The 67,132-nt window shown below is 39.2% G+C and overlaps 2 protein-coding genes across 3 annotated transcripts in view; one reads left to right on the plus strand and one right to left on the minus strand.

Annotated features, from left to right (window-relative positions):
- LOC113543089 (myelin basic protein) overlaps positions 1 to 7,243 on the plus strand; it is a 55,639-nt gene extending 48,396 nt beyond the window's left edge. Inside the window, 2 exon segments of the mRNA XM_026941103.3 lie at positions 1,711 to 1,791; positions 6,157 to 7,243. Of these exon segments, the coding sequence (XP_026796904.1) occupies positions 1,711 to 1,791; positions 6,157 to 6,192 (117 nt within the window). The 3' untranslated portion in view covers positions 6,193 to 7,243.
- A 4,961-nt stretch (positions 7,244 to 12,204) lies between these two features.
- LOC113543250 (zinc finger protein 236) lies at positions 12,205 to 44,968 on the minus strand. Of its 2 annotated transcripts, XM_034314894.2 has the most exons (32): positions 44,837 to 44,968; positions 41,587 to 41,714; positions 41,182 to 41,346; positions 40,835 to 41,013; positions 39,438 to 39,568; positions 38,378 to 38,550; positions 35,659 to 35,787; positions 35,382 to 35,555; positions 34,045 to 34,240; positions 32,664 to 32,936; positions 31,966 to 32,169; positions 31,025 to 31,157; positions 29,053 to 29,313; positions 28,130 to 28,416; positions 27,831 to 27,917; positions 27,529 to 27,665; positions 26,898 to 26,980; positions 26,661 to 26,812; positions 26,347 to 26,529; positions 24,530 to 24,818; positions 24,206 to 24,309; positions 23,300 to 23,713; positions 20,965 to 21,110; positions 20,654 to 20,828; positions 20,351 to 20,548; positions 19,139 to 19,288; positions 18,875 to 19,014; positions 18,692 to 18,787; positions 18,407 to 18,550; positions 15,024 to 15,153; positions 14,445 to 14,618; positions 12,205 to 13,072 (listed from the first exon to the last, which is right to left on the minus strand). In XM_034314894.2, exons 1-32 carry the CDS (start codon positions 44,886 to 44,888, stop codon positions 12,903 to 12,905), a joined length of 5,457 nt encoding a protein of 1,818 aa, XP_034170785.2. In that variant the 5' UTR covers positions 44,889 to 44,968; the 3' UTR covers positions 12,205 to 12,902. The 2 variants fall into 2 exon arrangements, with proteins under 2 accessions (XP_034170785.2, XP_053083653.1); XM_053227678.1 differs by lacking the exons at positions 41,182 to 41,346; positions 41,587 to 41,714; positions 44,837 to 44,968 and having other exon boundaries at positions 39,438 to 39,651; positions 40,835 to 40,952.
- Between the last annotated feature and the right edge of the window lie 22,164 nt (positions 44,969 to 67,132).

The following is a 67,132-nucleotide window of genomic DNA, read 5'->3' on the forward strand; positions in this document are numbered from 1 at the left end:
GATCTAATCAGTAACTGACCAGTGCAGCATGTGATTGATGAGATATTGTTTGATGCAAAAAAAATGACAGACTAACAGAAACCCCCACCCCCCACCCCCACATTAGCTATTAGACTGAAAAAAGATGAGAGCTGATTGGCTGAGTGCTGAATAAGCACCAAGGAGTGAAAATGAATGCGAAGACAAATTGGTACTGAAAGGTGGAAGCACATCTCTAGTTGGCACTTCAGTTTCAATGAGATCCATCTTAGTCTCAGGTGGAGGCAATTATGTTATACTCTATGTAGAGTCCAGTGATTTAGGGGCCTTAAATAAAAAAGAATAATACTAAAATAATTTGAAAATTAGCAGTAATTATAATTATAATTTGTGAATAAAACGTGGTTAGTAGTGCTTGGGCCCCGGTGATCACTGATCATTGACATATTTCTGTTTTTCTTCAGTGGCTCCCCACTGATTAATTCCAAACTCTCTCCTCTACTCCTTACTCTTTTTTAATTTATTTTCATAAAGCTATATAGCTGTGGTCAGGAGGCGTGGATGGATGGCAAAATGGCACTTTAGTGATATCATTTTCATTTTATTTTCCCACTCAGCGTGTTGGCAGTCTCCGCAGGGAAAACACTGTTGAATTTTTAAATCCTTGAAATGTGTGTGTGTGTGTGTGTGTGTGTGCATCTGTGTGTGTGTGTGTGTGTGTGTGTGTGTGTGGCGAAAATGTATGCGTATTAGATTGGTTTTATGTACTTTTGCTGCTGTGTGGGAATTAAACTTCTTTTTCGTTGAGTCAGTGATGCTGAAATATGATGAGGTGGCGATTCATGTTGAAATCGATACTAAAGTAATCAATCCAAACTGAAGTCATCCACTGACTGAGTTATATATTCCGACACATGTACTCTTATTTATTTATTTATTTATTTATTTATTTATTTAAAGGTTTTTTTTTTAAAAAATACATTTATTTATGGGTGTTTTCCATTTGACAAAAGATTGAAAAACAACATATCAATAAAGTATACATGTCACTTTTAATACTCTACCATGCCATAAACCTACTATGCCATGATCAACAGTTATGATTACACAATTTGAAAATTTCATATTGGCACAATGCTTAGACGGGACATTTCATTCACACAGTAACACATTAAGCTTCTAACACATGGTGTACCTGTCATGGTCTCTTAATGACTAACACTTTATAGACTAACGTCGATCAAAATACACTGTACTGGAGCGATGGGGTGTGGATTTAGAAATTATATTCAGTTTGTGTTCTATAGTTGATGGCTTTCCCATGTGGTCACAGATGAATAGTTCCTGGAGAGTATGGTTGGGCAATATGATGTTCGCAATATCTTCAAGTATTGCTATATGATATTGTTGCCATATTGCCAACCCTAACTTCAGAACTCATTTGTCTGTGCTCAGCACCTGCTGTATACCAGCCAATCAGGGCTTTGACAAAGATAAAAGAAAAAGACTTTATATGTGGGAGGTTGCAGGGCTGTCTACGGCAATCCCAAATAAATCCGTGATAAGCTGTAGCTGTCAAAAGCTCTCACCATCAATCATTGACAACAAATATGCTGACTACAGAAAAAAAATAAAATGTGGAGGAAAAAGGACTGCTGTATGCATTTGAAGATAAAATGTAATGCAATGTTATTAATACAAATGACTCATTTTTTCCTTTTCCTTGTTCAGGGGGATCAGAAGGGCTCAGTGAAGGCGCAAAAAGGGCGTGCAGGAGAGGGACAGGGCACGCTGACTCGCATCTTCAAAATGGTAAGCACACTGTCCTTTAATCTAACATAGTTCTGACTGCTAGAAAGATAGATAGAGATTCTACTTTTCACTCAAGTTGTTGTCAATAATATAATTTGTAATGAAAACTGTATTAAATTAGAAAAGAATGCAAAATAGAAGCATTTTCACTAGTGCTGTCAGATATTTGGACCCCAGTGTATATACATAGACAGACAGACATACAGACAGACAGGCAAATATACCTAGACAGACACGCAGACAAACCGACAGACTGACAGAAGGATGACAGGTAGACCAACAGAAATCAGAAAGATAGAAAGATAGATAAACATAGATCGACAAACAGATATGCACAAGCATACAGAGATAGAGACAGAGAGACTGCACAGACATAGACAGACAGGCAGACAAATGTAGACACACAGCAAACTTAGACAAACAAGAAACACTGACATACACAGACAGATAGACATACACAGACAGACAAACAGACTAAGAAACAGATAAATATGCAAAGACAGACAGACCGGCAAACACAGACAGACAGACAGGCAGACAGGCAAACAGACTGAGAAACAGATAAATATACAAAGACAGACAGACAGGCAAACATAGACAGATGAACATATACTGATGATCAGACAGACAAATGTACATAGGCAGACGAATGTTAACAGACAGATAAACAGAATGAGAGAAGCAGACAAACACACAGAGACAGATACACCCAGACAAAAAGACAGACAGGCAAATATAGACAGAAAGCATACAGACAGAAAAACAAACATACAGAGACAGACACATATACACAGACAAACATAGACAGAGTGACAGACACACACACATACACAGACAAACATAGACAGAGTGACAGACAGACAAACAGAGTGACAAACATACATAGACAGAAAGACAAGCACACATGGGCAGACAGACAGACCACAAACATACACAGACAGACACATACACAGACAAACGTTCACAGACAAACATAGAGTGACAGACAGACACATATACACAGACACACGTTCACAGACAAACAGAGAGCCAAACAGAACAAACATATATAAAGTAGTTAATTAGCTACTGTGACACAGGCTAATGGAATTAAATATTTACATTTGCACTGGCTAACTTGGTTATCATAGCTGTTTTTTTATTTTTATAGAAAGTCCACAAAGCTTTTGTAGCTAGCATTTGCTTTGGCATTTCTGAATTAGCCAAATTTATCAACCAAAGCATTCGCAACACTATATAATAAATGAAAACAGTAGAACATTTGAGCAGGCGGGACTGGAGGAGAAACAGCTCAGTCCGCCCCTCCTTCCCAAAACCTACGCCTGTGGAAGAAGGAAGCTTCGTACTTGGTTCCCCCTCTGTGTGATTTAATGGCGTTACTCGCACTTATCTGTCTTCTGAAACAAGTGCACACTCAACAGCACACCGATCTGCTGTTGAGTGTGAGACTCCTCAAGTCCCTCCGTCGCTAATCTCTCCCCACATTCCTCAGTGTTTCTAAACTGTTAACGATGCACACCTCTTTTAAGTGTGGATTAACATCAAAGTTTTGTATCATTTCCCAAAAGACCTCGCTCATTTGAATAACGCACTGTTGTTGTTTTTTTGTCGCAATCATCCTCCAGACGGTTTTACCTCCTACACAAGCACTGCAGGTAGTTTCGCATGCTTCGCCATGAACAAACGCAGAAATCATCAGTTCTTTCTACAGAGAAATTATGACAATTGTGATTTCCATTTCCTTTGGGATGATTGTGGTACATTTTAGCACTAATATGCTCATGTTATCTGCATTTCCTGAAGGAAATAATGTGCTGGCTGAGCTATCATTTAAAAAAAAAAGCTAAAGTTTGACAATCGGAAGTTTTATTTTTCATAAAAAAACACAAAATGAGGGAAGGAAGAAAGTGAGAGAAGAAACATTGTCAGAAATAAAGGTAGCGAACTGTAATTTTCCGGACCTTAAACACCACTATCTGTAGTTTTCAGTATCTTAGAGTTTTCACCAAAATGGCCGCTGAGTGCATAGACTAGCTTTTAAGGAGGTTATAATCTGTAGTGAGCTACTGTGTGGGTGTAAGTGTATGCGAGAACCGAGGTATGATTTCCATTAGCGAGCTCTCACACATCTACTGCTGCAGCTTGGAGAGCCAACTATATGAGTGTGCATGTGTATAGGACCTGCATGTGATGGGTTTATTAGTAGTCAAGTGCAGTTCACTCAGTGCAGTGTGCTCTGATGCAGCTCACGTTTTAGTACCTCAGATAAAATTTAGATAGACAGCAGAGGGACAGATACATACAGTAACATTTCAGCAAGATGTCCAGCCAAACAATCTCAAAACTCACACAAAAGACCTGAAACTAGCCCAAAAAATAACCATTATCCAATCCCCCTGTCCTTCTCCCAATCCTTGCAATATACTGTACCTTGCAGTAGAAATGGTTCTGTACATCATAGACACACTGTCTTCATTTCCACTTTGCCTTCCAATGTATTTGCTATAAAACAAGATGTTGGCAGCCACTGAGTGTTTTAAACTAGCTCAGTTTGGTGTAAAATCTATTAATTGCCCTGTCCATTGCTCTTCCTTCACTGAAAATGTTCATAGAACGAGCCTGGGGCAGCGTGATTCCTGCCCCAATGGGTTTCCTGCAGCAAATGGCGTTTGTTGCAGTTCCTATTTTTAACCACTAGGTGGGACTAAGTGGGGGACTAACTCTAGGGAAGCTAAGTGGGGCGGCGAGTGCGAAATATCTAGAAAGGAGAAATTGCGAAATATCTAGAGAGGCGAGCAAATCAATAGAACAAATACGATTAAAAATCGTTGGTCACTCAAAAGCAGATTGATGTAAAACATAAACAGAAAGAAAGACAGCAAGGGGACAAATTTATAGAAGAATAGACAGGTTAAATTATATATGGAAGAAGAGACATTTGTTATATGTAATAGAAAAATAGGCAGATGTATACACATGTATACACAGATAGCTAGGTAAAAAAAAAATAGACAGACAGACAGCTGTCATCCTGGAAGAGACCACTCTCATCCGGATAGCAATGTTTCATCACAGGATCAAGGAGATCAGTCAGAAGAACTTTGTGTTGATTTGTAATGACACTTCACTCTAAGGAGACAAATGGAACCAAGCCATGACAGCAAAACAAAGCCACAATTTTTTCCTTTAATTTGTCACCCATCTGTAGGTATCATATAGACAGATGTCATCTAGACAGGTAGAAAAAAACATACATTATTCTAAAGTGAAATGTCACTCTAAAGGTCAAAAGCAGCAGTCTGTGTTGTAAATGGCAAAGCATTAAATCAGTCTGTGATGCTAATTCTATTAGCACTAAAGCTAACCCACAGTGGGAAAGAAAGCTAAAAAGCGGTCTCCTTATTGTCTTCATAGTTTCTCCCAGACAGCAAAGGGATCAAATGCAAATAAAAGGGAGACATTTGCTGAAGTCTCCTGTCTCTCAGCTTTTCCTTCTGAGACGAAAGACAATCTCTGTCAGCAATCTCACATACGTCTCCTCTTGACTTTAATATATTGTCATGTCTATTTGAAGTGAAGTAAACAAGTGTATGTTTCATAGGTTAGTCTAAGTACTTGAGAAATGTACACTAGTGTACTTATAGTGTACACTTGAAGAGAAGTACACTAGATGGCAAATTATTCTATATTCCATCTATTATTTTAGATTTCGCTGAGTTCCTAACCCTACAATGCTACAGCTGTCTCGGGATGGCAGTCCGAGAGAGAAAAACTGGCTGTGTTCTCTGGGTGGGAGGGGCATACTCTCTCCCCTGTCAATCAGAGCAAAACTAGCCAATCATGGGTGTCTGTGAGCTCATGTATGCAGAAGAGGGAAAATAGTGTTGTATATTTCCCCTGAGGACGCACCTTAACAGCTCTGTGATTGTTTACCTCAAAAACAAAGAAAGCTGGGGGCAACGGTGGCTTAGTGGTTAACACAGTTACCTCACAACCTTTGCACCTCTGGAGTTGGGCGTTTGATTCCTGCTTCTGTTTTGTGTGTGTGTGGTGCTTGCATGTTCTCCCTGTGCTGTGGGGGTTTCCTCCCTCAATCCAAAGATGTGTGTTGTAGGCTGATTTTTTTATTACCAAATTGTCTGTAGTGTGTGAACAAGTGTGTAATTGTGCCCTGCGATGGGTTGGCACTCTGTCCAGGATGTGCCCTGAGCCCCCTGGGATAGGTTTGAGGTTACCCTGTGACCCTGTGTAGGATAAGCAGTACAGAGAATGGATGAATGGACAAAGAAAGCTCATCCCTTCTCTTCTGACCTTTACACTCTTTCTTAATTGTGTTCTCTCTCTCCTTCTATCTCTTACATACAGGGAGGAACCAGAGCAGCATCTCCGGCCAAACGCTGAGTTCCAGCTCTTTTATTCTTCTCCATTAAACATGATGACCCTGAACGGAGAGAAAGGAAAGAAGAAGGAAGCTTTTTTTCTCCACTTACACTTTTTTCCTGCTGGTGTCTCCTGCACTAACCTGAACAAGATCGTGCTCATCCTCTCTGTCTGTTCATATATTTATTTATGTCAATTTCTCTGTCAATTGAGTTCAGCGTGGTCAGATCCTCCTCTGCCTTCCCCCAACGTGTCTGTCCTTGTCTTTTGAGAACATGAGGCACTGAGAACCTTTTGAGGAAAGCTTTCTGATTATTATTAGAAACTAACAGTAATCACTTTGTATCACTGAGAATAAAATTATGACTGGTTTAATAAGTTTATTATTGTTATATTAGATTGTGACGTTACTAGCTAATTGCAAAAGTTTGATAAAGACTCAACAAGCTAGCTAGCTAGTTTAGCTCATTCACAGTAGCTAGGACTTTCTAGTTGCAGATTAGCTAACTTAGTATGCTAGCTGAGTATAAAAAGTCTTGCTAAGTCACATGACGACAAAAAAACTGCCTCAAAAGGTTGTAGTGTATCATTTATATTACTGAATATTGTCTTGTGCCACTGTCTTTGTCTCAGGAGTCAATGTGACTAGCGTTTAGCATTTAACAGCTTGTTTATCTGTGCACTGGATAAACTCACACGTGTTGCTTCTTCATGGCTTCATGCAGTCTCGTCTCAAACTCACTCTTCCTCACTGTCTCAGAGGATCTGACTGCAAACTGTAGAGCTAAAAAAGTGCAAAGTAACTGAAATGTCGTCTCTTGTTGATTTTCAGTCCCAGGGTTTCTAAACTGTTGTTCATGTTTAGTCACTGCATCTGCTGTCGACTTCTGACTCTCTCTCGCGCCTCTTTGGCCTTCGACTACTTCTTTTTAGAATAAAATCAACCCCCAATAAGACATGGACACAGCTAGCATAAAAAGCCATAGATATTATGCATGTGTTTGTCAGTTAGACTGCTAATGGAGTGACGGGAATCATTAAAAATTCAAATAAAGGAGACATGTATGTGTCACTGGCTGTCTTTTTTCCTCCTTTGTCCATGTAAGTGTGTTAAAAATAGGGGAAAGAAAATGTGTGTGTGTCAGTTCATGACCCTGAATGCACTCCATTCTGTGTATTGTTCTAAACCCTGTTCACACACCTCTCATAAAAAAGAAATTTAAAAAAGTACACAATATTATATTTTATATTTAAACAATACACAGACGTCTGTGTTAATAAGAAATTAGACGTGTTAATTTTAAATGAAAAATGTCAGACATTTCAGCCAGAAGCCTACATATTAGCTTATCTTAACACTAGTATATATACATATAGTATATGGTTTAATAATAATATAGTTTACATATTAGAGTGTAATTTGAAGTTAATTTGGGTTTATTCATTTTATTGAATGAGATTTAGTTATGTTTTATTACTTGTATTTTGTTAATTAGAAATCAGTGTTTTCTTTATCATAAATCACTGGATTAAATTAAAAGAAAGGAAAATGAAAAAACTTAAAAGAAGATTAAGAACATTGTATATAAATAGAACAGGATGTCATAGCAGACAAAAAGTACACAAATATAGAATAAAATAAATAACAAAAATATATAAAAATAAAAGCATTAAAATAAATTGAATAAAAAATTTATTTTAAAAATAAAATGAAACTATAAATATTGAAAAGAAAGGAATTACTTTAAATTAAAATCCAAATTAAAAAAAAATAATAAGATACCTTTTTGGGAAATGACTTTAATTTGAATTTAAAAGCATCTGATATTATATGTATTAAGGTATTAAAACTACTTGTGTATCATAAATAGAGAAAACAACAGCTGTGAAAAAGCTCTCTCAAACTGTGAACAAAGTTCTACTACTTTTTGTGCCAAACAATACACTCCATTTTATCTGTATATCATGTGAAAGTTAGACCTTATTGAAACATTGAAAAAAAAAAACTTTACTTTTGCCAGATATATATTAACCACTGACACCACTATACCAGATGCTTGAAATGACATGAGACACACACAATCCTCAATCCTCACAGCACAAGCAGCTCATAAACATGATAACATTAGCTAATTTATTTTCATAGCTAGCATTTGATTAGGTTACACTATAAAATATGTACATATTAAATTTGAGCACAATATAAATCATCATCAATTCAGCACTGATGATGTGTAGCGTCCAATTCCACATGCCTTCAGGTAGCAGTTAGTTTCGTGTTTGCTTGTTAGCGCTATAGTATAGTGGTGTTTAGTCAGTTATGTTGGCTAAAGGTTAAAATGCAGTGCACCATATTCTATGCACTCGACATTGTTCCTGATACTAAAACAGGATAATAATAAATTGGGTTTAAATCACACATTATACTCAAGGATGGCAGGAAAAAAAAAGCATTATCAAAAAATCCCACTGCAGTCTGTACTGGATATCTGTGCTTCTGCACTTATCTGTTTCTGATGGGAAAATAAACATTTGAACATTACTGTAATGTCATCTCGAATAGTTGACAACCCTGGATCCCAATCCCAGTCAGGAGAATGCAAAAAGAAACCAGTGAGAAAACCTGTAACACTGAAGGAAGGCAAAACAGCTAACTCATTAATGAGTCAATGCTAACATTGGTATTGATTAGCTGCTTAATTATCTCCAATTTTTACTTAATTGATAGCAAATTTCTGATTAAATCTGTCTTATCGCTGGATAGATTTAATTTCTTTAATTACATCTTCAACTGTAATATGGTGACTGGCTGTATGTAAGTATGTACGAGTGTAATTTAAGGTAATCCAGTGCTCACTGAGGGACATTTTTCCACAAAAAAATCATCCAGTCCATTGCACTGATTGTCTATTATGGAGTCTATTCACTCTGTAGAGATGTCGGTGGTTAATCAGATGTTTCAGACCTTCTCTCCAGTTCCTGAAGTTCTAACCAATGGATGATCTCACTTGGCTGTATCTACCAGGAAACCACAAAGGGGAAAAAATCCTGAAAATGAATTATAAATAGAACATGCATGACGATTCTATGAAATATTAGTTCCCAGAAATCTGTTCTGAATGCCTGGAAGGAGTTCTGCTCTTTCTGTAAGGGCTTTATAGTAAAACATTATTCATTCACTTAGAACCTTTAGTGATAAAACACATGTAAACGGTACCTTGAACATTTCTTTGGTCTGTGAGAGCTCGATGGCTTTTGAGAGTTTATGGACCTCTCCTGTGTGAAGTTAGAGGACTTAATCATTGTGTATCACTTCAACTGAAGGAAAATTGCCGGTGTGTGTAATAATAGCTCTGTATGGATAGATGTCTATGTGATTTTACACCCAGGTGTTTTTTTTTTTTTTTTTTTTTTTGCATTGTAAAATACATTTGCCCTCAGCTACAGTACATACCATATTTATCTGGCTTCATGCTCATATCTGGAGAACTAAATGCCCTGCTTCTGGCAATCACAAAAAGATAGATACTTTCAGAAATGTAGTTGCTCTGGGTCATATCACTTTATCTCGATGCTGTCTTCATTATGAGTCTGTTAGAGGGAAATAGAGAATAAGGTCAATCAAATGAAAGAGCGCAGGCTGATTAAATTGGCTATTACAGGTTAATGACAGCTCTAGGTGGCTTATAAATCCTCAATTTATACCCACATATGCCACAATATCATGATGTGTTCTATAATAAATTCATGACCTAATAATATGATCATATCACCAATGTGTGTCCCGGGTTAATTTATAGCGGAAACAACTTTATCACTAGGAGACATGCAAATATTTTATCAGAGAAGACCTGAAAACAATTACCATCCAAACAGAGCTACAGGAAGAAGACGCCCCAGTCACTTTTTTCTCTTCCTCTGAAAGTGATTGGAGCGTCTTCTTCCTGTAGCCCTGTTTCGATGGCAATTGTTTTCTCCAAGTATATTGTCTTGAAGAAAGTAGTCCATAGTTTTTTGCTACAACAATGAAGAAAATATTCTGGAAACCACCGAAAACAGGCAACGCTCACCAGCATGTTCTATCTTGCAACATTCTGTACGCAGCTCTGTGCCAAAAAAGCAGTAAAGCAATGCAGAGGTAAGTCACCTAAACTCAGAGTATGTTCATGCATGAAATGGAATTTTATAAGAACTTTTCATTATGGATTTTTTCAAATACGTTTTGAAATGTTCCAGGAAACAGAGAGTTACGAGAGTTATAAAAGGTTATATACTAGACAATTTATTGTGAACATCTGTACATCTGCTCATTCATGTTGTTATTATGCAATCAGCAAATCATATGGCAGCAGCATAATGTATAAAATCATGCAGATACAGGTCAAGAAGTTCAGCTAATGTTCACTTCTAATATCAGAATGGGAAAAAATGTGATCTCACTGACTTGGCGTGGCATGGTTGTTGGTGACTCTGGTCTCTAAAACCATCCAGTGAGCAGCAGTTCTGATGGCTGAAAGGTCAGAGGAGATTATCCAGACTGCTTCGAGCTAACAGGAAGTCACAGAAACTCAAATAACCACGCTTTATAACCGTGGTGCATAGATAAGTATCTCGAAGTGCACAACATGCTAAACCTTTAGGTGGATAGGCTACAACAGCTGAAGACCACATCACGTTCCACTCCTGTCAGACGAGAAAAAAAACAGGAATCTGAAGAATCCTCTTCTTTATGAATAGTAAGCTTGCCTTGGCTGGCTCTATAGAGGAGCAAATGTAACAAAACATAATCTTCAATCCACTCTGCAATGGGGAGATGCCCCTGATATTAACACTAATGCGTAGTCTCATGGTGAGGTAATTTGGCTTTCTTGAACACTTCAGTGAGAGTCTTGTTGATATCAAGACTTTCATTGTGAGTACAGTGACTGGCACTGGAGACTCCAAGCTATTAATTCTCCCTCACTGCAGGAAATGGTGGAATTATCCAAGGCCAACCTTGTATTGTAAGGCAACCAGGGGACTGGGTGACAAAATCACTTCAAATGTATGCAGTAAAGTACATTAAAAGCGCAATAGAACCATTTAGTTAATCCCTTTTGCCTTCAGACCTTTAATTTACTTGGTAAAATAAAATGAAACAAACCAAAATAAACCTTGCGACCGTTCACTTTAAGTCAATTCTCCTTGTTGTATAGGTTCGTTTATTTATTGCCCACCGTGACATGACCCTGGGAACCCATCTAGGCCTAAGGTCATATTGACTGAAAGTGTCCGGGACAATGTCAGAGTCAGTTATTGATTCTTCCTGTTCTGCCATCTGTGAATAGTGGTTTGTGTGTTTTTTTGTCAGGTTGTTGGCAGCAGAAGAAGTTAAATTAACAGTGCTAAAGTCACAGTCACGGACGGAGTGGGGAAATACGTCAAAGTGACAGTCAGGATTCTCTTGTGCTAATGGATTCAGGCCTTGACTGTCCTCCACAGAGGTGTAAATGTGGACTCTGAGTAGGCCTGGCTGGAACAGCCGTGTCCCATGGGTCGAGTGGTTGCAGGTTGACAACATGAAAACATTGCATGGTATGGTGGCATTATATGCCTGTTGGTAATGTCTGATGCATTCTGGGTTATGTGGAACAGTCCACTATACAGTGCAGTTAGTGTATCCTCTGCATCTGATCTTGGCTGGGCTTTGACTCTGGCAAGGTCATCCTAGTGATATGCTATTGGTCACTCTTCAGGTCGTAGAAACGTTTTTGCTTTTTTGACACTCACACAGCCTTGACACTGCACTTCATGTACCTTGTTAAGGGAAGCTCTCAGGCTCTCCACAGGAACCACATATAGGCTTTGAATTAAATTAGATAGTATTAATTATTTTATTAATTAAGGTTTACTGTTTATAAGGATTTGTGTATTTTCTCTTAGTCTGGATTCGCTCGTTCTACCATCTCACCCTCAAAAACCAAACTTACGCAGTGCTTTTAAAAAAAAGAAACATTTATTTTTAAATACTTCTGAAACTTACAAAATGCAAATCTGACAAAGTATACAGCTTAATGTTTATACACTGGCAAAGCCATCAATGAAATGAGGTTTTATCACTGATATGAGCATGTCTTGCCTATAAATTATTTACACATGACAATACATTGATTAAAAAAAAAATGCTTTATACAAATATAACCATATTATATAACATAATGGCCTTTTTAAGAAATCCAATCCTGATTTTATCAATAAAACACTGCCACTTATACAGTCTGTTGGAGAAGATTTAAAAAAAAAAAAAAAAAAAAAAAAAACTTTTTTCACTGAACTTCTTGCAGCATTTTATTAAACTGTTGAATTTTCTAGGCTTTAAGGGGTTTATAATGAGACATTGATCACTTTGAACTCTGACTGATAAAAAGCTTGCAAATCTGACCTTGAGAATGTTAGACGGTGTTTCGAAGTGTGTGTAACTTGAAATATGTGCATGAATGGCATAATGACCGGAGAGAATGAGTGTGCGTATGTGTGTGTTGGGGACATATATGGAAAGAGAGTGCAGATGAGATGTATGATGAATAGATGATACGGATATAGAAGAGATGATGCATAGGAAGTAGAGGATGAGTGTTTAGGGTTTAGTGAATGACTCTGTGGTGTAGGGGGCGGGGCTGTAGATTTCAGACTGAGTAGACTTCAGCAGATGAGTGTGTAGGGTGTAGTGGAGAATTGTGTGTGGTTAGGGCTTAGGGGAAGACGTTGGCGATGGGACACTGCCAGTCTGACGGTGTCTCCTGTTCTGTTGTGTGCAGTTGCAGTCCTGCTGGAGTTTCGTTTCTGGGAGGCGGAGCCTGTGCTGCCTCCGAAATGCACTCCTGCTCTCGGTCTGCCTCCATTCCCTCCTCCGTCTGCTTACCTAAGACACACACACACACACACACGCAGAGAAGTTCAACACAAGCGTATCCTGTCCAAATAATCACACTGGTGGTGCGTGTAATAAATGATTATAAAAGTGCACATTTAGTACAAGAAAATAAGGGCTGGTAAAGAGGTCTGTAGGGCATAGGGGACAAGTGTGTAGGGTCTAAGTAATAAAAGTATAGGGTATTTGAGGATAAGTGTACGATGTAAGGCATAGGCACATAGGATGTAGTGGATGTGTTTGTATCTAGTAGGGTGGAAGGTGTTTTGGGAGCAAAGGATGTAGGGGATGGATGTGCAGGGTATAGGGGATGAGTGTGCATGCCTATTGTGTGAGCGCTTTTAAGGATTTAACTGAATTATAGCAGGAGGAAGAGGAAACTGAGCAATTAAAACACACGCACGCACACACACACATACATGTTCATCATGCTGCCATCGTCAAGTTCTTTTTTTTTTATCAGAACCTCATGAACACCAACTGTGTGTGTGTGTGTGTGTGTGTGTGTGTGTGTGTGTGTGTGAAGGCAGCAGAACAGGACTTTGACCAACATCCGTTCTTTCGCTAATATACACTGATGGAATGTCCCAACATTTCAATTCCAGTTGTCAGTTGATGATGTAATAACTGTTACTGCAGTTGTCCAATCAGCAGCTCGCGTTTAACTCACACTCGGTATAACAACACACTGACCAGAAGTCTAAACACAAACTTATTACAGGTTTAATATTATCTAAAATCACAGGTTTATATTAATGTGCTCATTTTAATACAGGGTGTCCCAAAAGTCTCCATACATAGCATTAATTAACAGTTTTTAGAAAAATGTCTTCCAAAATTTTTCATACTTAACTTGTTTTGCAGCCATTCCACAACATTATATGTACCTCTAATGGACAAAAACTGTAGTATTCTTTACATTTTCTATAATAAAAATGTTAATCTTGACAAATTTGCTGTGATGTACTCTAAGAGGAATAAAACATTCCTGGACATGCTGTTAATGGAAAAGAATCAGCTTTGGGGATGTAATGGATCACATCACACCGTTGCTGATTATTTTCCTATAAAAGCACACCTCGTTGTGTTTTATTTCTTACAAATCAAATCTTTCTGCACTAATCATTTTAACGTTTGCTAAACATTATTGCTCCTTATTTGCCAGTCAGTGAAATATAAACCATAACACACACTGGTGTCTCCGCCCCTCTGTAGAGTTTACAGAGTTGAAACAAAATTAAAAGGTGAATAAAGTTTGTCTTATTTTATTTTCTAGTTTTTAATCACGTACGCTGGTCTGCGCAAAAGGACAGTGAACAACTTATCCTGCACAGGTGTGTGTGTGTGTGTGTGTGATACTCACCAAAGCCATGTGACCTTTTCATATGAAGCTTCATGTTGCTCTTCTGCGTGAAGCTGATGCTACACACCTCACACTTGTAAGGCTTCTCTCCGGTGTGTTTGACGGTGTGTATGTGCAGCGCACTCTTCTGATTAAACGCTTTATCACACTGCTCACACTTATAGGGCCGCTCACCTGTTCCACACACACACAAGTTAAACACAAATTAATAGCCTAACTTGAATTAAAGTCCCCAGAGCCAGAACAATTATAGAATAATTAGAGAATAATTAAAGGTGAAACCTGATTGAAAACACCTCACCGCTGTTGTACCCTATCCTCCGCTCTATACGTTTATGGTAGCAACCCTAATTTTAATGTACCTTTAACGTAACCTTTCCCTGCTCACCACCTACTGTAAAAGCACTAAAATAACTACAATTATACCTAATAATATATCTATTTTATATATTTAATGTAAAACTTTAACCACAGCAGTGCTTTTAATATTTTTCAAGCTATTAGAAACACTAGTGTGGCACTAGCAACTGTGTGTGTGTGTGTGTGTGTGTGTGTGTGTGTGTGTGTGTGTGTATATACCTGTGTGTGTGCGGATGTGTCTCTCCAGCTGGCTTGGTTTGGCGAATGCTTTTTCACAGCTGAAACACCTGAACACGCGCGGCTTTTGAGAGCTCAGAGACGGACCATTCGTGTGGACAAACTCATGCTCCTGCAACACACACACACACACACACACACACACACACACACGCACAGGGTCATATTCCATAATCTACATTACTGTGAGCCTACTTCACTCTATACGTAATACATAATACATATCATATATAATGCATGTAAGTTAATTATAATACATAATATAACAGTATATATAATGCAGTGATATTATTATAATAATATAGCGTATGTAACTCAGGATGTAATGCATGCTAATACTAATATATATATATATATATATATATATATATATATATATATATATATATATATATATATATATATATATATATATATATATATATAAGGTCAATTACTGCACATGGAGTAATTACAGGCCCATAACTGAAGAACGTGTGTTGAATTTATGAGCAGAATGTATCAGAGAGAAACCGGAGCGCTCAAATACACATCACATTCGACACACACACAAATCCGTGTTAATTCCCAGGGTGTGTGTGGAGACTCTTTCAGCTGTAAACTAGGCTCTAATTTGCTTGCAGTGGCAGATCTCCTCCATCTCCAGATCTGCTCCATCTTAATCAGCCATCAGAATTGATAAGTTGATCAAAAAACAAATCCACCACTAATACTGTGCACCTTATCACACCATAGATTTGATTTTGTACTTTGGAACTGATGTTTAAACGTGACTTAAAACATTAAACAAGTCATACTGCTTTTAGTCACTGATGTCTGTTCCACACCTTATTAGAGGAAAAGTGAGATACTAATGTTTACTTCTGAAGAAAGGTTCATGAACATTCCGCCAGATTTATTCTCACGACATATACAGTCATCAGGTTAAGTAAAATTGGATGAATTGAGGAGCAGCTAAGCACTACTCTCAATATCCAGCACTCTGGATATTACTGCACCCTCAGCAGGAAATAGAATCGAAAATAGAAAAACTTGCACCATCTAAAAAAAATTATTCTAGTTGGTGTGTAGCACAGAAAATTTCTGGCAGAAAATGGTTTTAAAAAAAAAAAAAAAAAAAAAAGACTTTTTTTTTTTTTTTTTTTTTTTAGCTTACAGCTAAAAAAGAATCTAAACTTTTTTACAGAAAAAATAGGCCTACAATGAAGCATCAAATCTAACACTTTTATCAAATAAAGAATTTTAAAGGTAAAGATAATTAGAAAGATAATTAGAAAGCTTCCTTTACTCTCCTTTGCTGCTCAGTATAGACATATTTGATCTGTTTAAGCGGCAGCATGTCAACAACGAAAACGTCAGCCATGTGGAACCATTTCATGGTTCCTACAAGAGCCATTAGACATCACTCTTCATGCCAACTATCAAATGAGGGTACAACGCTCAAGGACTTCTCCACTCTGGGTATGATACACCACTTGAAAACACAGTAACCTGCTTGATATGCAGAAGACAGCAAACCAACAGCAGCAAAAAGGAAAGTCGTTGCCAGCACGCTGACGCTGTGTGTAGCCGCAAAAAACGAGAAAAATGAAAGAAGACAACAACACCAAAGCACAAAGTAAAATTTTTTTAAATAATGGAATTCATTATCATAGAGAACATTTAGCCTTTTTTTGCTGTTTTATCCCAGGTAGTTCTTTCTAAGATTATTTTATTGCATGCAGTATGATGCAGTACATGTTACTGTTAGTCACATTAACAGATTAGTAGAAGAGAGTAATAATTTTAGAAAGGTGATTTTATATTGACTGTTTTTGTTTATTTTCTGCTTAGTTTTGTCCTATTGAAAGGACTGAATTTATCAGTAATAGCTTATTACAGTGTTTTTTCCTAAATCCTTATTTATTTATTGATTTTTTTCAAAATTATGTTTCATTATAATCCAAATAAAAAAATCTTAAAAAAAAAAAAAAATACATATTCCTGGTTTCGGCCCAGTGTATCCTATATTTCAGCCTAAAATTTTCATTCTCTTGGTCCCTAATTATAGATATAAGAAAAAGAGGAGATATATTTGACCTGCATGGAAAGATCGTATGATAATATATAAACAGGGCATCTGCACGGTCTGTAAAACGACCGTTCAACTATTTTACCTTTATTGTACTTCTGTTGATTTTACATCGCTCGAGTCTCCCTTACACACTGTATACTTTCCCAAAAACTTGCACATCATACCCTATACACACAATTCTGAACAGTCATTTCCATAAAGCACTCACACACGAGCGCAGAGCAGGTGTTGTGGAAGGTTATTTGTGTTGAGAGCCACTCTTCCACTTGGCATTACATTAACAGCTTCCAACACTTTGTTGATATCACCTTTCCCTAGAGATGTGTTTGTCCCAAAGCTTTAATTAGTGGCATCCTTGGGATTATTTAAGAGAAAGGGGGAAAAAAAAAATATTGGAGGATGGGTTGTCTCACTGAGATGACTGCAATTAATCATTAACCCTTTTGGTAGTAGTTGTCTAACATATTTCTCAAAGTTTCTTTCAGGATTAGCCCTCTGCAGGGGCAGATTGTTCATGCTGGCTACAGTTTACACTTGACAGGGGGTTGATATGATGTCTGTGCAATGATTCGTTGAGCTACAGGAAAAAGGCCTTAGCTATCTATAGCTTTAAAGAGCAACTCTGGCAAATTTCATAAACAAAAACATGAATTTAACCTCTGTTATCTATTTTTTAAATAATTTCTTTATATATTTGACTAGCATGGAAAGATCATATGATAATATATAAACAGGGCATCTGCACAATCTGTATAACGACAGATTACAGATATTACTTTCTTTAATTGTGTGATTAAAAACAAAAGGAGCGTCTTGTAGCAATCCAGATAACATATCTTCTTTCTTCTCTGGGCTGTGGGACTGTATGATTAACTATTTTAGTTTACTTCTGTTGATTTTACACTGCTTGAGTCTCCCCTTTACACACTGTACACTTTCCCATAAAACATGCACACTGCGTACACACACTGCTGACTTTCATTTCCATAAAGCTCCCACACACAAATGCTCCTGCTGGTTCTGCAGTAAACCCTCTGCTTTGCAAACAAGTGGACACGGGACACAAACGACTGAATTACAGGAAATAGACAACACACAGGAAGATGTTTTCATGACCGCGCCCACCCACAAATATAGGTGGCAGAAAGATGTCAGGTTACAGAGTTGCTGAGTACCAGCACAGTTCATAACGTGCCTTTGGGTGGATGTACTAACATGGTAATGAAGAATGATGGAGAGAAAGAGAGGATTATGGAGTGATTAAGTAATAGACAGATGGAGTGATGTTCACCTTGAGGTGTGTTTGTCGTTTGAAGGCCTTGTTACACACACCGCAGACGTAGCAGCGTTCTTTGCCGTGTTCTATCCTCCAGTGGCGGCGCAGCATGGTCGCTGAGGAGAATTCCATACTGCAGTAGAAACACTGATTCGCCACCTGCACACACGCCCCCACCCACTCACATGTTAACACATGTTTATTAACACATTTAAATCAACACACAACACTGCTTAGTCACACATGTAACATTTAGCTAACTAAGCTAGATCGAAGGCTTACAAACACACACAAACTTACCTTGGTTTCCTCTGACTGAGGTATACCCTGTTGAGTCATGCTTGCCGGCTGCACTGATGATGCCTCCTCACACACCACAGCTGGGAACTGCTGACCCTGCACACACAGACACACATTCTCAAGAAGCCTGAGCATATTTTGTATGATCTTGTGTCTGTGTAAAATGTGTGTATGTGTTCATACCTGTGTGTTGAGGTTCAGTGTAACTGTGTCCAGCATCTGTGTATCCGCCAATGCAAGTGTGACGTTGCTGTCAGTGGTCACGCTCCCTGATGACATCGACATGTTCTGGGAAAGAGAGGTGCTGGGAGCCAGAGTGGTAACTATAATACCACACACACACACACACACACACACACACACACACACACACACACACGCAATGATGATGAATGAGTAATAATATAATGAAGGGTCACCAAGTGTGATTGTGGGTGTGGCTCTCACCTGCCATGCTGGAGGGGGCGGTGCTTTGGGTGAGGAGCTGCTCAGAGCTGAGAGCCAGAGAGTTGCTGCTGGAGGGAGGTGTGGTCAATCTCAAGGCCCCGCCCATTTCCACTCCTGCACCTGCACATGGTGGAGGCAACAGATCCTGACCTAGAAAGAGATTATTATTATTAGAAGTAGTAGTCATAGTAGTAGTAGTAGTAGTAACATTAATAGTAACAGTGACGGTAGTTAAAGTAGTAGTAACAGTAGTAACAGTAGTAATTTAAATCTGTATCTGGATTTCTTTAAAGCTGCTTTGTGACATTGTCCATTGTTAAATGCACTATATAAATAACTGAATTGAACTGAATTGAGTAGTAGTAACAATGAAAGTGGTGGTAGTACTAGTAATAACAGTAGTAGTAGACATCGTAGTAACAGTAGAAGAAGTAACACTAGTAGTAGTAACAGCAGCAGCAGCAGCAGCAGCAGTAGTAGTACTAGTAGTAGAAGTAACAGTATTAGTAGGAATAATAACAGTGGTAGAACTAGTAGTAACAGTGGTAGTAGTAACAATAGTATTAGGAGTAGTAACAGTAGCAACAGTAGTGGTAGTAATGGTAGTGGTAACAGTATTAGTATTAACAGTGGTAGCAGCAACAGTAGCACTAGTAGGAGTAGTAGTATTAGTATTAACAGTTGTAGTACTAGTAGGAACAGTGACAGTAGTAGTAGTAGGAACAGTGGTAGTAGGAACAGTTGTAGTACTAGTAGGAACAGTGACAGTAGTAGTAGTAGGAACAGTAGGTAGGAACAGTGGTAGTAGTAACAGTAGGAACAGTGGTAGTAGTAACTGGTAGTAATAGTAGTAGTAATAGAGCCAATAAAGTTATTACTGGCTATTATTAGCTATCAAGCAACTTAAAGTGACTAAAAGCATCTGAAGAATCAATTTTAGAATTTTAGAAGAATTTTTAGAAGAATTAATGAACATGCTTAATGTACTGCTGCCCAATCCAAACACAAACACGGGTACGCTAACCTATATTTAAATTCTTATTGTATTGTGTATTGTATGAAATTAATCTTAGATGTATGGTGAATTTTCTTAGCAATTTACCAAACAAGTCTGAGTAAAAATGTTGATGTTCCTGACTGTTCCTGAACTATAAGCATGAGGTCATTTGTGTGTGTGTGTGTGTGTGTATATATATATATATATATATATACCTGATATAGTAAGTGTGATCTCTTGGTTGCTATTGGCCAGTGTGTTGGTATTAGTGGTATGAGTGTGTGTGTCAGTCTGTGTTTGGGGGAGAGTGTGTGCATGTGAGTTGCTGATGGTGAGTGTGATCTCCGGTGCTCCTGAACTGCCGTTCCCCACCAGCGCCGGTGCTCCGACCACCTGAGCCAACTGCTCCGAGCCTACACACACACACACCGCATTCAATTGGTTTAATGGAATCATGACACTTAGTGTGGACTCTATATTAGACTTCATTGTGTGTGTGTTGTGAGAGACAGAAAGACCTGCGTGTTCCTGCTCTGTGAGGTTGCCGATGGTAACGCTCGGGTTCTGGATCACAACATTAGTGTGTCCTGCAGCATCACTGGCCAGCAGGTGTGCGTTGGCGTGGGATGACAAGGTGGAGTCAATACTTAATACACCGCTCTGTAGAGTCTGCTGCAGGATACTAGGGTCAATCTGCACATACACAAACACACACAAACACGGTTACACTGAGCACGTACATTCCTTTGCTTAGCCTTGGTTTAAAACTTCCACCAAAGTTCCAATGTACAAAACTATGTTTATATTTGGTTTAGTTATTTTGTGTTACCTGCAGTGTGATGTTGTTGATGTTGGCCGTATCGATGCCGGATATCTGGACGTTGGGACAAAGCAGGCCTGTTGGTGCGAGCTGCAGCTGAATCCCCTCTAATGTGGCCAAACCTTCTGTTAGGGACACTGTCAGGTCACCACTCGCTACACACACACATACACACACACACACAGATCCCTTTTAGCCCACAAGTAATTTGACAAAGTGAGAAAAAAACTCATGTTTTGCTGATCTGAGGTCTTTACTGCTTTAATATATCTGCTTTGTCCACAAAATGACTTAAAAATAATGGGGGGGTTCAGCAGAGAGCACGGGGACGCTGATAATTCATCCAACAATCATACTTCAAATAAATAAAAATATCTGAATGTAAGCTCAAAACCTCTGCGCAAAGTGCTGAGGCCTTACAAAGAGGAAAGTTTAGATTAATTTAAGATTATTCAGCCAACAGAAAGGCGCTGCACACTCGTATTCAGTGTCGGCTTACACACACACTTGTATTGATTCTCTGGGTGCACCATTCAGAATATGATTTATTAAAATGAGTAGAGGTGTCCGAGACAGGGTTTTTCAACAGCATCTAGGTAACCACCTTTAAACACAAGCACTTGCCTTTAAGCCTGAAAAAAAATCAGGGGGTAGAAAATACTGACTTCAAGCAAATCAGATTTTTTTTTTCTTTGCTGTCAATGTAATAAAATGTACCACAAGAGCAAGAGACAATTGAAAAATTTAAAATAAAAATACTAATATGTTTGGGTAAATGGCAAACATTGATATAAACATCTAATAGGAGCCAATATATTGCTTCATGAATAGTCCTAGTAGTAATTATCACATTAATCACAACAAATTTGTTTTATTTTAACTACATGGCTTCCACGCTCATTATTCAGCAGCTTATAAAATAGCACTTGATCCAGCACACGCTGTTACTTTGCATTTTATTTTTTTATATTGTGTACCAACGGTTAATGGTGCAAATAACTTAATGAAGCCAGGAGATACTAAATCTAGGTCAAAAAGTAAGGCCCATAGACAGGTTGTACACATAATACTGGCTTGAACTGGAGAAAAAAATGTTTACTTACTTTTAACTGATTATTCAGATAATTATTGGATGAGGTTTTGGTGATTCAGAATGCTAAATGATTCTGAATGATTCATAACATAAACTCCTATTTTAGAAATGCTAAGATATTGCATAGAAATGCCTAAAAAATGTGTGACAGAACCATTTGTACAGTACACAAAAACAAGAGCCAAAGCAAAAAAAAATAAAATAAAATAAAAATTCTGTGATAAGCACAGTGAGCATGCAGGCCCTGTTTAAACTTGTTTTTGTAGATAATTTCAATGATCGAGTCGCTTCAGCTAACACGCAATGGAACTGCACGCCTATTAGAATTCTAACACGCACTTATTATAATCTTCCTCCTTCTACCAGGCAATAAGAACACTTGCTACGTGAAGTGTGCAGTACACCAATTAGCTGTGTGTAGCAATGTACCCAGGCTGCTTAGATCGCAATGTTAATTAGATTGCAAGTTCATTTCAACACAAAGCACAGCCAAATACTGTCATAACCATAAGGCTAAACAGCATCAACGGTGTTTTGGGCCTTGACACAAAGCACCACATTTGCTGGAAATGTAAAACTGCTTATCACCCTGGAACATCATCCCCATAGTGAAGCATGTTGGTGGTAGCATCATGTTTTGGTTATGCTTTTCATCAGCAGGAACTGGGAAACTGGTCAAGTTTGATGGCAAGATGGAAGAAAACCTCTTCCAGTCTACAAGAGACTTGAGACTTGGGTGGTGGTTCTCCATCCAACTGGACAACTATGCTAAGCACACTGCAAAAGCTACACTGGAGTGGTACAAGACCAAGAACTTGTTAATAATAGTCCAATATAATGGTCCAATCTGATTGAGAATCTGTGGCAAAACCTGAAAATTAGTCTTCACCAATGGTCTCTATTCAGCCTGACAGAGCTTGAGCAATTTAATTTTGCCAAGAAGAATGAGAAAGAATATCAGGATCCAGATGTGCAAAGCTGACAGAGACATATCTCAAAAGACTTGCAGCTGTAATTGCAGCCAAAGGAGGTTCTACCAAATATTGACCCAGGGGTTGCATAATTATGCAACCAACAAATGTCTGTTTAGTTGTTTAATTAACCTTTGTGTAAATTTTTTGCGCCTTTAATTTTTAGACATGTTGTGTTAGTCAAATTATAAAAACCAATTAACACTACAAAATTTGGCAAAGTTCAATGAAGTGAATAATTATGCAAGGCACAGTAGGTGTGTACACATTTGCATATTACCTGACATGGTAGCTGGAAGGATAGTCTGTCCCACGATGCCTTGCTGCAGCAGGTTCGGGTCATACTGTCCTGTCAGGACTGGGTTGCTGTGGATGTAGATGTTCGGGTCAGCACCCGCACTATGCAGGAGGCCCACTGGAGGCAGTGCTTCGGCTGCGGTGGGTGGAGCCTCCTGGCCCGGTGCATTCTGGGCAGTGACATGGCTCTGAGCGGAATGTCTGGACTTCCTGCTCTCAGTGCTGGGCCTCAGGTGGCACTGCATGTGTGTTTTGCGATGTCCGGACGTACGGAAACGCTGATCGCAGTAGGGACATTTGAAGGGTTTGGAGCCGGTGTGCAGGCGCATGTGCACCTTCAGACTGCCTTTAGTGGAAAACGCTGTGCTGCACATGTGGCACGTAAACAGCTTCTGACCTGCACACATGGAACCATAAACAAACAAAGAAACAAATTCACCTACAGCACGTTTCACACTCGTATCCATCTTGAAGTGTGCACTACTTAGCAGTGTTGTATCCTATTATCCTGGTTCTGTGCCTTTACTTTTCACCACACAACTCTAATGCTTATTTTAAACTCAATCAATATCATATAGACAGACTAGGAGGTGGACAGACATATTAGTGTACTACATAGGGCATGTCAATCTCCAGTATAGGGAATAGGGAGCAATTGGCATTTGAAACACAGTTTAAGAATCTAGAGCAATAGAAACCAGGTGTATACCTGCAAAATAAGCCTGAACATTGACCACAAAAGATCACAACAAACTGCCAGCAGAAAAGCCTATAACAATTTTAAAACTTCACCATTTTGAAATGTGAACACCTAGGCTAAAAGTTTTGTTTAGGCTAAAACTTTGGATTTGCTTATATTTGCAAAGTGATGTCTCGGCTTCTCACCCACCTGAGTGTGTTTTGATGTGGCAATCAAGTGTGGATTTCACCGTGAAACTCTTCCCACACTCATCACACTTATACGGCTTCTCTCCGGTGTGAATTCGGACATGTCTGTAGAAACACAGTGATGTCAGACTGGTGTGTAAGTCAGTATAAGTGAGATAATGGCTGTCGATTTGTTGCAGTACCTGAAGACATTGTTTAGTATATCTAATAATGAGGCACACTGTTGGGTCACCTCTTATGTTTTGTAGACCAATTATCATCACAAGTCTAATTAACAGCAATGGGCGAGTTTTGTGTGTCTATGTGTGTGTGTGTGTGTGTGTACCTAACAAGGTCGCTGGGTTTTTTGAAGCTCTTTGGGCAATACTGGCAGCGATTAGGGAACTTGGGCTCAAGCTCCAGCGTGCTCTTATCCTTGATCTCGCTGATGCGATCTCTCTCTGCAGCTGACTGGATCAGGACCTTCTCAGAGACCGAGGCATCATTACCCGGATCACTCTGAGCCAGCTCGGCCGTCTGCTCCTCTGAAAACGTGATGATGCCCGACCTGATCCTCTTCGCCAGCGAGGGGTCCCCAACATCAACTTCCACACTCGCTTCATCTCCGTCCAGAACTGTAGCAGTCAACAATGAGGACATATGAGATCACTAAACAATCGGGTCTAATTAGCAGCCTTTGATCAGCAAAGCAACAGAGAGGATGTAGATGCCTCTTCACCCTATTCTGTGAAACTCAAAGGCCCTGTTCAGATCTGATATTAACATTCATGATATTAACAATTCATCTCAATTGACCATTTGTGATCGCATTTCGTCAGGGAAGAGTTGCCAAATCTGCTTAAAGCAAGCCGATGTCAATTTAAAGCGCCATTAGTTATTTAGTTTAAAACGCCTTGTTTTGCTGTTGTTATTGTTTTTTATTTGTATTTGTGCTTTATTTTTCTACAGTAACAGATTAAAGTGTGAAATCTTCTGAAATACATTAACAAAATGTTGGAAAATCTGAATTCCAGCAGATGATGTCATTATGGACAAGAGCCGAAATACAGCAAAGCAACAGGTCTGAATGGAGGGGATCTTATTCCAATGATACAGACTCAGCTCTAATCGTCTATTGGAGAGCTGATCGATCAGCGCTGAGGAACTATTGATTACAGGTGAACCATAATCTATCACACTATCAGTCTGATAGCAAAAGTGAAAACTCGTTTAGAAAACTAGATTGAAAAGTTAATTTGAAAAAGGTTCTTAACTGGCTTTGTCTTAGGATCCACGTTTGTCATTTATCAACACGTCACACCCCAAGCACTTCTGAAAGCTTCCAATTTATTTTACAAAATGAGTAGTGCAGTAACAGGCTAAAGTTAACAAATTAGAGACAGAGATAATAAGACAATATTCCTTGCTATCTTGAAAAAAAGCCATCAGCAGGCATTTAAAATTTACACCACGGCACTGCTGAATTCTCGACTCTGAATAGTCAGAAAGTTTATATTAATGCACTCGTTCTAAAAAAAAAAAAACGTGCAGTTGTTGATAAGTTGAAGTTTTCTATAAGGAGATGTTTATTTATGATTTTTGGAAGGAGTGTCCAGTGTCAACGTTTTGTAATAGCTGTTCAAACTCTTCAGGATGGAGGACTTTGCTCAAGCAGCATTTACTGTCTTACTTATTTCAAGAGAGGGAGGGAAAAAAGAGAGGCTGGTGAGGGAATAGTTCTTTATAGCCGCTATAATGTAAGTGATAACAGGAACTTGTCTCATGGACATTCCACAACATAAAATGTAACTATAAATGAATAAATAGTATGGCGTGTCATGCTTTACTCAGTAAAAAAAAATGTAACAGTTGGCAAATGACTGTGGTATAAGAGGAATAAAACCTTTCAGGAAGTGTTGTTATTGCATAATATTATGTATGCGCTTCACATTGGGCCGCATCGCACCAGCGTATAGTTGATTACTTTCCTATAAAATCACACCTTGTCATGTTTTATTCCTTACATAAAACATATCAGTAGGACTCTCTCATGTTTATTATGCTGAGGCTTATGTGTTTTAACTAAGTGATGTGCATCCTTCTTGTTTCTGGTGTTTAATGCTAATTATTATTATTATTATTATTATTATTATTATGCTGTACCTCTGGGCCCGACAGCATGAAAGAGCTTCATGTGTTTGCGGCGTAGCAGGGGTGTGCGGAAACTTTGCTCACACAGAGTACATCGGACCGGCTTTGTGTTAAGGTGGATGATCATGTGGCGATTCAAGCTGCCGTTAGTGGTGAAGGAGGAGTCACACACATTACATTTAAATGCCTTCACACCTGCAGAGAGACAGACAGGCAGAAAGACTTTAGCTTGTTGCCCAAACATATAGCCTCCCAAATGTCTTGTGCATACTAAATATTGCAATACATCACATAGCTGATCAGGTACACATCTAACTGTGGATTACCTGTGTGTGTGTTCAGGTGTGATTTGAGAACGCCGGTGGAGACGAAGTTCCGCCCACACAGGTTGCAGCCATATGGCTTCTCACCAGTGTGTGAGCGAATGTGCTGCTTCAGGTGACTTGACTTCTTAAAGCCTTTATCGCACACATTGCACCTGTACATGACACATTTATATATTTATATTTATATTTATATATTTAATTCACACCTGTATGGGCAGGTTTGGGAATGTATCTCACCTGTAAGTCCTCTTGCTGTTCTCCTCCTCATCCTCCTCATCCTGATAATCCGTCCGATTTGAATCCTGTAGCAAAACAGTCGTCTACACACAAACACACACACACACACACATGTTGATAAAGAGTATGGTGGATTCCATGAAAGTTCGATGCTAAGTGCAATTACAGTGTAACTGTAGTCATATGGAGGCTTTTCTTCATATTTTGTTAACACATCTAAGGGAAATGTTCCTATCAGCTCTGTCTCATTTCCAGACTATCCATATAAAAGCTTTAACAGCTACCTCTTAGCTAGACAGTGTTCTCACAGCTTTAACCCCTTGAACATGTCATGTGTTTGCAATTTTCATTTAAATGCACCAAAAACCAATACTGTGCAACCATTTAAGAGAACAAAATACAACACTACATTAGTACTACTACATTAGTATGACTTCTAAAGTCCTGCTGTGCTGACTGTTGATTGCTGAATCCTGGATATTTTTTGTGGATGATTGTGGAAAGATTAGGGGCAGAACTTGCCATACAGAACACTGCTGACCCACTTATTCACCAGTTTTTATAAACCTGCATTTAGCTAATGAGCAATTCATAAATGTGTGTGTGTGTGTGTGTGTGTGTGTGTGTGTACCTCTGTGGTGTGCACGTTCAGTAAGCTCTGTGTGTAAGTGGAGTTTAGTGCCTGCGACTCCAGCGTGCTCGAATCCTGCAGCTGCTGTACCGAGGAAAGAGTGGGATGCTGGGTATAACCTTCGGAGATGGAGAAACCTGCATACACAAGGCAACTCTCAACACAACATCCCCTGTTAAGGATGATGAAAATCTCATAGTGTATATGAAAAGTAAAAAAGTGAGGATGGACAGCCAAAGAGAACAGAAAAGGGACAGGGATGATGGTGAAGTGTGAACAGGAAATGGTAGGGTGTGTGAGACCTTGTGTCAGTGCAGGTTGGTCATATGCAGGTTGTTGGAGGGTCTGTGTCCCGTACTGGCTGATGTGCTGCGCGTTCACAAATGACTCTGTGGGAGGCGAGAGAGAAAGAGAGAGGGAGAGAGAGAGAGAGAGAGAGAAACAGACAGATAGAGAGACAGAGGGTGTACAGAATGCTACGGGATGCTACAGGACACACACAAACCTCACAAATCACAGACAAAGTGCTTTTGCATCAAAATGGAGGTGTGACCTCTGTGTTTACAAGTAATAGGTGTGTGTGCATGTGTGTGTGTCTCACCTGCATCCTGTACCATAGGCGCTTCCCCTAGCGCCACCGTCTGGTTTCCGCTCACCACTTGCATCATGGTCTGAGGCCCCGCCCCCATAATGGAACTGGATGTGGCCAATCCTGCTGCTCCTACCTGCAGCTCATGGGTTACTGTGTTAGCCCCACCCATTGGGTCTTCTACTGCACTGGTTCCACCCATTGGGACTTCCACAGTACTGGCCCCTCCCATTGGATCTTCCAGAGTCGGAGCTTCAGATGAGCCCTGCTGCTGTCGAAGCTGCTGAGCCAATTCATACCTGCACACAGGTAATAAGAGATGATTAAGCCAGAACCAAAATCCGTTACCCATAACTTAGAACATTAAACACTAAACCCGTAAATCTCTATCTCTAAACCTTAAACCCTAATATCTACATCAATCCCTAATCCCTAATATATAAATTAATCCCTTACCCCTAATCTAGAACTTTAAACCCTAACTGGTATTCTGTATTTTTAAACCCTAACCCCTAATCTCTAAAATAATTCCTAACCCCTAATCTCTGCATTAATCCTTTACCCGTAATCTCTAAATTAACCCTTTACCACAACCTAGAATTTTAAACCCTAACCTGTAATGTCTATCCTTAAATCATAATCTCTAAATTAATTGCTAACGCCTAATATCTAAATTACTCCCTAACCCCTAATTGCTAAATAAATTCCTTACCCTTCATCTACAACTTAAACCCTAACCCATAATTACTATGTTTAAACCTTAATCCCTAATCTCTAAACTAATTCCTAATCCCTAATCTCTACTTTAATCCCTTAACCCTAACCTAGGGTGTTAAACTCTAACCTGTAATCTCTATCTTTAAATCCTAACACCTAATATCTAAATTAATCCTTAACCCCTATTCTCTAACTTAATCCCTAACTGCTAATCTTACCTGTGTGTCTTCATGTGCTTTCTGCAATTGGGGGAGGATTTGAAGGTTTTCTGGCAGTAAGGGCACATGTAGGGTCGAAGGTCGCTGTGCGTGGTCATGTGGCGTCTCAGGCTGCCGTTGGTGGTGAAGGTAGTGTCACACAGCAGGCACTTATACGCCTTCAGGCCCGAGTGTGTGCGGATGTGAGCCTTCAACACACCTGACGACGCAAAACCCTTGCTGCACTGCACACACTTATACGGCCGCTCACCTGTATGCGACCTGAAGAACATTCACAGGCACATACCACTGATCACTTACACCTCTGTTTGTTTAAATAAATGCTTAAAATTCACATTAGAGCTCTGCCGCAGTCAGTGTGTGTAAAGGTGATTCACCACACTGTGGGCTTCCTGTGAACCTTTCTCCCATGAGTGGTGTCAAAAGTGTATGCTGAGAGGCTAATTAGCCCAGTGAAGGTCATTTGTCTCATTAAGGTGGATATATGTGGTGGTTTCATTTCTACTGGAGGTGTAACCTTTTTCTTAAAGATTCTGCAGAAACTCCCCCACCCACCACCCACCCCCCTGACTGAATGCGGATAACTTGTGAATCGCAACTGACTGCTCTCACCAATTAACACAAAGCCTAGATCAACAATAACAGTCCTCAGACTCGAACTGAGCGAAAGTGAAAGCCAGCAGGTTAACTAGCTACTTCATAATCGCCACTGGGGTTGTGTTTTAGATCCGAGGGAGCTGGATCTGCATCAATAGCAGCAGGAAATGTGCTAGAAATCATTAAAGTGGTACCGGTTCTACGTGATGTGAATGTAGCTGGGTGGTGTGAGTGTGCTTTGGACTGATGTCAGAGTTAGGAAGAAGCCTTTGCTACAAAATGGACAAGGCAAGAAACTAAAGTTAACTGAGCAGTAAGCATTTAAACTAATCAATAACACATCAGTTTCTCAATAAAATCATTGCTAGAGCAGCTGATTTGTGGTTATAACTAGCTGGGACAAACTAAAGCAACCCAATGCCTGTTTAAGGTCTTCAGCCTTAAGAATAGTCTGAGTGATACTACCAACTAGAGCAAAGGTTAGATGCAATGTCCTGTTCAGGGTTGAACAAATCATAAAAAAGCAAGTAAAAGCTCCTGGGCTGCTCAGTCTCATGTTTTGGAATCCTAATGGACTAGGCTAAAAATTGGTACCTAACGTAATGTAATAACTAGAGGTGTAAGGATCAATGCATCGATTTAAAATGCAATGATTGAAATGAATCAAAGCAACAATCATAAATCAATCATTATGGATTATAACTGATTATGAATCTATTATTATTGAAAAAGAACAGACAAAAAAAATTTCTAAAATATTTCTAAAGTGATGTGTAAATAGGTTAGCAAGGTGATTTGATTACTCGTAACTCTGATGCTTAAAATAGTCCTCTACATCATCAACATTCGTTAATTATCAGTAGGCCTACGCCAGATTCTGAACCAAATTGGCCACATATTGATTAGACTATTGATTACTAATATATCATATTGCATTGTAGCAAATTCAATTATCAAATCATTGCCTTATGAATCGAAATCGTATTGTAGCAGACTGTGTGATATCGTTAAATACTGAATAGCTGCATTAAGAATCAAAATATTGTACTGTAACAGATTCTGTGGTATTGTCAAATATCAAATTGTTGCCTTAAGAATCTAAATCGTATCATATTGTGTGGAAGCCTGAAGGTTACACCCCTAGTAATAATGTATGGTGAGCCAGTTGGCTAGTTAAGTCCACTAATACAGACTAAGGAAAACAAATGAGTATATGATCATTATGAGTTATATGCTGATGATGCACTTTCATCAAAGTTTCCGCCTACTTGTGGTCATACTTGTAAATGTAAAAAATATAAAATAAAAAAATATTTAAAGCTCTCAAAGGTCACAACTGAAGTCACAACTTGATGTCACTTGTTTATGTTGTTACCTGACGTGCTGTTTGAGGTGGCTCGACTTCTTGTACGCTTTGTTGCAGAAAGTGCACTTGTACGGCCGCTCATTCTCCACGATGTCCAGATACTGCTGAAGTGCAGCACGTGAGTTCTGATTCTGCAGCAGACCTACAGTCAGAAAACACACATGCACACACACACACTTTCAGCTGGAGTAGCTCTATTTTTCATGTCTTTGGTGCCACTATGGCAACCCAAAAGGTCACTAACATTACTGGTGACCTGTTGAGTTAACCTCATTAGTGCTGTGAAGAGGAGGAGGTCATGACAGCAATACATAGTGACATAAAGTAAGTTATGTGACCCCTAGTGGGTAATTCTGGATTGCAGGGGTTTTATTTTCTTGTAAAAAAAAAAAAAACCTGAAAACAATAAGATTATTTTAATTACTGGAGGCAGGTTTCCCATTGCATCACAACTCCTAGGACAGTTTTCCTCACATCTCTCGAGACAGTATTCCTAGTGCATCACATCTCTTGAGACAGTTTTCCTAGTGCATCACATCTCTCAAGACAGTTTTCCTAGTGCATCACATCTCTTGAGACAGTTTTCCTAGTGCATCACATCTCTCAAGACAGTATTCCTAGTGCATCACATCTCTTGAGACAGTTTTCCTAGTGCGTCACATCTCTTGAGACAGTTTTCCTAGTGCATCACATCTCTCAAGACAGTATTCCTAGTGCATCACATCTCTTGAGACAGTTTTCCTAGTGCATCACATCTCTTGAGACAGTTTTCCTAGTGCATCACATCTCTTGAGACAGTTTTCCTAGTGCGTCACATCTCTTGAGACAGTTTTCCTAGTGCATCACATCTCTTGAGACAGTTTTCCTAGTGCATCACATCTACTGGGACACAATTTTCCTTTGTGTGTGTGTGTGTGTGTGTGTGTGTGTGTGTGTCTATGTGTGTGTACCCAGGTCAGAGATGAGGATGGGCTCCTGGAGTTGTATATCAGGAAGCGGTAGGTTGTGTTTGGAGACGCGTGCTCGGTTCGGTTTCCGTGGGAATTTGTGCTTTTTCTGCAGCAGATTTTTTAAGTGTGAGGCGATGTGCGTCTTCCTATGACCTGATGTCCGGAAGACCTTATCACAGTGTGGACATGGGAATGGCCGCACACCTGCAGGAATACACACACAGGCACATATGTCTTACAGTGACTTGAGTTTAGCGAGATGACTTAAGTGCCTGCAGCACTAATCACTACTTTAATTACACAACACAATCAGCGGGTTTCAGACTGTTCCGATTAAGTGCATGTGTGGAAAAAAGTAATTATGAAGTGCACAGGAAAGTCAGACAGATAATAACTTCAGGATCATTATGCTATTACAGTAATTATGGTGGTGTAGGTGCTGTAGTCACTCCACTCTAAGCTCCAAGCCCTAAACCTTAAACCGTTAAACATAAGACTTATATACATACATATAACATAACTGTGCAGTCAAAGTTTATTCATGATCATGTCAAAATGTTAAATTATCTATAATAGTTTGATAGTTAAAATTTCTCTGCACCCAATTTTAAAAAATATTATATAAAAGAAATAAAACATGACAAAATGTGCTGTTGTAGGAAAATATCCAGTGACATGTATGTGTGTGTTTCACTCACCTGTGTGCAGCCTCATATGCACCTTCATGCTGCCGGAGGTGGAGAAGCTCTTCCTGCAGTGTGTACACTGGAAGGCCTTTATGCCGGAGTGTGTTTTGGTGTGTGCAGTGAGCGTGCTCTTCACAGCGAATGCTCTGAAACACTGTGCGCACTTGTACGGCTTCTCGTGTGTGTGTATGCGGATGTGACGCACCAGATCACTCGGCTTCTTAAACTCCTTACAGCAGTATGGGCATCCGTGCCAGCGCACTCCACACTCCTCCCTGATAGTGCCTGAAAACACACCCACACACATCAATAAGAAATAAATCAATATATAAATACACAGACAATACCAGTCCATCAATGTCAGTCAGTCAGTCAGTCAATCAATCAGTCAATCAGTCAGTCAGGCAATCAATCAATCAATCAATCAGTCAGTCATTCAGTCAATCAATCAGTCTGTCAGTCAATCAGTCAGTCAGTCAGGCAATCAATCAGTCAGTCAATCAGTCAGTCAGTCAGTCAGTCAGTCAGGCAATCAATCAATCAATCAATCAATCTGTCAATCAGGCAATCAATCAGTCAGTCAATCAGTCAGTCAGTCATTCAGTCAGGCAATCAATCAATCAATCTGTCAATCAGTCAATCAGTCAGTCAATCTGTCAGTCAGTCAATCAATCAATCATTCAGTCAGTCAGGCAATCTGTCAATCAGTCAGTCAGTCAATCAATCAATCAACGAGTCAGTCAGTCAGTCAGTCAGTCAGTCAGTAGATCAGGCAGTCAATCTGTCAGTCAGTCAGTCAGTCAGTCAGTGAGTAGGTCAGGCAGTCAATCAATCAATCAGTCAATCAATAAACCAGTCAGTCAGTCAGACATTCAGAAACATCAATTATCGCCAACAATTAATCAATGCCAATTAACCAAACAACAATTTAGCATCAGTCATTCATCAAAACAATCAGATCCAAAACCAATTTCTCCAGTAGAAACATTATTAATTAGTAACATTACAGTAAAAATGTATTAATAACTCTGATAAACAGAAGTAAAAAAAACTGAAATGAGCCAGCACCAAGTGATTTAAAATGTTAAAGGTACCAGTCTGAACCTGATCCAAACACACTGGAAAAAAGGAAGAACCTGCCGTAGGCCTACAATCAGCATTCAGTCTGTTTGGATCAGTGTCCTGTATTCAGGTTATAATGCAACCTGTGTTTTTCTGTTGATGCAATGTCTAGCTTGTCAAAGTTCTCCATAATCTGATCTTCTGTCCTATCATGTCCTGATAAGTTCTAACAAGTTAACAACAGTGTTCCATAGAACCTAACCACAGCCCAAAAATCATTGAATAAACTCACAAACATCCAAACATCACAAATACACATGCCCACACACACCAGGAAACTGTACATTCTTTTTAAAGATGCTCCTCTTCTCCTTTTTCAGCAGTTTGTGTGGTGAGGTTCCTGTGGGCTTGTGGATGTGAGCTGGGTGGGTGTTGGCGCCCTCTGTGGTGAGTGGAGGAACTGCAGCGTTGCCCTGAGCATCTGACTGAACTGGGATCGAACTGAGACCGCTGTTCTGCAGGGCTTGCTGTTTTCACACACACACACACACACACACAAGCACGCGCACACACAAGCACACGCACACACGCACACACTAGTCCACAGAATTCTCAACCTGTCGAGTTTAAAATTCCCTCCACTGCACAGTGTTCTATGTTCTTTGCAATGAGCCGACTGGCTGACTGGACTAGGGTGATATCTTGTAAGGTTCATTAGGAGTGTGTAAAAGAACTGAACTAGGGGTTGCATCAGAAAGTTGAAGCTCTCAGTTCTTGGTTCACTGTGGACCATGTGACGTCAAAAGAATTTAATTTAACTACATGTTTCAGACTAGTGCCACGGATGGGGAATTAAAACTGCTTGTTTTTTTGCCCAATTTTCTCCCACTTGAATCTTTGACAAATCTCACACATGAGCTAGTTCTCTCTTATTGCACAACAGCTACCAATTTGGGAGGGCAAAGTCTAACAGGTGCTTCTCTTCAAACTGCCACTTATGTAATATTATTAAGCAGCTGAATGCGCTTGGAGGGGAGCACTAACTTCACTAACTACTCTCTTATCTGAACAGGTGCAATAGGCACTACTGTTGCTCTGGTCGAGCGGAGAGGAGGGTTGAGAAGAGAGGAGGATTGTCCTTAATACACAAAGACTTATGCCTTTTTTGAAAATTAGGCCCTTTTTGGGAAGGGTGAAACATCATCAGGACTGATATTTTTATCTTATGATGATAAGGCAAATGTTTAGGAGTCGGCTGATAATGTTATTATTAATGTCATTTTTGTTGCTTTAGTTTATTTATTGTTTGTATTCTAATTTTGAGTCCTTTCATTATACTTGGCTATACTGCAACTGAATTAAGCTTATGAATAAAACACTGAATGAATAGAACAGTGATGACATGGGAGACTGTGAATGTCACAGTGTTTTATGATTCACATTCAGCTGGGGAATTTACTTTCTAGAATTTTTGATTGTTTCAATTCTCATGTGAGGAATACTTCATGTGGAGTTGGAATGCAGAACAAATAAATCCTGCCTCTAGATAAATCAACAAACAGTCGACTCGTGGAACTACAATTTTAATGATGGATCCTACTGACACATAGGGTTTTCAACTCATATTCAGACTTTTTTACTAATCCACCATCTCAAGGCTCGGCTCACCTGCAAGATATCTTGATTGATAGCTGTCTCCATGGTGATAGCTGGTCCAGGGGGTGGAGCGTGAGCGCTGTCGCTCGTTACCTGTTCTGAAAGTTCCAGCAGTTGCTGGATCACATCGGTCACGCCCTCCGTTCCTTCTGTCCCACCTCCTGTCTGCCCAGGTTCAGCCCCCTCCTGCAAGAAACAGGAAGTGAGTGGGGACTTAATGAGCACACTGGACGATTATATGATGACATTGTGAGTGTGACATTGTGTGTGTGTGTGGGTGTGTGTGTGCCTGTGTGCTGGGCGACTCCTCCACCTCCATGATGGAGATGTGCATTTTACTGATGTGAGCGTTCAGGCTGCCCAGCTTCTTATACACACAGCTACAGTCCATACACGGGTACACGGGGACGCCTGCAGTCTGAGAGAGTGAGACACACACACACACACACACACAGAGAGAGGGAGAGAGAGAGAGAGAGAGAGAGAGAGAGAGAGAGAGAGAGATCTTTATTTAATATTATATTCGATTCTACCTTGGCAAAAAGTTGACAAGTTGACAAAAACTTGACAAAAAGGAAAAGAACTAAATAACAGAGAGGCGATAAATAAAAGAACTCTATTACACAGGACATTTGTAATTATAGTGAACACTTTAGTAATGACATTGATGTATTAGAGCATCTAAGAGGTCACGACTCCAAAACTCTGACCCTCCAATGTTAAGAGTAAGAGTAAGAGTAAGATATTCCTTTATTTGTCCCGCAGTGGGGGCATAAAGAGACATATTAACACCTCTATATACAGACTTTGTTGAACACAAGACACAAAGGGTGTGTGTGCAATATGTGCTACAACAAACAACACAAGTTGCTTATTTTTCATTAGTAACAACTGACAATGACGAAGCAGAGCATCTTTTGTTAAAGTGGGCGCGGCTAGGTGATCTGATAAATTTGAGTAGTGTTTATAAAAATCAGATACAAAATGACATGGTGATTGCTAATAAGAATGAAGACAGTAGGTCTCAGGACACTTCGTTTTCCAGACTCTTAAATATTATTCATATTTGTTCTGGTTCCTGTCAGACACAAGTTCCTAGTTGAGATGGAAGAGAAACTGATAGCTGAGGTTTATTGATTCAGAGAAGCAGCAGTGTGCGTTTCCTTCAACCTGCTGAATCAGAATATTTTCACACAGCCAGACGTAGACTCTGAGAGCGAATCAGAATCGTGACACACAGCAAGAGCCTAACTCTCAGAGCAAATCAAAATCACAACACATGCTGAGAATCGTACTCACACTCCCAGGGCAAATAAACATCACGCACATGGTGCAGGTCAGACTCTTTCTTCTAGAGAGAATTGGAATTGAACGAGAATTGACTCCGGTTAAAATCGAATAAACCAGAGAGAACAAGAGCTCATCAGGAAGAGCTCTCACCACCTGAAGAAACTTTTCCATCAGGCTCCATAGTGCCATAATAAACAGTGTGCTTAAGGAGTACACTGCATTTCCTCTTGACCTCTCCAACGCGCAGTCTTTCTTTTTTGGGTTAACTTTTTGTGCAGTTAGCATTGATGTTAGATGACCTGCAAATTGTAACACTATAGACCACAGTGCCATCAAATTCTCAAACCTGATTGGTTAGAAAGTGTTAATTAATCTTCTATAACAGCACGATTCTGACAGGACAGGCTACAATTCATTTCTATGGTAACGGCTCATTCACAAGGAAGCTCACAAAATCTAAGGCTAATAATAAACAGACTATAAAAAGGTGTTGTTATTTAACAAAGAAAAATATATAATCATTGTACGGTATAGTTTCACAGTTATCATTTATGGAAAGAGTGCTTTGTAACAGACAGTTTTCCACCACAGGAAAGTCTTCAGGACAGAGTTTATCATGCTTTCCACTTTCGGTAATATATAGCTCTTGTCTCATTTAAGAGAGGAAAAAAAGACAGGGAACGACGAATTATAGCTGCTGTAATGTAAGTCACAGCAAGAATGTTCCAGGTCCAAAATCGCAGGGGGGATGTAAACTTTTGAACAGGATGATCAGTGTAAATTGTTATTATTTTGTTTAAAGATCTTAATTTTGGCATTTAGTACTGCCCTTCAGAAGCTACATAAGATAATTACACGTTTCCCAGAAGACAAAGTAATAACAATTTATACCAATCATCCAGTTCAAAATTTTACACACATCTCCCCTTGCCTTCTTGAGAATCAGTGAATGTTTAAACCTGTAATAGTTGTGTATGATTCCCTCAGTTGTCCTAAGTGTGAAAAGATGGTGTCTTATGTCTTATTATTGTGTCTTGTGAACTATATGTAAACATCTGCTATGTGAAATAGCTTATTCAGGACAGTATTAAATAAAATATTTTATGATCCCTCTTATTTTTTTTAAAATGATTAACATTTTGCAAATTCTGCAAGTATGTAAACTTATGACCCCAACTGTATTTACTGTGGTAGGCAGCTCATATAACAATAACTTTGTCAACATCCAAATATTTATGGACCTGAATGCAGGTTACTGTATACAGAAGTACAGGCTACTGTCATTTATTTCACCTGCCAGTCTTGGTTACCTTTGTTTAGACTTTTTACTGTATTTTTACAGGCTGTACACGGGGATTATCTTCTTAATTAAACATTATCTGCCAGTTTTAGACACTTGTGTTGCCCTGTACACCCCTGCTTTCTGTTTGCTTCTGTCTCTAGTCCATTAGCTGGTTTGTTAACAACAGGAAAGCTTTATCTTACCGGATATATGTGATGCCCTTTCAGCCTGCATGTGAACGTGAATTGTGTCATGAAATAGAGTGACCCATGCCCTCTGACCCTCCAGTGCTAACAGAGACACATTAACGCCTCAGCAGATATTAATGGAAAATGTGTGTGTGGTGTTACTGAGGAATACAGAATATAGAGACCCAGAGAGACATAAATATAGCAATATAAATAGATGAGGAGATTGGACTAGGGGGTGGAGTCACCTCAGAGTGCACTCTCTGTACATGTGAGTGCAGATTTCCTTTTTGAGAGAAGGAGGCGGGGCATAGCATGCAGAGGTGTGGCTTCTCGCCGGTGTGTCGCACCATGTGAGTCTGCAGCACCACCTTCTGGTTAAAAGCCTTACCGCAGTGTGTGCACTTGAACGGCCGTTCTCCTAAACAAACACACACACACACACACACACACACACACTTTTACTATCTAATATAATATAATATAACCCATATTTACATAATATTACATTTCCATATTCAACACCACTGGTCTACACAGATTAAGTCTAAATTTTAATCTGTAAAAATGTTGAATAATAATTTCTTTAATATGTGTAAGCCCCAAGCAACTTCCAAATTCCAAACTACCAGCTGAATATTGGACATGGATTGCAAAAAAAAATGCAGATAGTCACATAACGATTAACCTGAAGTGATGTCAACACAACCAGGGACATATCTAGGAAATATAATCCAACACACTATAAATTTAATGTATCTGGAAATAAAATGGGCAAAGGAACATCTCTATACTGTTGAACTCAAATTATGACAGGATCTATGAATGTGCATGAGTATGCATTGATATTTTCTTAATTTTATGCAAATTAAAGAGACAAATCCAAATATTGGTGCGAATGATTCCTCAGACCAACCCTATGGCATGTGTGGTCCGATGTTTCTTCAGTTCCCCACTCACGACTTTAGTTCCTACATGCAATTATGTCGCATTTAATTGGTCGCTACACACCGACAAGAGAAACCACAAGCACACACATACATGTGTGTGTGTGTGTATATATATATACACACACACATACATGCACACACATACAACACACGTACACAGCTAACGGTACATATATCTAGTATCTCTTAGCTGTGATGAAAACACTGTCATAGCAACACTATATGTAGAGGTTATCAAGAGCTGCGAACATCACTTACAGCAGCTTTAATGTGTGAGCCATGTCTGTACAGTAGATTAGACACTCACCATTGCGTTATACAGAGTACCTCATGCTGAGTGTGTTTGCGTGTGTGTTACCTGTGTGAATGCGGATGTGTCGGACAAGCTGGCTGGGTTTTTTAAATGTCTTGCCGCAGTGATGGCAGGTGTTGGTGAAACCGCTGCGGTCAATGTTCCTCTTGTAGTTCCGTGAGCTGCTCACAACAGCCCTGAAATCAAAACGTGCGCGCGCACACACATATACACACACATACACACACACACACACACACATACACACACACTGACACACCTGACACAAAAACACACAATGTGTTTGTTCACTGGAGCACATTAAACACAGTGAACACAGCTCACCATGTTACAGTCTGATCTTAGGTGTTAGCTTTCTGCTCATTTTAATTTTTCGTTTGTTTTCAGAGCAGTAATGAAAATGAAATTAAATGAAGTGGGTCATTTAATGGAAGACAGTGATGGAAGACAGAGTGATGAACAGACTACAGAAGAGTTGAACTCAGTACACTCTCTTTCTCTCTCTCTCTCTCTCTCACACATATACATGTATATATACACACACACACACACACACAAAAACTACTTAACTTTAACTGTAATTACATTAAACTTGTCAATTAATCAATTAATTAACTGCACAGACACAGCAGACATAGACAGGCAAGAAGATAAACAGATAAAGAGACATAAATAAATAAAGAGGCAGATAAAGAGGCAGATAAATAAAGAGCCAGACTAATAAACAGACAGACAGGCAGATTGGAGGACAGAAAGACAAGTCTCAAAAAGACAAAAAAATAGACAGACAGACAATGTAAGATAAACAGACAGATAGAAAGACACAGACAGATGGGCAGAAACAGAGACAGAAAGAGACAGACAAAGGCCAATGGATAGGTGGACAGGTGGACAGGTGGACAGACAGAAAGCATAAAATAAAGATAAACAGAGACAAACAGACAGACAGACAGACAGACAGACAGACAGACAGACAGATAGATAGATAGATAGATAGACAGAAGATCAGATGACATACAGAAGCAGACAGGCACAGACAAACTCACAGAAAGAATAAAAGACAGACAGACAGATAGACAGACAGAAAGACAATCTATGATAAACTGACAGACAGACAGATAAATAGAGAGATGAATAAACAGTGACAGACTAGAGAAACTGACAGACAGCTAGACAGACAGACAGGTTTATAGACCAAGACAGACAAAAAAGAGAGACAGAAAGTGTAAGATAAAAAGACAGAGACAGATAGACTAATATATTGGCAGAAACAGATAGGCGGGTAGATAGACCAAAAGTGTCCGAAGGTATAAGATAAACAGGCTGATAGATAGATAGATAGATAGATAGACACAAAGTGTAAAATAAACAGACAGAGAGACAGACAAGATAGATCAAACACCTGAACATATGCATAACCACACACACACAGACACACACACCTGATCTTTGCATGGGTGCGGTTGTGCTCCTTCAGCTGACTAGCCGAGGGGAACTCGGCGCTGCAGGTCTTGCAGGTAAAAACTCGGGTTCCGGAGAGTTCTCGCCGGTGTTCCTCCAGGTGCAGGGCGAGCTGGTTCTGCAGCACAAACTCATCGCCGCACTCCGAGCACAGCAGATTCTGACACACAGCAAACACACACAGTCACATCCCATCACTTCCACGCTAACTCCACGCTAACTGTGCACACACTCGGAATAGCACAAAGGGTTTCATCAGGCATTAATGTAATTCCCACATGACATAAACATGCACTATGGTAAAGCAATGGACATGAAACTGTCTCACCTCCTCTTTCTCATGCACCATGATGTGAGATTTGAGACTGGCGACTCGGGTGAACTTTTTCTCACACACTGGGCAGGTGGGCTCGGACGTGCTGTGAATCGACTTGTGCAGCCTGAGGTTAAACTCCACGTTGTACGACTGGGGACACTTATCGCAGCGGTGAGGCTACAACACACGGACAGTCATACATACATAAGAGGTACATATACAGACAGACAGATAAGTAAATAGACGGACAGTCAGAAAGATATACAAGCACACAGATTAAAATAGCTCCATAATGTTTTTATCTTATTTACGTTTGTCTGTCTATTTATCTACATGTTTATTACCTGTCTATATATCTGTCTAGGAGTCTATTAATATATTTGTCTATGACTTTGTCTGTCTGCTTTAATATCTTGCCTTGTCGTTAGCTTCATGCTCTCTGAGGTGTTTGAGCAGCTGGTTCTCGGTGCTGTAGGTAAGAGGGCAGATACTGCAACGATGTTCAGCGCTGCTCGCACTCTCCACCCTCGGTTCCTCTCCTCCATCTGCAGAGAGACATTTGGGACAGGGAAGATGCCAATGAGCTACAGAGTGTTAGAACAATATACATGATACATTCCCAGTATAAATTGTGCATCATAATGTGACAGTTTTCAGTGAATCACTCTGTGGTAGGTGGGGACGTGGACTTCTGTCCGCTCTTTCTTGTGTGTGTTTTAGTGACGTGGACGTGGAGCATGAGACACTGAACCAGTGAGTGTTTAATCTTTGTGTTCTGATTTTAAGTTCTGGTTTCTAAACCGAGTGTAGCTACCTGGGTCTCCTGTGTTCTCCTTGCAACATTGCTAACAACTTCATATATTCAAAGAGGACAATAAAAACCAGATACCATATAACAGTGCACCAGCAGTGTGAAGGGTTCAGTTATTCAGTCAGGGAAAGTGCTAGACTGTTGACTCTGACAATCGTGCCACCTGCAAGTCACAGGTTTACTATATATTAAAGCACTCGTTCTAATACATTATCATTTCTATAGTATTCACTAGGACTTGTAGACTACATGTACTGATTTAAAAAAGGGCTGATATTTAACTAGGAAATTTAACTAAGAATTGAAAGTGTAATCCTTCATACGGTGAGGTATTCTTTAAGAAGATCATTTTTAAAGAAGGAGTCTCATAGTAAGTGATATAAAACCACTGACTTTAGCTCAAAACCAAGGAAATCATTCAAGATTATCAATTTTAGTCTGGGACACACTTATTGTCAAAAACATAGCATAAAGCCACCATAATATAAGAAATGGGTGCCATATGAAATTATTATGATTAACTTTCCAGTTAGTTGGCACAGCTTCTTTTACTGATTGGCCACCATGACTGTTACTGTTACTGACAATAACACCACTGACATGCCATAAAGGTATCACATTTACTTAATTTCTATTTATCCATGGACGTTCACTTCACACTCATTGCTGCCAACTTAGTGACATTATTTCAGAAAAGATCAGAAAAGATTGTTTCCAATGGCCAATCACAAATGAAAAAGTGTCCCACTCGCACACTTCTTTGTTCTTCTTCTGTAAGAAAAAAATTATCATCTAGTATACCACGGTGCTGTTGAATTCTCAAATCTGATTGGACAGATGATTTTAACAACATAGATCTGAAAGCAATTCCGGCTATATTAATTCGATGTACTAATATGTTACTGTTTCTATAATAACCACGTCATTCACAGGGAGTTTTATGGTGGATGCTCTACATAATATAATAGTTATAATAAATATTTTAAACAATTGATATGGTGATACTTTCTGTAGAAGTTGTTTATTTATCATACAATGGAAGGAGTTTGCGCACTGTAACAGTCAGGTTTTCCACCATGGGAAAGTCTTCAGGACAGAGGACTTGTGCTTTCTAGGTTTCTGGTAACATGACAAGCTGTATTTTTTGGTCTTGTTAATTTGGAGAGAAAAAAAAAATAGAGGCTGATGAGCTAATGTCTGTTAATAGCTTCGGTCACGTAAGACAGGGGTGCTCACACATACTTTTTCATATTATTATGATGGTAAGTTCTACTGTGTAAAATTTACACGTACACTCTAAATTTGGAGTTTGAGAAATTATTTTGAGAGATTTCTTTTTATTCAAATCAATTTTCATTCAAATAAATTGCAAAAGTGATATCTAGCAGCAGGGGCATGGTCAAGCGTCAGTGGTGGACAGAGAGGAGGCGGGTCGAACCGGCAGGTAACGCTTGATGATTGTCACCTGCGTCTTATTACCACCAGTGTACTTATTTGTGTCCATTTGAGCGTTCGGTAACTGCTGTAATCACTGAGAAAGAGAGAGAGGATGTGATATAGTTGGCGAAGCTTACGAGACACGCACGAACGCATGCACATACACCACACGCCACGAAGCGTGAACTTGACGCAGCAAGTTTCGGTTGAGCTGTTTTGGGTTTGTTGAGTTTTTGAAAGTGCGCTGAAAAGCGTGGACTGAATAAACATGAGCCCGGAGCTGAGCAGAAATTCTGCCTGTCTCCCAAGTCTTCCTCCACACTCTCACACACCGAGGTTCTAGGAAGATTAACTAGTGGTTGTCTTGCGATTGACTGATCGATCGCGATCAACGTAACAAGCACCGCTGACGTAAGTGATAACAGGAGCTAACTTTTCTTGTGGATGTTCAACAAATTTAAATATAACTACAAACTGTTTAAAACCACATGTTCATTAATGAATTAAAAATAGTAATTGCTGGCCAATCCCTGTGGTATACAAGGGAAAAATTAACACATGCTGTTATATCACACCATATCGCAGCACCCTGTCATGGATTATTTTCCTTATAATTAATTATAACAACATGTCCCATTGTGTTTGCTTACATACTCTCTATTCTCTACTCTATTCTAAGTGTATTGACAAAGTCTTCCTTCTTCATGTAGTAAGTTTTGCTATGCAAACAGTTATAATATGCATGTGATGAGTATGTGACGTCATCTGACGACTCCTTGAGCATGCACTAGGTACTTTCCCCTGAAAAGAGTTGGCAACATTGTGACACCTTTGTGTTTGTATTGTTTGTAAGTGCTTGGCTTCATTGCTCAGCTAACTATTTAGCGAGCGAACTAAAGCATAATTCTGGTATATTACTCGAAATGCTAGGCACCATTTTCTCCCCAAAACAAGTCACAAAGCTAGATATGTAGCATGAAAACTTAGCTAGCCAGCTACACTAACCCACGAATGTTGATATTAAAAACGGTCCAAAGTTAGCCGGCTAGCTTAGCGTTAGCGCCATTACAATAATAGGAGTTCTAACATAAAACAGATAAGCTGTTGAATATTAAACAGGAGAGCAGAAATAAACAAATAAAGCGTGTGTAGAGCGATTGACACTCTGGACACACCGCTGCTCATCACAGGGAATGAACGTGACTGAGCGAGTCCGAGCAGCGGAGTGTTATTAATATCATTCCGCCGCAGTCTGGCGCACAAAGAAACGCAACACCCGCAATACCATATCCGGGGACTATATACACAATCTTCAACTGCATTTATCTCCGCCATGCTTTGGCTCCGACGCATAAAGTGGACATTTTTAAATAGCTAACACTCTGTAGTTTTTATCCGCCGTGTCGTGATGTAGTTTACCTCCTGCGTTGGCAGTGTTATCCCTGTGTTTTCGAGGCCGGCCCCGCGGCATAGTTCCAGCTTTGGCCGAGGTGTACTGTGAACGATTTCAAAATGGCGGCCGCTGTTCGTCACTACAGCCCAGGGATGAACATATGAAGTTTTTGATCCCATGAACCACTAAAAATACGCTTTTATAGTACGAGACAGCGCGTGTTTAGTCACTTTAATACATCAGACTGGGAATGAATTATAAATGGCAGTATATACTTGTGAAAATGGCCGCATTAATTTGTTGTAATTATACAAAAAGTTTAAGAGAAGTGAGAAGTGATAGCAGGACAGGCTTAAAATGGTAGTTAATACAGTACATGTAGGCGACATTGAGTTTATAAGCCTACAATAATCATACAAAAACCTATATGGCTTCATTCTAATCACTGTAACTATTATCCTATAGACACTCTGCTGAAAAAACAATAGAAACCATAACAAATTCTAATGGTTATCATTACAAACCATCAGCTAACCATTAAAACCATTACCTTTACCATTAAGGTAATGGACATAACATGCCACCAATAGAAAGCAACATGTTACCAGTAGAGGCCCACAGGGACCAATACAGGTTCCATTAAAACCAATACAATTCTCGTTATAACCATTAAAACCATTACAAATTCTATGAGGGTTTCTATTGTTGTATATTATATTTTTTTTCAGCAGGGCAGACGCTCCATCCTGGTCTGTGACCCCCCCAAATTAATCAAAACCTATGAACCAGTTTACGTTTTCAGTTCTCTATAGCCTACTGAGAAATAGAAACATTCTAATCAGATGGCTGAATAGTTAGATATATGTCACAAATTATCTGTTAATTTGCTGACACTGTTGCTCTAAAATAAGTTGGGTAATATTATGCACCTTCTCTAAATTATACTACACCTCTTAGTTTAATGCTCTCTCAGTTTTTGTGACTTTCTTTTTTTATTGAAAATGCTTCAGTATATTTTAAATGATGGTGGCACAGTGGCTTAGTGGTTCATGTTGTTGCCTTGCACCCCTGGGGTTGGGGGTTTGAATCTTGCCTTTGCCCTGCATAAGTGGAGTTTGCATGTTCTCCCTGTGCTTTTGGAGTTTCCTCTGGGTGATCTGGTTTTCTTCCCCAGTCCAAAGACATGTGTTGTAGGCTGACTGGCATTTCCGACTTGTCCGGAGTGTGTGTGCGATTCCATCCAAGGTGTCCCCTGCTTTGTGCCCTTAGTCCCCTGCGATAGGCTCCAGGCTCCCCTGTGCCCTGCATAGTGAAAATCCCAGGAGATCAGTAGTATCTGAAATACACAAACCAGCCCATCTGGTACCAACAACCATGCCATAGTTAAAGTCACTGAGCTCACACTTTTACACCATTCTGATGTTTGACGTGTACATTTAAAATGAAGCTCTTGACCTGTATCTGCATGATTTTATGCATTGTATTGCTGCCATAGGATTGGCTGGTTAGATAACTGCATGAGTGTGCAGGTGTACAGATGTTCCTAATAAAGTGGACAGTGAGTATATAAAAGGAATAACATGTGTACCCCTTTATGACTATAACATTTGGAAAGAATATACAGCTGTGTCAAGTTCAACAAGGTTTCGTGTCCTCTGGACTGGAGTTTGGCCATTGCAAAACTTTGCTTTTGTGCTCTGTATCGATTTCTGTGTTGATTTAACAGTATTCCCATAATGTAATTTGAATCATATAATATTTGTATGTAATGTGTATTTCATATACTTCACATTTTTTGTAGCAGCACAGGAAGGAATTTTTTTAAAAATGAAATTAAGTAACCAGAACAGTGGATAATTTTAAGCAATGCACTGAGAACACCTTTACCATTCCTGTAGTATCTGTACTTCACCAGCAGGAGGCAGCAAAGTCAATAAGACCAACCTAACATTATCTAATGTCCATTTTTACCTTTCCTGTCCTCTGTCTCTCTGTCTTTCTGTCTTTCTGTTTTTAGCTTCAGATGATGTGTCCTCTGTATGTGTATGCTGCTATACAGTAACCTCCAGAATTATTGGCACCCTTACATATATATATATATATATATATATATATATATATATATATATATATATATATATATAGTGTGTGTATGTGTACAATTGTATAATTAGTAACATATCAGTGAGATTTTGAGCAGAAACACATGGAGATCCTCACTATTAATATTTCTTGGAGTGTCCCCAGGAGAGAATAACAACACTGCATCTTTTCCTGTAGTGTCTAACAAGACTGAACACTTGAAAAGGGATCTTCAACTTGTCCAGAACTTCAGAAGCTTTTTATTATGACCCTGATTGTGCTTGATGATGTTTGTATTCAGGTATTATGTTCATTATCTTATTTGTGGAGGTGTTTTTTCCCCCTGGCTTTGAATGACAAAGGGAATTTTATTTGACCAAAACAAAGAACAAAGTTTCAGTGGAATTTATAAAAAGAATAATAAAAAATCTTTGTTTGCATTTATTGTAAATATGTTTGCCAGTTATTATTAATATGCCAATAATTCTGTCACATTAATTTTTCTTTTTTTTAAAGACATTTTTGGCAAAGATATGGTAAGTAAGCTTGTGATTAAATTCATTAGAGTCAGTAAAACCAATTAGCCAGTTAACTAAATACCTGAGCTCACTGATAGAAGTATCATTTTCTCTGAGTATCACAGAAAATATTAAACAATGTTAACATGTCTTAATATAAAATAAAACCTTATTAAAGGATTATTTATTATTATTTTACTTTTCCTTTATGAAAGAAGAGCTGTGAATGTGAATGACACTGTACAAATAATAATAATAATAATAATAATAATAATAATAATAATAATAATAATAGGTATGAATAACATAAAAGTATGTAAATACATAAAACATTTAAAATGAGAAATGACAATATTTTTAAAAAGTGAAAATACTTTTTAAATAATAACTGTAAATAAAGGTTTTATTCCTCTGTGTGTGTGTGTGCTTATGTGTGTGTGTGTGTGCGCGTGTGCAAATGTGCACGTGTGCTTATGTGTGTCTGGAGATGATCACTGATTTTTGATTGGCAGCTCTCTGCCACCAACATGTCACATGACAGGAGTGTGTGATGGAGGAGGAACACACTGCTGCTCTGTGTCACTCACACAGTGATGCCTCTCAGCAGCTTTCTGTCTCCACCTGCAGCATTTCTGCAAACAGCCAAACCAGCCCTCTTCTCTCCATATCTTATTTCCACTTGCTCTCTGAGCTGCAACCTGATTGGTTCAATGATTAAAAAATAGGGATTTAAAATATAGAGTGTTCACTGACCTTCACCTCAGCTAGGATTAAATGTAAAATATGCAGTGGCTACGAGGAAATAAAATCCCAGGGCAAACATGTTTCTTTGCCTATATGAGCTGTGTGTCTGTGTAACAGACTCAGAGCTTTAGAACACAGTGTATATCTGTTCCGGAATGTTCCAGTTACAGTTCTAAATTCTAAATGTAACATTCTAGAACCTCACATGGCAGTATTAGTGTGTTCTAATGGAATACATGAATTCCATGAATTTTTATTTTATTATTATTATTTATTCCACTCTCAAAAAAATTCGGACCAATCCCACCCACTCCTGAAAAAATTCTGACCAATCCCACCTTCTCCCGCAGGAATTCTGACCAATACCGCCCACTCCTGCAGAAAGCCTGATCAATTCCCGCCTATTCCCATAGAAAGTCTGACCAATCCCACCCGCTCCTGAAAAAATTCTGACTAATCCTGCCCGCTCCTGAATGTTTTCTGACCAATCTCGCCCACTCCCACAGAAAATCTGACTACAGAAGTGACTAAAGGAGCTTTGTATCTGACCATAATCTGCCACCTGCATGAAAATAAAGATTGCAGATCCCTGCAAATTTTAGATGCACACCTCTACATAGTTGCTAGGAAACTGGAAAATATGTGCACCAAGCATAAACTGATTTTAGCTAAACTGCAAATAACACACTATAAATATGTTTTTTTGAACATTGTTGTTCATATTGATTAGTGAAACTCAGCCAAACAAATAGGAAAAAATCATATTAGTAACAGGAAGGACAGCAAAAACAGAAAATTTAAAAATACAGGAAAATACAGGAGTGAAAAAATGCAAAAGCATTTTTATCAGGGGGAAAAATTGGAATTACTATGGTCAAATACACGTTAACAAGCTTAATGTGGATTCATAAACCTCAAAACATTGAATTAGAGAATAAAAAAATCAAAGGAACCAGACTCAGGATCCATGGATTAGAACTGGATGCAAACTACCCTTGTAACTGATAGTGATATAGGGCAGGATTGAGGAACTGAAAAACCCAGAGAGTTCTGCTCAGCTTGTAAACCCCCTCCTCTTCCATAGACACTTCAGAGGTTGTTTTTCACACTTGCATTTTTTGGGACTCTGGCATACATATGGTGCCAGAGTTCGGTACATTTGGTGGAGTGTGAAAGCTGTTGAGGCCAGGAGCGGTCTAGAGAACTGATTAATGGTCCTCTTGAAAGTATGAGAGGAAAAAGAAAGGGAAAATAACAGCAAATAAATTTTTTAACCTAATGCTTACCATTTTGCAAACCTGTATGTACACAAGTGACGTATGGAATTGTGCAATTAATCCATGGTTTATAAATTCATAAATTCATTTTTTTTAGAATAGAAGAAACTGGTGGAAGCAATCAGCAGAGAGAGTGAGCACTAGTGAGAACAGGAAACAATGACCAAATAAAGAAAGTGGAAATCAAAAATGGTCAGACGAGTGCATGACATGTGGGAAGCTAAAAAGTCGGAATTAGTTAGCTGTGAAAAATACATTTTAAACCATCACCAGCATAGAGATGTGCCAAAATTGTGGTAGCTGAAATTCAGGGATCAAACTGATGAGATTGTGCTGATTCCCTCCAGATTTCAAATATGTATGGTTCTGTTTATTGCTTCCATTTTGCAATGTGGGTCTGAGTGTCTAGTCATAATCTAACTTTATTCTTTACTCACAATTTAAAAATCCAGCACAGAGCTAAATATGGGTAAGGGGAACTTAAAACTGCACACATCCTTCAAACAACAACAAAAACCATGACTGTGCTGTCAAACACAACGGGGGCGAAAAACTTCTTCCTTACAAAATGTCTTTAATCCCAGTAAGTGTGTGTTTTTGCTTCTGATAAACATGCAAAAATCCGATATTTGATCTTTAATGTCACATGTCTGCAGAGACTGAAACAAAAGAACAGAGATGTGAGACACCCCGTCACACAGCAATCAAACATCCAAACCTCCAGCAATCACACACATACAATAGGAAATAAAATGCTGTAAATTCCCTGATAAGGGTATGTAAACATCAGACAACAGATCTTTTATGTCACGCATCTTTAGAGACACAATGTCATGCAAAAATCAAATCTCCAATCTCTCTCGCTCTGTCTCTAGTTCTCTCTCAGACACACACACACACACATTTCATATCAACCTTCAACAGTCACGTCAAACACAACAGGGAAAAATTGTTTGTAGCTCAAAGAAACATCAGACTTCAAACATCAGGTATCACAGGGTAACTGTCACACAGCTTCAGATACAGAGTACACAGAGTGAAGAACACACATTGTCTTTAATCCCAGTAAGTGTGTGTTTGTGCTTCAGATAAACATCAGACATTTGATCCTTAATGTCACAGATTGGTAGAAATAAAATGAAGAGAGATGTGAGACACACAAAGTCACACAGCAACTCATACACATATACAAACTGAGTACAGTTGCAAGATGAAGCCTTGTTAATTTTAATGCTTCAAGTGTCAAGTGCTGACAGTTTAGCAGAATGAAAAAGATTTTTAAGAGAATGAGATGGGCACTGACATTGTTCTGCTCCACAAGTCCACACTGTCTAATCACAAGTCCTCTAACAAATTTGGGGCATGGTTGGAGGTAATCACTTGATTCAGGGAGTGGACTATGGAGGAAAGGGATCAGCCCTTTGCCTTCACTTAAGGTTTCCTTGATTCCCAAGGATGATTCCTGTGGCTGATGCTTGACCCCAAGTAGCCAGAAAAGATGATCAAAGGAGTGATACTGAAACATTCACCACCCAACTTCCAGTTGGCACTGCAGGGTGGATCTAGTGCCCCCAGCCGAGTCTCTGTCTAAAGTCTTCATTCTCAGGACCAGAGAACAAGGACACAGTCATCCCTACACCCAGGACCCCACAAACCCAGGTCCGCAAAAGAGGGCCACTGCTGCCAGAGATTCTTGGCCCCACTGTGGAGCAGGAATTAGTTTATTTGAGTCTATTTTACTTATTCTCTGGTACTGCTGGAAAGAGAATACAAGGGCCAAAAGTATAGAACAAGGTGGCAGTAGTCCCTGCCAATCCCATCCAGAAATTTTGGCAATTAATCCATTTTATCCATTTAGTAGGATTGGGTGGGTCTTGATGTGTGAGGTGCTGTGAAGTTTGACCTACTAGGAGATGCACTCCCTAGTACTTCACATGACTGACAGAGTGGAGGGGTGCACAAGAGAAGAGGAGGGTGAACCAGCCAGCATGGGGCCAACATACACTGGCCTTTCTTTCTTTATGACCCCCTCACAGATGTTCACCTGGAACAATGCAAAAATACTATTAATTAAATGCATTTGACCAAGTGATGGCAAACGGTTTTTGTGCTGCTTTTGGGTCACACCAACCTTTACCCTTTTTGTTGTTAATCAAAATAAACTATATAGAGTCACAACACCAGAGAAACAGTAACTTAACTACACAAATGTTTTGCCATGCAGCTCATTATAATCCCATGGCGGGTCAACTAGGGGTAGATAAGACACTACACCAGCTGATGGTCCACCTTTGCTGTCAGGGCATTTGCAGCGATGTACAGTATATGGCCAAAAGTATATGGACACCTGACCTTCACACCCATATGTGGTTCTTCCCCAAACTGTTGCCACAAAGTTGGAAGCACAGAATTGTCTAGAATGTCTTTGTATGCTGTAGCATTAAGATTTGCCTTTGGAACTAAACCTGTTCTAGTATGGCAATTCCCCTGTGCACAAAGTGAACTCCATGAAGACGGGGTTTGTTAAGTTTGGTATGAAAGAACTGGAGAGCCCTGCACAGATCCCTGACCTCAACCCTACTGTACAGCTTTGGGATGAACTGGAATGCAGACTGATGTCTCGCCCAACATCAGTGCCTGATCTCACTAATGCTCTTGTGGCTGAATGGGCACATCCCCAAAGCCATGCTCCAAAATCTACTACAAAGCCTTCCCAGAAGAGTGGAGGTTATTATAGCAGCAAAGGGGGGAATCTGGAATGGGATGTTCAACAAGCACATATGGGTATGATGGTCAAGTGTCCACAAACTTTTGGCCATATTGTGCATGTTGATGGTCATGGACCACCAACATGTGAACGTGAAGCTAGTGAATCTGTCACCCACGTCCAATGTGCCATTGATATCCCCTTCCAAGGACTTGGTATGGGCCATTAGACCAATTAACCCCAGGGTACCACAGCATAATGGTCCTAGTGGATTATGTGACGCAGTATCCCAAAGCAGTGCAAAGAGCATAGCTCAGATGCTGTTTTACCTCCAAAGTTATGAATCCAAAGAATTCCTCATATTCCATATTCCTATTTCTTCTCTCTGCAGTCCATCAAGGAATTTCATGATTACTACACAACCATCCAGTTCTTTCCTCATGTCCCTTGCACATCTCACTATAATTGCAGGACATACACATTTCTTCTTTACTTTCCCTGCATTAACAGTGTGTGTGTGTGTGTGTGTGTGTGTGTGTGTGTGTATGTGTGTGCGCGTGCCTGACAAAAGACAGTGTGCATTTGCCCTTGGACTTGTCTGTGCCCTTTGACCTCACCTGTGCTGCAGTGGCAGGTGAATTGGCAAGGCTGTACCCTCAAGGTCAATAGGTCACAAGGGGCTGCACTGTGAATGTACCTGTACATATGTGATGATGCAAAGGTGTGTGTGTGTGTGTGTGTGTGTGTGTATATATATATATATATATATATGTAATCCCATGGTGGGTCAACTAGTACGTGAGTGTGTGTGTGTGTGTGTATATGGTATGCATAAAATACTAATTATGTTTAAAATGACACAGTGAAGCTATATCATCTTGGTCCAGAGCTCTAGAAATGCACTTACAGCTTACTGGATCTGTCCTAAATGTTATAACTAATGTCTACTTAGTGTTCTTACTCGAATGTCAGTGACTTTAAGGCTATGTCCAAAATTTCAGAAAAGACACAATTTCCTTCTAACAAGACTTCTAGAGAGTAGATTTTTTTACATTGGTTCATACAGTGTTATTTTTATTTAGCAGGAGATTTGTACTCATTCATCATACACCAGCTCAGATACATCAAGCATCACCTCCAACTTTAGGCATGAAAGAAGTCTGACGACATGGTGACAGGCAGCCAATCAGGGGAGAATCTGTGACAATCCAATATAATCAAATGAGAGGAAAATGGATTCAGGCATGATGTAATTTTAACACACAAAACTACCCTTCACATTTCTCTGAACTACTATTCATTGTGTGTTACAGGGCAGCGTAACACACTAGGAGGAAAACGCTATCCACCCTGTTCTGCATACATGAGCTCATAGACACTTGCGATTGTTTTACTGTCAGTATGATGGACAGGTGAGAGACAGTAATGCCTTCCCTGAGACCATGACCAATCTTGCTACCTTGGATCCCAGGATGCAAAGTCATGATCTTGCTTATTGTGGAGATTCAAACTCGTGATCTCCTGATGATAGGGCAAACACTTTGCACCACTGTTGCGCTACTAAGGAGACTGCTAGCTGGTTCATTCTGTAGGTTGTGTACTGTTTATGATTTTGTAGAATGACTACAATTACACCTCGGCATCAGCTTTCACAGGCACTGCTGCTTGATCAAGCAGAGCCGGCGTGAGATCTAACTAGCTGACAGTAGCTAAAAGACAAGTTTTTGTAGAAATAAGAAGTCTCGCTCTTACCCAGTACTAAATAAATGTGGCAGTTATGTTGATGCACACAATTCTCCTAACACTTCTCTAATTCCATAATGATACCAGATTAGACTGGTAGAGGAATACTTACTTGGTACTTAGACCATGTCCGAAAATTCTGCAAGTCGGTGCTCCCAGGATCTCCTGTGCTCCTGTATTATAATTTGTCCTTTGTTGGGTGCAGTTCAAAGGAAGCATTAGCTTGCACACAAATCATCTTAAAGAAGTTATGTGTCACTCCATTATACTTAGCTCAGACCTCTGCTCTGTTCAGGTCTACAAGGCCATGAACCGAGTTGTGTGTTCACCCCCCCATACAGAGCGACAGTGCAGCTGCCACAATCATACCGGATCTTACCACACACATCATATCACAGTGGGCATGTGTTGCTGACATTCCATCAGTGCTGTGTCTCATACGACACTGCTGTTTGTTTATTTTTGCCAGAGGAGCTTGTGTCTCTCTTGTCTTACACCCTTCTTCTCAAAGCGTTACACACACACAAATACATGCACACCTACCTCTTAAAAACACACATCATTCTACAAACCACAATCAGTTCATTCACATTGCCACACATAAAAGTGTGTATAATTCTAACTCTAATGGAGTGTGAGTTTGTGTGAGCTTGTCTGTGTGTGTGTTTGTGTTGAGAGTAATTGGCGTTCGTCACCTCCCAACTCCAGCTCTCTCGTCATCTCTTGACAGGAGGAACGCAAAATGTGTGTGTGTGTGAGTGTGTGTGTGTGTGTGCGTGTTTGGATCAGTGTCCTACAACACAATGAATCTTTGTTGAACAAATGTAAAGCAGATGGCATCGTGTGGCAACGTGAAGACAAGGAGAGAGGAAACATCACTCCCGCATACACAATGGCATACACACACACACACACACACACACGCACACACACAAAAACACACACGCACACACACACACACACACACACACACACGTCAATCAGCAGTGACAGCCCTTGTCAAGCACACACACTGAGTGTGAATTATAATACACAATATATAAAATAATAATGATATAACACATGCCTACAATAATATAGAACATACTCACAGTATACTTTATGCAGCAGGTTAAGTTTTGTATCCCAGCAACCACTGGACACATTTACAAGACCATTTAGGATTATTATTATTATCATTATTATTATTAGTAGTAGTAGTAGTAGTAGTAATTTATTATTATTAGTAGTAGTAGTAGTAGTAGTAGTAATTTATTATTATTATTATTATTATTATTATTAATATAAGTGTAAGGAGTAAAAAGTATGTTTTTTCTCTTGGTAAGAGTACAACTTGAGTAAAAGTCCAAGTATTTATTTTAGATCTTCCAAAGTAGTACTTAAGTACAGTAATGAAGTACAAGTATTTTCCACCCCGATTATTATTATTATTATTATTATTATTATTATTAATAATTAGTAGTAGTAGTAGTAATAGTAGTAGTGGTGGTAGAAATGGCGCAATACCACCTTTTCCTTTCTGATACCAATACAGATACTGAAACTTTGAGTATCAGCCAATACTGATACCAATCCCTTATTATTTTCTTTAAAAACTACTAAGCTTTAAAATGATTTTTTTCAAACTGAACATTTAAAAAATACAGGAAAAATACATAGCTAAAAATACAACTTACACAAAACCACAGCTTGTTTTAATTTAATTAGATTCTTTCACACAAAAAAATCACTTACACTGAAAATATAATAAAAAAACAATCCTAAGAAAAAGTATAATCGAGTCTCTAAATATGTAGACATTTCCTGTTCCAAAAAATCTTTTACAATCTTTTCCATTTGTTACCGGATTGGATCAAATTTATTAATTCTTTTCTCCAATATTCGATGCACTTTTTGCTGGTATCAGACTGATACAGATCCTGGGTATCGGATTGGTGCCATCTCTAATTATTACCACTATAATTATTATTAGCATTAGTAGTAGTTGTATTATAATTTTATTACTATTGTTACTATTATTATTAGTAGTAGTAGTAGTAGAAGTAGAAGTAATTGTAAATTATTATTACCATTATTATTGTTAGTAGTAGTAGTAGTAACTGTAAATTATTATTGTTGTTGTTGCTGTTGTTGTTTCTGTGCTCAGTTTGGGGAGGTAATATTAATGTTACCACCTCTCTGATTTAAAGCAAAACACTAAGATCCAAAGTTTCTTACAACCTGCTTTTCGATGTTCACTATTTTATATCATGTCACTTTTACATAATTATGCACTTTTACATAAAAAGGTAAGACATCATGAATTTGGAGCCCTACACATGCACAACAAAATATATATTAATAGAAATCTTTATAAAAAATGTAATATTTAAAATGTAATAACTTTTAAGAGCAATCTAAAAGATATAAAATTTAAAACACACAGTAACTGTTATCAGTCTATCTGCTTACATGTCTGTCTCTACTGGAAATTGGTGCTTCTGTAATGACAAGTTGTTGCTCTCTCTCTCTCTCTCTCTCTCTCTCTCTCTGCCTTAAAGATGAAAGGTGACACACACGCCTTCATTCAGTGTCATCTGTGTAAAGTGAGTTTTGCTCTCTGATGATCAGTGTGCTGACGGTGTGTGTTGTGGCTGTGTGTGTTCTGTCGTTCCATTTTCCTTGTCTGTCTACGGTAGTGTGTGTTCGATGTAGAGTGTGTAAGCCTGAGGGTAGATTTCCTACATTTACATGATCAAAGTTTCTAAACAGATAAGAGCTTCTGCACACACACACACAGAGAGAGAGAGAGAGAGAGAGAGAGAGAGAGAGAGAGAGTATGGCGTTTACTCTAGCGTTTCAGTTCAGTGGGTCTCTAAAGTCATCACAAAATACAGAATACAGAAATAAAAATCTGACAGAGCGTCTCCTGAAAGAACATTCTGCTCCTTAACACATCAAAAAGATAACTTTTTCACAATAATATAATTATTTACACTATTTTATTGTCTAAATCTGTCTAAATCCTGACATGTCATTTGCAAATGAGTTGACTCTTTGAACCTTTTAGAATTTTATTCAAATTCTACTTTAGTAACTTAAATGTAGACACTCAGGCAACATAATACTTACAATACTACTTAGAATATTTTACAAAGCTTTTATTTGTAAAATATTTTAAAGATGTATGTGTGTATGTCTGTATATATATATATATATATATATATATATATATATATATATATATATATATATATATATACATATATAACATAGTGCATTGCAGTATGGATACACAGTGCATCACAGCTGTATATGGGGCTGCGTAGCTGCAGACCTATCACAGTGCCCATGCTGACCCCTGTCCACCTACAATGGGCACATGAGCATCAAAACTAGACCATGGAGCAATAGAAGAAGATGGCCTGGTCTGATAAATCACTTTTTCATTTACATCATGTGGACAGCTGGGTGTGCGTGCGTCACTTACCTTGGAAAGAGATGGCGCCAGTATACACTATGGGAAGAAAGCAAGCTGGCGGAGGCAGTGTGATGCTCTGGGCAATGTTCTCCTGGGACACTTTGGGTCCTGGCATTCATGAGGATGTTACTTTGACACATACCACCTACCTAAATATTGTTGCAGACCAAGTACATCCCTCATGGGAACAGCATTCCCTTACGGCAGTGGCCTCTTTCAGCAGGATAATGCGCCCTGCTACATTGCAAAAATTGTTCAGGAACATGAAAAAGAGTTTGCAGTGCTGACTTGGCCTTTAGATTCCCCAATCCGATTGAGCTTCTGTGGGGTGTGCTGGACAAACAAGTCCGATCCATGGAGGCCCCACCTCAAACATGCAAACGTATGTGTGTATGTGTGTATGTGTGTATATATATATATATATATATATATATATATATATATAGTGAGTCATCTGGGAGTTGAAGGTTGAAGACTGGAAGTTGATAACTGGAAGAAGACCAAGCAATGTTTTTCATATCATTCTGTGTAAACTCTAGAGACTGCTGTGCATAAAAATCCCAGGAGATCAGCAGTTTCTGAAATACACAAACCATTCCATCTTACACCAACAACCATGCCACAGCCAAAAGCTCACATTTTTTTCCCTCAATCTAATGTTCAGTGTGAACAAACAAAGTGACAATCTCCATTGTAAAAAGCTCTATATAAATAAAACTGAACTGAACATTAACTGAGGCTCTTGTCCTGTTTCTGCATGATTTTATGCATTGTGCTGCAGTCACATGATTGGCTGATTGGATAATTACATGAATGAGCAGGCTTATTTTTTTTCTTTGCTTGTTTATCATCATTCCAGATTCATTTTGGAGCTAAAAGTAATGAACGGTCTTGAATGCCCCAGTAGTGTATCAGCAATTACTGTTTCGCTAGTAGCAAGAAGAGAGTAGATTAAAGATTGCCTGATGTACTTTTTAAAAATAGCAAGAGGGTGACTGTAAAGTAGGATGGCACTGCGTGTTAAAAAATCAGCAGGATTTTCCTGGTGCTGCAATTTTAGAATAATTTAATCCTGAATTAATCTTAATCTTAATCAGAGAATAGCCTGTAGACTAGCTGACTTGTACTTCCAAGTCAACCGTTTTCAAGCAGACATGTACTGCAGTGGACATTTTTTTCATATCTGGTTTCATAAATATTTGTTTTTTGGACTCTGTGTGGTGAAACAAGAGAAACAATTTGAGTCAAATGAGTCAATATTTTATTCTTTAAAAAAAATAATTTATATAAAAGTAATTCATTTCCTATTTCAGTGTGTGCCAAGAAAAACAAGACTAAAATAAAAAGCAGTTTCCTTGCGTTCACGTTTTCATTTTGAAAAAAAAAAACAGAATGAATGCAATATACACAGAGTGTTTGACGAGAGAAGACCAGACTGTAGATAAATGATTCTTCTTGAGATTCAGAGATGTAATGAAAGTTGGATCTTCTACAGCACTTTCATTCTTTCATTCTTTAGGTTCCTCGCCAACGCATCCATACCTTTCCTTCTTTACGGCATCTCTGTTGAGGTTATGTTGCCATGTATAATTGGCGTAAGTGTCAGAGTGGATTCACACACAGCACTGCATGTCACTGTCTCTGTGTTTCTGATGGCATTCAGTGAAGCGGATATGAGGACGAACGGAAGCCACATTTCACTGAGTGACTAAATAAATAAATAAAGAGATAAATACAGCGATCCGTCTCTTTAAGCATGTCGTTAAGTGGACTTCCGCCAGCCCACTAAACCTACCAAGTGTCCGTGTGTGTGCGTGTGTGTGTGTGTGTGTGAGGGTTAGGCGAGGAGTTATTAGGCCCACTCGTGCAATACACACCAGCTTTTATTTCCTTCCCCGATTTTTCCCCTGAATTTCCTCGTCTAATTACACTTCCCTTCCTCAGCGGTGATTAATAGGTGCTGCTGCCTCATTTTACTCTCCATTACGCTGCCTGATGCATGCTCTCATCATACACACACACAGCAGCCTGGACCACCGCGGCGGCTATTATTGGACACAGTAATTACCCACAATCCCCCCTGTTTGCCCCCGTGTCCTCCTTCCTCCACCTCTTTACTAGGTTCAGGATGGAGAAAGGAAAAAGAAACACAGGAGTCCACGCTGAGTGTGTGCTTGTAGGAAGGAGGCGACGATTAGAGACACTCTTGAGTGCACAACCAACTACTGAAGCTGTGTCTCAAATCAATGACCTAACATTTATTACTGTATTTCCTACTGTATAGAATTGATATGTACCTACGTGTTCATACAGGCAAGACTGGTTAAAATCAAAAGGGACATAAAGCTAACAATGCGTGTGAAGGCAATTGTGTTGGACTGCATTTACTGCTATCTGACGTTAGCTTGCTAAATGTTTTTTAATGGACAGTTATACCATGAGGGGGCGGAGCTACAGCAAGACGGGTTCGTACAGATGACCATGAATCTTTCAGACCCTTAAACTAAACATTGTTATTCAACAAGACGTAAATAAACTAAATGAACTCCGGCACAGCAGCAGTGTTGTAAGAGGATGTTCAGTGAACACGACTGAACACAGCGCTGCAGTATAGCGCTGCGGGATTTGCGTTAATTTAGGGACTAAACACTGCCGCATTACGCTAAATTACACTAAGTCAAATACACATTCACTCTGTGCAACTGTTCAAATCAGATTAAACACACGCTAATGAAACTGGTACCCAAAACCTCACTGCAATGTATTATGTCACTGTATTAGCTGAGTAAAAAACCTGTGTAAAAAAAAAAAAATCAAAGATGGTAATAATCTACTAAATGCCATAAAATTACATTTACAATGACACATAAAGAACAAAGAAGATTATAATAATATAGTCTAAATAGCCTTACGGACGAGTCCCTGGAGGACTAGTGGTTAGGCCTTGGCACTCTCACCGCCATGGCCCAGGCTCGATTCCCAGCCAGGGAACCGAACCCAGCTACTGGGGTTGCACAGGACAGTGCACTCTCAGCGCCGGTCCCAAACCCAGATAAAATTGGGGAAGGTTGTGTCAGGAGGGGAATATAGCTTAAAAAAAAAGCTCCAAACCAAATATGCAGACCAATGATCCACCATGGCGACTCCTAACAGGATCAGACAAAAGAACAGCAACAACAATAGTCTAAACACCTTTATGGAAAAATCACATTCATTTCATATATAGGTTTTTTACATGTCATTTTCTGAGTACTATATGATCACATGTGAAAGACGTGAAAGTACAGCAAGTTATGGCCCAATGTTTTATGTAAAGATTAAAATTACTGCTACTGCATTATATAAAATAATCCCTCCTACACCAATATCATAACCTATTACGGCACACACAGGGCAATGCATCACATTTAAATGACACACATGAAAGAAGGAAAGATGGCACATGGGTTCTTTTACACATTTTTTACAAGTCCTACACCAGGCGTGGCTCACGTGTGTCATTGGATGTGAAGCATTCTTTTCTGCGCATTTATTTCTGTGTACTAGTTTAGTAAGTAGCTATAGCAGGCACATGTCTGTACTGATGCATGTATTATATGATGGCATAACATTTGTTTATACAGTGAGGTTTTCACTCCTAAGTTTTGTTAGGACTTTCAAAAACTAATTTTTAACTAAAGTCTAGAGTTTAAGCCTTAGTGAAGTTCAACCCTCAATGAGAGTGTATGATGTGCAGATAGTGAAGAAATCATAATATCTCTGCAATTGAATGCTTTTTTTGTGCATGTGTGTGTGTGTGTGTGTGGGTGTGTGTGATTGTTCAGAAGGGGTATTATGCAATGCCACTATCTGTATTCTTTATCTGTATCTGTACCTGTATCCGTTTAGTGCCAAGATATTAGTACCCGTATTCGGATTTAAACCCGGCATGGGCGTGGCCTACCCCTGAAGGTTTTTCATTTGTTTGTTTGTTTGTTTTTTTGCTTGCTTATTCTACCTGCCTACAACATATTTTAACACATTTAGTTGGTTCTATTTCCTAAAATATAAACAAACTAGCAGCTTAATTTAAATCATCATGAACCTAACCAGGTATTTACTTAAGATGAATAGGAGGCGGAACCTCCTAACCAACTGCCAATCACTGAAACGCTAATGAACATGATTGACGTGAAACATATCAGAGATAGTCGCAATTGCTTGGAGCTGCAGTATCGGTTAGTTGAGTAGCATAATCCAAAATCATTTGTATATCTATCACTAGTATATCTTGTTATTTTAGCGTTCATTTCTGAAATTTGTTGTTAATAGGTCTAGCTAGCTAGCAGTCACTTCCGTCTTCGGGTAGCAGCTTAGTTGTGTTTTGACACTGCTAAAGTTGCCATATTTTAGAAAAGTCATTTGATGCTAATGAATATCAGTAGAAACTGAAAATTGAACAAAAAAGCAGACCAATGCTGAAGTTTTCAATCCAAAAGTTCCAGGGAGCACAAAAGTTCCTTTCAGCTGTCTTGGTACAGTGAAATTGTTTGGCCGTGTTTATTATTAGTCTTAGATTATGTATAGGCATCTGCCATACAAGTCCCTGTGAATGAGCTGTTACCATAGAAATGATAATGTACAGTATAATGAGCATATTAAGATAAATATAAACCTATTGTTCATGCCTTTATGACTGTCACACCTGCTTCTTTTTTTGCAGCAAAACCCAACACCCTTCTTTGTGTTTTTTTGTCTGAAAAGTGATCTGTTACATAATATGTTGCTTTCTTTATTGACACACAAACATTTTTCTGTAACATTTAATTTTTTTGTTGGCAAAGTAATGTTCGGAAATGTATTTTGTACTGACTCAATAATGTAGAAGTCATAAAATAAACATCCATAACAAAATTTCTACTAAAAACATATGATGCCTAAGACTTTTGCATAGTACTATATACTGTATATAACATATATAACAAACAGCTGTGCTTCCCCTGTTTTAAAAACCACCAGCCACCCCTGATTTGCATCTGTTTAGAACAAGTTATCTGTTCATTCTGAATAATGTATTCATATTCACTTACATCTCGATTGTACGGTATATCACATCTCTTTCCATCACGACAAGTGAGATGCCTACTACGTTGAAAATTGAATTGATTAATCGATTGATCAACTGATCGATTACAGTTCCCTAAACAAAAAGACCACAGGGTGGTGGTTTCTCACAAACAGCACTGACTCTCCATAAGCAATGAGAAGTGGGTCAAAAATATACTTATCATATTATTATATTGTCTTGCCTACCTCTCACTTGGGGTGTAGTTGGGCTCTTTTCTGCCTTCTCTCTCTGTATTTGTGGTCTCTCCATCCTACTCTCTCTCCTTTCACTTCCTCGCTGCTCTGCTATGTGTTTTGTACTATCACAAGCCAACAGACATCTAAACAACACAACTTTAATTTGCAAGCTAAGATTAATGCAAATATCTAAGTCGTATGGTTGGCTGGATGACCGACATCTGTTTTTGTTTTGTTTTGTTTTTTTGCTGTGTGAGTGATCTAACCTGCTGCAGTGCTCCAGCGTTAGACCACAAGACCACAGAGTTATCAGTCTACAGTCATTCTTTATCTTTAAAGAATACCTATCCAGATGTTTGCTGACTAATATACATGTGAGACATCCACATCGCCTGTAGGTCCACCAAAGTTGTTCTGTTTAGAAAAGCTCTAATGAATACAAACGATGGTAGTCAGCGTTACATTTAGGCAATCTGGTGAAGATGACACAAACGGTAAGACTTTGAATTTAACCAAATCCAGGTAAATGTCACAGAAAGTTCCAGCAGGTCCGAGCTGAGTGAGATGGTGCGGTGGCATGTACAAGCAAACTCACAGAGTCTGTTTTAAACCAAGCAATCACAAAAGTAACCGACAGTTTGGGGATTGTTTACTGTTTTTGTCAGCGTTCACTATTTTAAAATAGAGCACAAAATTAAAGGAATTTTCCCCGAATTAGAGAAAGATTGACTGAACATTTGAGGTGGGGCTGAAGATGAAATCATAGGCATAGGTCTATATCAAAAACAACACGTGTGCCATATGCGACATACATCTGAAATAGAAATCAAGAAATCGAATATGGGAGTAGGTTAGACGTGCTGTTAGGGTGGTGCTACATCCTTATGTAAGGCTCCAAACTGAATATATAGCCTAGGCTAATATCTATAAAATCCCAGAATGTTTAAAACAGTTTTAATTATTATTTAAAGATATAACATAAGTCAAGTTTATCTGCTTAGAATGGTTGGTAAAAAAAATTTAAATCTCCTGCGACCCCATCTGTATCCTCATGTGGGACCATGACCCCAAGGTTGAGAAACTTGAGAATGTTGTATGGGGATATTACACTGTACATTATTACATCTAATATTAATTTTATATTTTTTATATGCTTTTATATGTTTTTTATGCTCAGTGTTCACTGGATGGACTCCGGATCCACTGCATCCCTGACGATGATGAAGCAGTCATTAAAGATGAATGAATGAATGAAAACCATATTTGAAACAAATGAATGTGATGGAAATGTAGATTAAGATGCTCAGGTGGTGACGCTGAATACACAGTGGACACACTGCTCGCTGGACTTTCTGCTTTCATGCTGGAGTGTGTGAGGTCTTCTGGATACGTGTCTGTATTTGACTTTCTAGAGTGTGTGGGATTCTGGGCTCTCTGTGAGGTCCTTGTTTAAGTGTATGAGGTTTTATAGTGTGTATTTGGAGCTGATGAGATCTGAGATTTGTGTGATGAGAGACCAACAGCATAGGAATGATAAACCACAGCTGGACTATTTCCTTAACATTTCTCACACACACACGCACGTACACACACAGACACACATGAATGTGCACAAGGGGAGATCAGAAGAATGTGGGTCAGCCAGGGACTTACTTGGCTTTCAGCTGTATTTCATTCACTAAGGAGATTATACTCCCTTTTCTCATGAAAAATACAGACCACACACACACACACACACACACACACACACACACACACACACACATACACACACCACAAAGCTCTGGGCTTCACATCCACTTAGGCAAAGGTCATTACAGCTCACTTTCCAGTAAAGACAGTCTTCCAAAGCAGATCTCTTACAAGGTGAAAGGCAGTTCTAAGATCCTAAGGAGTGTCTTCGATGGGGACGACCTTCCCCAAGCCCACTGTACCACCATAAACGAGTAACATAAGTGTAAGTTAGCATCAGATTACACGATGATCTACTTCTAAACCCATGCATGCACTAAACCCTGTCATCACTGGTCAAAAGTAAAAAATGTGGTCCAACAGGAATCCACTCAATTCTCGGTCTTAAACTCCAGTCTTGTGTGTGTGTGTGTGTGTGTGTGTTAAGTAGTATAATTAGCTAAATGAATTTGTTGTATTATTTTAATTATGAGGTCTATGTGATATTTACATCATACAGAATGCATACTGTGAGGTGAGATTGCTAATTAAAGCTGGCATGCCATTCATTTTACACACACACACACACACACACACACACACACACACATTTTACTATCCTTGTGAGGACCATCCATGGACATTATTAATAATACAGCTAAGTACTGCTATGTCTACATACATATTAAACCCCAACCTTAACCTCGGTAACCAAAAGGAAACAATTTGGTTCTTTTAATTTAAAATTGTTTTGTAAAAAAAAAAATAAAGATGTTTTCTTCATGAGGAATAGCCACAGGGTCAAAACTGTCAGATAATCCAATCCAAGATATAAATGTCCCCCAACACACACACACACACACACACAGTGCTCTTTTTAAGCATTGAGTGTGTTGTGCTGTGTGAGCAGTTTGACAGTGTAAATAAATCACTGACAGCACAGATGCACAGGAGGATGCTATGATGACAGTGTGTGTGTGTGTGTGTGTGTGTGTGTGTGTGTGTGTGTGTATGTCACATTGTGGCAGGTATGCTGAGAGCGCTGGGGTAAGAAGCGGTGTGTGAGGTAATGAACGATCACATGAGGGAGATCAGGGAGCGTGACCAGGGGAAAAGTATTATTCTAATAGGAAATGAAAATGTACTGCTCTCAGTCACTGGTAAGGACTGCATGCTGCTGCAGAAATGTTATTTGACATGAAACAACAGCACAGTGCTGCTGAATTCTCAAATCTGTTACAGAAAATTAAGGTGGTCGTTAATATCCTATAACAGCATGACTCTAAAAGTAGGCGAGTATGACATGTCATTCTTTAGTTGACAAAATAACAATTGCTGTGGTATAAGAGGAATAAAACACTTCAAGATGTACTGTTATTGGAAAATAATGAACTTCTGGATGGTAACAGTAACAGCATGACCCCCAAGTGTTTTACTCTATAGATACCTGCATCATTGTTTGGTAACTTAAAATCCAAGCCCTGATCTCTCTGGGATTTATTACAGTGAGAACAGTGATGTTATTCCTCTTTTTGTTCTTCTTCCCCGATTTCTGTTATGAGCACAATCCAAAATACTTAACATACAGACTCGTACAGACTCACTGATTTCACAAATCTTATACTTTCAAAGTCTTTCATTCTTTCTTCACTCCATCACTTCGATGATTATAAATAACACATTGTTATGTTTCTGAGAGCTTTTCAAAAAATAATATTTAAAATGTATAGTTCATCTTTCTTTTATCCTTCCTTCTTTTTTGAGCTGTTTATAAGTGCATGACTTGCTTCAGGAAGTGCACATCAAGTTGTATTTCTATTACGTTGGAATGTACAACACATCCAATGTATAGTTCTGCGTGAATAAATATTCCATTTTGCATCCCGTATGAAACAGGGAATGTGTCTTATATGCATATGTACATTCATGACCAAATAGGAACTGGAACGTCTCCAATCTCTGATCCTATCCCGGGAATGCTGGGTGGAAGGCGGAAATACACCCTCAAACCCATGTGGGAGGGAATGAGATGCCAGTCCATACACATTTGCACACTCATTCACACCTAGAGGCAATTTAGAGTCACAAATCCACCTACCAGCATGTTATTTAGGAGGTTGGAGGAAACCAGAGAACCTGGAGGAAACCCACATGGACACTCACCACAGACAGAAACATGAGCTCAGGATCAAAACCAGGACCCTGGAGCTGTGAGGCAGCAACGCTACCTGCTAGACCACTGTGCTGCCCGTCATTATATGATGTAATTAGGATTTTATGCAGAATTTATGCAAATGAGCCACACCGAAACACTAAACACTAAACATACACACACACACACACACACACACACACATATATAAAGATTAAGAGAAGTGACGAGTGTGGCCCCTATGCAGGAAACCGAGCTTATTCACTTCGGTGTGTGTTTCGTCTCAGTGGACATGACAAGTGTGTGCATCACGCACGCATCTGTGTCTCTCTGTCACAGTGGCATGGATGTGGCACCACACACACACGCCTCCTGACAGGCCGTGGGTCCGGGCCACGTGTGCAGATCAAGCCCTCCTGCATGCAGATTGTGTTTAAATTATGCGCGCCATGTCATGTTGTTGTGCTGGCCGTGACACGTGTCACCGAACCGCCGCATCTCAGCTCGTGCTAACGATACGTGTGTGCGCGTCCTGCAGCCAGCCACCCCACCCCCGCCCCATCAGCCCCACCGTGTGTGTGTCACAGACAGAGTGTATCCTGAGTGTCTCACGCAGGAGACGAGAGACGGACAGCCCTGTCTGTACCTGCTGGATAGGGGGTGGTGCCCTCACAAAGGGATAAAA

This window comes from Pangasianodon hypophthalmus, chromosome 21 (genome assembly GCF_027358585.1).
Source record: "Pangasianodon hypophthalmus isolate fPanHyp1 chromosome 21, fPanHyp1.pri, whole genome shotgun sequence".
Lineage (NCBI taxonomy): Eukaryota > Metazoa > Chordata > Actinopteri > Siluriformes > Pangasiidae > Pangasianodon > Pangasianodon hypophthalmus.

Coding starts and splice junctions, on each gene's coding strand:
- LOC113543250 (XM_034314894.2), bottom strand. CDS start 44,888: ATGCCGCGGGGCCGGCCTCGAAAACACAGGGATAACACTGCCAACGCA. Junction 41,014..41,181: donor TGGTGCATGAGAAAGAGGAG/GTGAGACAGTTT, acceptor GCTGTGTGTCAG/AATCTGCTGTGCTCGGAGTG. Junction 27,918..28,129: donor GCCTATGGTACAGGATGCAG/GTGAGACACACA, acceptor CGCCTCCCACAG/AGTCATTTGTGAACGCGCAG.